The 72,089-nt window shown below is 33.2% G+C and overlaps 2 protein-coding genes and 2 long non-coding RNA genes across 6 annotated transcripts; 3 read left to right on the top strand and 1 right to left on the bottom strand.

Moving 5' to 3' along the window:
- Window positions 1-20,030: 20,030 nt before the first annotated feature.
- On the top strand, window positions 20,031-23,796 carry LOC129302768 (TMV resistance protein N-like). Its single transcript, XM_054941652.1, has 5 exons — window positions 20,031-20,536; window positions 21,075-21,393; window positions 21,501-22,175; window positions 22,274-22,558; window positions 23,632-23,796. Exons 1-5 carry the CDS (start codon window positions 20,031-20,033, stop codon window positions 23,794-23,796), a joined length of 1,950 nt encoding a protein of 649 aa, XP_054797627.1.
- On the top strand, window positions 23,261-26,216 carry LOC129302306 (disease resistance protein RPP2B-like). Its single transcript, XM_054941084.1, has 2 exons — window positions 23,261-24,532; window positions 26,087-26,216. Exons 1-2 carry the CDS (start codon window positions 24,176-24,178, stop codon window positions 26,201-26,203), a joined length of 474 nt encoding a protein of 157 aa, XP_054797059.1. The 5' UTR covers window positions 23,261-24,175; the 3' UTR covers window positions 26,204-26,216.
- Window positions 26,217-26,499: 283 nt separating this feature from the next.
- LOC129302309 (uncharacterized) lies at window positions 26,500-27,570 on the bottom strand. The gene is made up of 3 exons (XR_008591247.1): window positions 27,439-27,570; window positions 26,960-27,200; window positions 26,500-26,638 (listed from the first exon to the last, which is right to left on the bottom strand). It is a non-coding gene; the product is annotated as an uncharacterized LOC129302309 (long non-coding RNA).
- Window positions 27,571-27,614: 44 nt separating this feature from the next.
- LOC129302307 (uncharacterized) lies at window positions 27,615-52,851 on the top strand. 3 transcript variants are annotated; one of them, XR_008591245.1, is made up of 5 exons: window positions 27,615-27,757; window positions 27,880-28,025; window positions 34,281-41,924; window positions 42,007-42,961; window positions 43,042-43,810. It is a non-coding gene; the product is annotated as an uncharacterized LOC129302307 (long non-coding RNA). The 3 variants fall into 3 exon arrangements; XR_008591244.1 differs by having other exon boundaries at window positions 42,007-43,810; XR_008591246.1 differs by lacking the exons at window positions 34,281-41,924; window positions 42,007-42,961; window positions 43,042-43,810 and adding an exon at window positions 51,992-52,851.
- Window positions 52,852-72,089: the final 19,238 nt, after the last annotated feature.

The following is a 72,089-nucleotide window of genomic DNA, read 5'->3' as shown; positions in this document are numbered from 1 at the left end:
GTGTAATACTTTAATTTACAAATAGATGATTTGTTTTCTTCAGTATAATAGAATAAAGCAATTCTAGTTCATTCTCATTTTATAGTTATAATTAAAATTTACAAATTTATTAAATTTATTATATTAAATTATCACCTTTTCAATTATGTTACAAAATTGTTTGAGTTTATTATTTTTACTCTTTTAAACTCTATTTTTGGGATGCTATTCACTGAAAAATATTTTTGTTTCAAATTCATTAGTTAACATTGCATCTCTTGTGGATGATTGAAAGGATTATTAGATGGGAAATGGCGAATGCAGTAGATTAAGCTACTTTTTGATGTAAAATTTGAACTATGAAATTGTATTTTGTAAACTAAATTCTAGGTGCTCCACATTTGTTATAGTTAGGGTGCTTATTTGGATATATATTCTATCTACTGACTTTAAGGAGTTAAGCTCCTAATTATTATGATATTTATTTAGAAATTTGTATTGTAGAATTTCAAGAGATCTTGTATACATGGGAGATTTTTGTCAAAAATATTAGGGCTTCACTTTTAAGGAAAACCATTAAAAATATAATATATATATATATATATATTATATATATATATATATATAAGTTCTTGAATTAGGCTTAAGGGATATGTGTTTAGATGCATGTCCCGTGCCGGTCATTCCTATATTTTGGGGCATGACAAAGCAATTCAAAGTAAATAAATTTGCAAGCATGGAATAAAAGTTCTATATAACTTCAATATCAAGAAACTTTAAATCTATAATGATAAAAAAACTTTAACATTTGATCTTGACATATCAAAATAATTAAATAAATACATAACTAAAAATAATAACATTTGCTAATTAAAAACCATTAGAGTGAAATGATCAATTAAGTAAAAATTCATATTTTTGAGAATTTATCATAACAATTCATAAATGTGGATACATAATCCATAAGAGTAAATAACCAAGCGCGACACACAATTCACGAGAATAAGTAACCAAACACAACCTGAGTTACGAAAACAAACATGAACACACAGTTCAAGAGGGTAATACTAACCAAACACGGCTCGAAGCCATGAAAACAAATGCGACTACGAGACCCATGAATAACAAACATGAGAATAAAGCTTACGTAAATCAAACTAGCTAGTTATTGACCATGGCGCGCTAAGGGCTAACAGAATTGTCGTTAGCAACCAATGCCTATATAAAGTCCCCTTCAAATATATTTTCAAACATGTAAGAAAATTGTCGGTATAAAAATACAGTTTCCATTTTCAAAGTCAAACTCACATGAATAGCATTGAGCATTTAAAAACTAACCAAAATAAAATTTCATAACTAATGTCCATGTTTGGCATTTAATGAGTAACCTAAAATAATCAGAGTTGATAAAAATAATCTCATCAATTTTTGAAGGTATTTTTCATAAGGAAAACACATACACATGCCACAATTCAAATATCCTTCAACATTTCTTTATATATTCCCAAGATAAAAATACTTGAATTAACAAATTATCAAAATGTAATATAATTGTTATTGAATGTTATATGTAAAAAATATATTAGAAAAAGAATTTTATTAATAAATTAGTTAGGATGCTATCCACTTACATGAGATATTCTCAAGTACACAAATTACTTCTAATTAGTTGTTTTTGTAATATTGTCTGCTTCTTAATTCCTTATTGGCCAAGTGATATTATTGTTATTTCTTTTATACATTTTGCAAATCCAAATCTTTAAAATAATTTAGAGGAATAGAAAATAAAATCTTTAGTATGTCACCATTCATAATAAAATTATATGTTGAGTTTAATCAATGAACCTCTAGAATACCTATATAAACAATACTCAAAGTTTCCAAGTCTTCTTGTAGAAAATAGATAACTTTTACAATGACCTATTCACTTGCCTTAACGTCCTCTTTTCCAACCTTCCATCAAATACTTTATATATATATATATATCTCAAGGTTACTATAAGAACAAACAAACATGATCCTTAAATTTTCAATCACATATCCTTTCCAAAATTCTCTAAATTCAACTACTTGCTTTGTAAACAATAGGTGCCTTCCGTAACTTTAACTAACAACCGTACAAACATCCCATGTATTTTGTCACCATAATCAAGATTTCTCCTAATAAATATTTTACTAAGCACCTTATATGCATTAATCTATAACTAAAATTCTAAGTCAGAGCTTGATGCCAGGAAAACTGCTATAGCTAAACTTCCAAAATCACTTGGATTCTTGTCTGGTCTAAGAGATTTGAATTTGAGGGGCCGCTGAGATCTTGTCCTTAAAATTTCTCCCTTTAATCCACCATCATTAACTATGTTAGACTTGAGCTACTGTGGCATTAGTGATGGATCAATACCTGAAGATTTAGGTGGCTTGTCATCCGTAATACTCTACGTTTGGAAGGAAATGATTTTGCTAACTTGCCTACTGGTTGCTTCTCTAATCTTTTTCGACTACTTCATCTTTATTTGAATAACTGCAAAATGGTTGAGTCGCTGCCAAAGCTGCCACCAAGGTTAATTGTCATGCTCCAAAATTAAATGTGACCGGTATGGGATATATGCACAAACATACATCCCTTGAGCCTTGATTAAGGAAACTTTACTCTAATATTTTAATTCAATTAAAATAGAATGTTAAGTCATTATAACATTTTTATATAAATGAATGATTCTTGAACTTTTTGTAAAAATTTTGACAAAATTTTCATTGTAAACAAGACTTCCTGAAGTTTTTACAACATTAATGTACAATTCAAATCAGAGATGTGGAGCTCTGCTCCCTCACTACAAACAAACAAATAGTTAACATATTAGAATCCTATTTATAGTTAATGTGGAGCATCTAATCATAATTTTAAAGTGTAACACATAGTTAAACATTTACATCAAAAAGAAGGCACTCTCAAAAGGTTTTTTCCTCAATTCAACAATGAGCCCTTTAGAGATCAACAGGAGATAGATCATCAGCTATGCTATTTGAGACCAAAAATACTTTCAATGAATAATGTCCTAACAATAAACAATTGAACATAAATAAAAGAAAAGTTTGAAACAATTATGTAAATTTAGGAGACAATGATTTTCATAAAAATTTAGTAAACTTTAGAATAAAATGGCTCTATGTAACTTTAAATAAAATTTTAAACCATTAAGTTATTAGATCAAATATCATTGTTACATGATTTCAAGAAAGCAAATAAAAAATAAATAATTATAAATAAATTATCAAATAAAAACTAATGAGATGTAAAATCACCAAATAATCTAATTTATGATTATAGAAACTTATCAAAATAATTAATAAATGTGAACACACAATTCATTAAGTTAAATAACCAAATGCGACTTATGTCATAAAGACAAAAGTGGACACACAATTCATGAGGTACATACCAAACATAGCTGAAGCTATAAAACAGATGTGAACACATAATTCATGAGGATAATGCTCACCAAACACAGCTCAAAGCCATAAAAACAAATATGAGTATGAGACCCATAAATAACAAATGTGTGAACAAAGCTCAGGAAAATCAAACTAGTTAGTCATTGACCATGATGCGCTAAGGACTAACAGAACTGTCGTTAACAACTAATGTTCTGTATAAAATCTCCTTTAAATTCATTTTCAAATATGCGAGAAAATCATCACTATCAAAATAAAATTTTCTCTTCTCAATATCAAACTCGTATGAATTATTCAAAATATCAATCCTTTTAAATATAAAAATTTATAACTAATGTTTCACAAACTTCACCAATTTTGTTTCACAAACTTCACCAATTTCCATAATTTTTTTATTGATTAAAAGAGTATTAGGATTTATAAAAGTAGTTTTGTCTATCTTATATGTATATATTATGACAACTTCAAGAGCTAAAGAAATTAAATTAACAACAATAATCAATGCTAGAGAAATATAAATTAATAATTGTAAATTGTTGAAAATAATACTTGATAAAAGGAAATTTGCAAATATGTAAATTGATTAGAATGTTATTCACTTATTTGATAGATTTCCAAACATATAACTTACTCCAAGTCAATTGCTCACACAATATAGGCTGCTTCTTAATTCCCTAACACTCAATATAACACCACCATTACTTTTACGTACACTTTAGTTGAGTATACACCCATACTCCTTAAATTACTTTAGATTAGTATTCATCAACCCAAAGGGCACATCCCCATCCCAAGTCCATGTTAAATTCAAAAGAAAATACTTAATATAAATTTTTCAAAAGTAGGACATAATATTGAATTTATACTATATTCTGAATAACAACCCATCAAGCATATAAAAAAAAATTCTCAACCTTATCTTTCTATAATATGTCATGATGAATTTAATCCATAGATCTCCGAACATATCTAATCAATATCTACAAATTCCAATTCTCAAAATAGAAAATAAGTAACTATTATACAAGCAACTTTTCAAAATAAAATCATTAGACCCAAATGCAAGAGCTATTAACTGAAGGTAGTTTTCTTCATGAACTCTATGTTCCTCTCGTGCCAAAGATAGGGTGACTATGAAACTATCAAGAATTTAAGGTCCCACAGCATCATAATTTCACTACATCACTTTAGCCGTATATAGTTTATTACTCAAATGGGGTAGGATTTTCTCTTAGACTTTTTAGCAAACATCTTAAATGCACCATTTTACAATCACTCACACAAGGCTCCTAACCTTCAATCTCTTATACAATAATTTATCAATAACTGTACAATCTCCAAGAATTCAAATAGTTATATGCAAATTTCATAATCAATTTCCCTTACAACTTTCAAGTTAAATTTATAGATCAATAACACCCAAACTAAACATAATTCTCACAAGAATTAATGAAATATCAAAAAATTTATAAACCAAGCAAAACTTCTTCTAACAAGTATTTTATCAAGCATATTTTGTGCATTCATTCTTAAACTCAAGTCAAGTTCCTTTTCCTTCCATTCCAACTCCCAAAATTTTACAATAAAGATAACTGGATCGTTCAACTTCCCAAATATTTATTCCTTAACAGTAAAATCAATCTCCAGCACAAAGAAATCCCAATCCCTATCACTACATTTTATACGGGTAAAGAAAAAGAAAAGGAAATTTTCATTACCCACAGCACACAGATACATCATTTAGGAAGAAGGATTGAAGCTTCTCACCTTAGGACAACAAACGACAGAAAGGAGACGAAAATCGACAGCAACAAGGGAAGGAAGACCATGAAACCACTGCAACACCCACAGCAGCACATGAACAGAGAACGACAACAAGAATGAAAGAAGCTGGAAGCTCAATGGAACCCCCACCACAGTAGCGAATAGCAGCGACAAAATGCAGGGGAGGAGGGGAAACCACGACTTGAACCTCTTCGAGTGGCAGACGGAGCTTTCTCACACACACACCCCGGCGAGAATTGGAGACCATGGAGGAAGAAAGAGGAGAGGTTCTGTGATGAGAAACAGAGGAGGAAGAACCCGCTGTTACAGCTCCAGTGATGACAGAAAAAGGGATCACAGTCGCCGCTGAATGACAGGGCGGACGGAGAAGGGAAAAAATCATATCTCTCTCCATCAATGGGTCTGGAGAATTCGAGCAATGGGAATGGAAAATACTGACCGTGCGTGCGCGCGTTTTCTAGATTTCTGATTCCCTCTTCTCTGTTTTTTTTTTTTTTAATGGCAAAATGGTAATTTTATCAAACCTGAAGCAAAACAGAAATTTAACTCTGCACCAAGATTCAAACCAAGAACTTGAAGATAATTTCAAAAAGAAGTTTCCTCTGAACCACCAATACATCTTGTTGCATCTACTCCCAAATTTATATAAAAACAATCAAAATATGCTATTGTTAACTTAATATTATTTTTATTTTCAGAGTCATTACATTAATTGAATTATATGCAACTGGTTGTAAGTCAATGGAACCTTTATCATCTGATGGAATGTCGAATCTAGTTTCATCACTTGACCATGATGTATGTGTTTAACTATGACCTATCCAAATTGATTCATGTTTTGTCCCTTTATCCAAATACACATAACTTGTACTTCACTATATTCCTTGTTCTAGTATCGCCATGGAACTAATTATGAGAAAAGAGTGCTCCAGCCCATTCAGGTATGTATAAGTTGATGATCTATTTCTCTGTATTTTCCATTCTCATTTTCAAAGTAATTACTGGTAATAAAAGTTTTATCAATGTCTTACAGTCAGGATATGTACCTGAGGCAGATTTTCTTGCAATGATGCCAATATCTGAGATACCTTCATGGTTTCCAAATAGAGATTCTATTTCTTCGAAAGATCAAAGTGGTGCTTTGGAATTTGTATTAGCGGTGGACATACCTCCATATTTTCGTGCAAGTAAATGGTCCGGACTTGCTGTGTGCCTCCAAATAAAAGACATTGGGTCGACCTTTGATGAACTGGTCATTTCTTGGAGTTGTAAAGCTCTTGAAGGTTATATTATAATTGCAAAGAATGGTCAAATGAAATTTCGCTTGTGTATGCCTGGCAGCCTCGCCTCTGCCTAATGGTTTTGGATTTCAATGAGAGAACATGTTGGCAACATCTACGAGAAAATAACAACTACCTTCACACCAAACTCAAGTGTCACTTGTCAATATTCTAATTAAGCGCCTAAATTTGGAATGTGGATGGCGGGCTCTATGTGAAGAAGAGATAGAAGAGCCGGGCAATACCACCATTGACTCAGCAAGTAATTATTGTATGAGCTGCATGCCTGATCTTCTTTAATTTGATACCAAGCAAATTTTATAACTTGTGACGAATATTAATTTGACACCGGAAATAGTTAGAGGCATGTTTCATATTTTCATTTCATTTTCTTTATTTTTGTCTTTGTGATTTGTCATACCTCTGCTGTTTTTTGAATTGTGATTTCGTACCCTGTAATATATTTTTAATGCGCGTTATGCATTGATTGAATTATTACATGAAAAATTGTGAGAGAATTACACACAAATTCTACTCAAGACAATTAATTACTCCCAAATTCATTGACAATTAAATTTAGGAGAGTGACAATTTATTCATAGTCCATTGACAACTAAGTTTAGAAGAATAAACAATAACAATGTCATTCTCCTAACTTCAGTTATTAATGGACCTAGGAATAATTAATTGTCTTGAGAGGAATCTTAAAATAATTTTTTCAAAAATTATCCACTAACTAATAATTTGGGCAGGACCATTAGAGCAATAAAGCTTTTTCCATAGTTTTTAGCACATCTATATACCTAAGATTTGAATTTAAACAACTAAAACTATTGATTAAGCTAGCACAGTGTACTACTCCCCGACGCTCATTGGTTAATCATTTCTTTCTCAATGAATTGTGTACCGTGTGAGGTAATATATATATATATATATATATGCTTCGGTTCTATCGGTTAATTATCTATTAATTAACTAATCTGGGCAGGACCACGAGATGGATAAAACTCTCTCAACAAGTTTTTAAATAATTGCATACCTAATACTTGAATCTAAGAGACTAAGGGTTTATTTGGTTTTGTTCTATTTTTTTATTTTTAAAAATCATTTTGTAAACTAGTGTTAAGAAATTATTTTTTAAAACAAAACAAAATGAAAATAAATTTTCTTATGTTAATTTGAAAATAATTTTGGAGTTAAAAAATAATTGATAGTGGTAGTCACTAATAGTTAATATGTTGATGACATAAGACAATGTTTGATTATAGTTGAAGATAATTTATAATATTCAAATTTATCGTATTTTAAAAATAAAAAAACAATTTTAAGATGTTTTCATTTTTTTTGTTTTTAAAAATAAAAAATGAAAATTTTAAAAATATTTAAATTCAAAATATTTAGGGAAAATGAAAATTAAGTCCTAAAGGTTTCATTTTTTTTTGTTTTTAAAAATAAAAATGAAAAAATTTTAAAAATATTTAAATTCAAAATATTTAGAGAAAATGACAATTAAGTCCTAAAGGAACTAATTAATTCAAGTTAAGTGCCAAGTAATTCTAAAATGCCAACAAAGTCCCATGCTTTTTTTCACAAATTTGAGTTATAATTGAAATGATTAAAATACCCTTATGATTAAATATATCATTAACATTAAGTATATCATATCAGCTAAATATTTCTCTTCCAAACAAACACTACTACAGAATATATCTTTAGGAGTGGATATTTAGGAGCGCTTTTTAAATAAGCGCTCCAAAATGTGAATGCGGAATTTACCGGAGCGCTTTTCTAAATAAGCGCTCTTATATGTCAGGCTTCTCAATAAGATAATGTTCCTAATTAATATATATAAAATATTACAAAAAAATTAAAAATACCTTCAGGGGCGCTCGTACTTAAGCGCTCCGGAAGATGAGCTCTTCCAGAGCACTGGTTCAAGAGCGCTTCAAAAGAACACCTTCTGGAGCACTCTTCTAAGAGCGCTCCGGAAGATAGATCGCTTTTTCGGAGTGCTCGATGAAGAGTGCTCTGGAAGATGAGCTCTTCCGGAGCGCTCCATAATGAGCGCTCCGGAAGAGTCTTCCCACACTTATATCATCCGTCAGTTTTCTTTTCTCCATTTAGTTTCTTTCAAACCTCTCTCTCTTTTGTTGCCTCTCATTCCTTCTCTGTGTCGCGCATCTCTCTCTGTTTCTGTGCTGCATCGCTGCCGCCTCTGCGTCGCCATCGCCGTCCTCCCCTGCGTCGCCATCCGCCCCTACGTCGCCGTTCGTCTCTGCGTTGCCGCCGCCGTTGCTATCCAATCTCTGTGTCGCATCGCTGTCCGATCTCTACGTCGCCGCTGCCGTCGCCATCGCTGTTTGGTCTCTGTGTTACCATCACTGCGCCTCCATCTATTCTGCTATTCCATATCTGTATTGCTGTTGTAGATCACCATCCATCTGTTCTGCTGTTTGTTGTCTGCTGTTTGCTGTTCCTGATTTGCATCTCTATTTCAGATCTGTATTGCTGTTGCAGATCTGTGCTGCTGTTGTACACCGGAGGAAGGGACGCCGTGAAGACCTTCGTTGCCACTGTGTGTCGCTGCTGTACAGCAGAGGAATCGACGTTGCTGCTGCCGTGAAGACTACACTTTGAAGGTATTTTTTTTAATAATTAATTTATATATATTTGAGAATAAATTTTAAATATTTTTTAATAATAAATATTATAGATAATATATGAATTGAAGTTATTTATATTAAAATTATGGAGTATTTGTAGTTGATAATTTAGATTAAAGTTGAGGAAAGTAATTGAACATTTTTATTTTATTTATGAAATATACTTTTATGGGAGATTATTATTATTAATTAAATTACAATTGATTGATAGAATTTAGATGCATTATGGTACTAAATTTTTATTTGGATGAATTGATTTTTTTAGTTTAGATGTATTGTGTCGTGAAATTCGATTGCTTGATCATTTAGGAGATTGTTCTTTTAAGGAAGATGCTGTTGAATTTTTTTTTTATAGAAATCTAAGTCTTTTGTTTATTGAATTTTGGTAATCATATTAGTGACATGGATTGTAAGTGGATGTCGGCTAATCGACTATCTAGAGAATATTGGGATGGTGTAGATGAATTCATTGAATTTGCATTTTACCGTGATCAAGACCCCCATGGAGTCATATGTCCTTGTTTGAAATGTTGCTATGGAAAAAGAATAAAGCCAATAGAATTGAAAGATCATTTAATATGTAATGGGATTGATCCAACTTATACTTGTTGGACCATGCATGGGGAGACAAGGAATAATGCAAGTGATTGGAGGGATAGTATGAGCTACTCAACATTTGATCGTGATATTGGGATATATGATGTTGACCGTCTTGATGAAATGATTGATGTGATTGAAGAGGATCTTAGAGACTGTCTTGAGATGTTTGAGAAATTGAAGAGTGATGCTGATAAACCATTATACCCCGGTTGTAAAAAATTCATAAAACTATCAATTATTTTGAAACTATACAACTTAAAAGCAGCGAATGGATGGAGCGATAAGAGTTTCACGGATTTGCTTAAACTCTTATATGAAATGTTACCTGAGTACAACGAGCTTCCACCTAATACTTACGAAGCTAAAAAAGTGCTATGTTCTATTGGGATGAGCTATGAGAAGATACATGCATGTCCAAATGATTGTGTCCTCTTTCAGAAATAGTATTCAACCTTAGATAAGTGTCCAAAATGTGATGCATCACAGTACAAAAGAAATGGATGCAGCCCAGCGAAGGCATTGTGGTATTTTTCAATCATACCAAGATTTAGACGCCTATATAGCATTGCAGAAGATGCTAAACACTTAACATGGCATGCTGATGAGAGAATTAAGGATGGTACCCTGCAGATTCTCCTCAATGGAAAAAGTTTGATCTTATATACCCTGAGTTTGGGGTTAAAGATAGAAACTTATGCCTTGCACTAGCCACTGACGGAATGAACCCACATGGCATGCAAAGTAGTACTCATAGTACATGGCCGGTTATTTTGATGATCTACAATCTTGCTCCAGCATTGTGCATGAAGTGTAAATTTGTGATGCTGTCATTTTTAATTTCTGGGCCTCGACAACCAGGAAATGATATAGATGTGTACTTAGCTCCTTTGATTGAAGATCTGAAGATTTTGTGGGAGACAGGTGTGGAAGTTTATGATGGGTATAGAGAAGAACATTTCATCCTGCGAGCAATGTTGTTTGGCACCATAAATAACTTTCCTGCCTATGGCAATTTATCAAGATACAGTATCAAAGGACGAGATGCATGTCCAGTATGTAAGGAGCACACATGTTCAGTGCGGTTGGAACATTATAAGAAGAATGTCTTTATTGGTCATCGACAATTTTTGCCGTAAACACATCATTACCGACGACTGAAGAAGGCCTTTAATGGCCACTCGGAGAAGGGTAGAGTTCACATGCCATTAACTGGTGAGCAGCTCTTTGAAAAGGTTAAAGATTTAAATATTGAATTTGAAAAACCATTTGCAAGTAAGATTGTTAAGAATGGTTGGAAAAAGAAGTCTATATTCTTTGAGCTACCATACTGGAAGACCCTAGATGTTAGGCATTTTCTGGATGGGTTGGAAAAAGAAGTCTATATTCTTTGAGCTACCATACTGGAAGACCCTAGATGTTAGGCATTTTCTGGATGCAATACACTTCGAAAAGAATGTCTGCGAAAGTCATGTTGGCACATTACTCCACATTTCAGGAAAGAGTAAAGACAGAATTAATGCAAGGATGAATTTGATTAGCATGGGGTTAAGAGAAGAGTTGGCACCAGAGAGGAAGGGAAAACGCACTTTTTTACCTCCAGCAGCTCACACCTTGTCTAGAAAGGAAAAATTAGCTTTCTGTGAATTCTTACATGAAATCAAAGTGCCAGAAGGATATTCTTCAAATGTAAGTAGCCTCATATCCATGAAAGACCTCAAAGTAGTAGGTCTCAAGACTCTATAAATGACATTTTTTATTGTTTTATAGGTACCTACATAATTACAAGGTTGGGAGTGTGGATACTATGTTATGAAGTTTATGAGAGAAGTAATCACACAACAAGAGTTGATCATTCCTGAAAATATAAGTCAAAAGCTTTGAAATTAAGTTAATGTAATGTTAATTACTTATATATTGCTTTCATATCTTGTATAGTATTTTGTTGGAGCAAGATATTCGCATTTTACTATGGAGCAAATAGAAGATTTAGTTGAAGAATGGTCAGAATATATTATTGGCTGTTTGTGATAGGAAGTTAGATTTCAATGTTACAAAAAATAACAATAGTTTCATTTGTTAGGCTTGTTAGAAATTCAACTAGGTTAGTTAGAAAATTGAAATTGTTGTATCAGTTTCAAATTTTTTTTCTTGTATATAAAATTTTTATGTTGATATTATTTTTAAATTAGTTTTTGATATTATGATTTGCCATTATTAAAGATATTTAAAAGCAGAAATTTGAAAAATTTAATTTTAAAAAAATATAATATACGGGAGTGCTCATTTGAAGAGCGCTCCTATAAAGAAGCTTACGGGAGCGCTCTTTTAAAGAGCGCTCCGATAAGTTGTCATCATACAGGAGCGCTCCTATAACGAGCGTTCCCGTATGGGGGAATACAGGAGTGCTCTTGTAAAGAGCGCTCCAGTAAGTTTAACATACGGGAGCGCTCCTATAAAGAGCGCTCTGGTATGCATCATACAGGAGCGCTCTTACATAGAGCGCTCCTGTACATGACGTGTACTCTAGCACTTTTACTGGAGCGCTTTTCTAAAAGCGCTCCTGTATAGCATACATACAGGAGCGCTTAAAAAAAAGAGCTCCTGTACATTTCGGAGCGCTCAATACAGGAGCGCTTCAAAAGCGCTCCCTAAGGTAAAAAAAAGTGCTCCTGTAAGCTTATTTTGTAGTAGTGAAAGCTCCTTCCTACCTATATTGGGTCCTGCATCTAAATGGAAGAGAGATCCAAGTTGAAGAAAGCCTAACTAAAATTGAAGTTGCTCATGAAAGAGGTGGACTTGCCATCACATTAACCCAGGTAAACGCTGATTCTAGAATTGGGTTTGGTTGGTGCATTGAGATGTGGATTTTTTAGGTAAACAAAAAAAATGTAAGAATGGTAGCCTGTAGGTTTTTATATTTCAAATATAATTGATAAATATGAGTTAATTGAAATAACTAAAATACTCCTATGATTAAACATATCATTCACATTTACACATCATATTAGCCAAACATATCTCTCCCAAGCAAAGCTCCAAACATCACATTCAACATATCACATTTACCATTGTTGAGTCTTGCATGTAAATGGAGGAGAGACAAGTTGAAGAAAACCTAACAAAAAATGAAGTTGCGTGCATGAAAGTGGTGGACTTGCCATCACTATTGACTCAGGTAAGCTTTGATTCTAGAATTTGGTTTGGCTGGTGCATTTATATGTGGGTTTTTTTAGGTAAAGAAAAACACATAAGAATGATAACATGTAGGTTTTTACAGTTTTCTTCTTGCAAAATGACACTCATGAACAAAAGGAACAGTTTTTATATCTCACAATTCTAAAGATTTGGCATGAAAATTTGACATTTTGAAACTAAAAGTGTAAAAATTTATCATCAAACATCCACATTTTAAGATGAAACATTATCAGTGATGCAAAAAATAACTTGTTTATGAGTCATATATTATGACATTTTATTTTGCTTATTGTAGGTTGATATTAGTGAGTATGATGGAAAGTAGTTGCATAAAAGAAATTTTTTGTTATTTTCATTTGAGTGAAGATATTACAAAAGATATACATAGGACAATGCATTATGATGGGGAGTTGTTATGGAAGAATAATTAGAGAAGGAATATCTCTTAAAGGACTAGTTAGATTAATTTCATCAACATGAATTGTGATTTAAATGGAGTTAAGTTGAAGTACACAGTAAAGTTTAATTTTAATGCATTTTTAAAATTTAAAAATGATGAAGGGATGAATCAATTAATTAAGTTGAATGATAATTTTACTCATGAGTATATCATTGGGTGGAGACAGTAAAGTATAGAGGCAATAAGAGACCCAATTGATGGGTAAATTTTTTCAATAGTTACTTAAATTTAATTATTATGCTAATATGAATAATGGTAGTACTAAACATGATTTGAATGGAAATGTAAGGTAGGATGTTCAACTAGGAAGTCACACGTTACACTGGAGCATGAAGTTCTACCATGTGCAATACAAAGTATCCCAACACTAGCGCATCAATGCCAGAGCTAAATGTAATACAAAGTATCCCAACAAAATGAAAGATCCAAGCACAAATGGTTATATACAAAGAGTACACTCATCTTCTAGGATGTTTGTCCATTCATAGTGATAACCTTTTTAGGTTACAACCATGGACAATTATGGACATAGACCCAAAATTTTCCCTCAAATACACTCTTAAGCCCCAAATCTTTCTCTACCTTACACCTAGTCCATTCCTATTGTTTACTACTTCTAATTACCCTTGGTTAATATGATTTAATTCAATAATTAAAATTCTAGATGTTACAATACTACCTGTATTTGTTTTCTTAGTTTTGAGCCGTGTTTAGATAGTATTACCCTCATGGATTGTGTGTTCAAGTTTGCTTTCGTGGTGTACACCGCATTCAGTTATTTACTCTTGTAGTTTGTATATCCACGTTTGTTACCTATTTGTTAATTAAGTTCTAAAAATTCTAAATTTTTAATAAACTTGTATTTTAAAATTTTAATGGTTTCAATTAGTAAGTTACGACTTCTATTCACATATAAATCATTTGTTTCCTCAAGTATGATAAAATAAAGTAATTTTAGTTTACTCTCATTTTATTGTTATGATTATGATTTCTAGATTAACTGAGTTTATTTTATTAAATTATCCTTCTTTTAATTATTTTACATAATTGCTTTAGTTTATCATTTTTACTCTTTTAAATTTTATTATTGGGGATGTTGTTCATTGGATATTGTTTTGGTTTCAAATTATTAGCTAACATTCAACCTTCTACCAATCACTGAGGGGCTTGCAATTGTTCTAGGGGGTTATTTATTTTGAAAATGCCTTTCCTTTCGAAGTAAATTCTAAAATATATGCATTATGGTTGTTTTTTTGAAACATTGTTTAGAGTGCTTGTCATTGACTATAGCTAGAGTCTTGACCTCTTATTATATTGTCTGTTTGTTGTTGAGGAGTAAAGCTCTATATTTGACTATTGTTTTGTAAAAATTTCTGTTATAAAGATTTTGAGAGGTCTTATTTATAGGAGAGATATTTTCAAAATGTCTACAAAGTTTGATATTTTAATTTATATGAAAAGTAAAACGAGCTATATACAATTATGCTAATAGTGTGTCCAATGTATAAATTTGGGATTTTCTTAATTGAGGCATTAGAGATATGTGTTTGTACATATATGTCATGTTGGTCTCGCCTAATGTTTTTGGTGCATGACACATATAGTAAATACTTAATCTGTGTGGGGGGTGGGGTGAGAGGAAAATCTTATATACTTAACCTTATATATATATATACACACACTTAAGGTACTTGTTTTAAATTAATAAATCAAGACACGTGGATTCTTTATATATTATTTATTCTATAACAAACTATTGTTATTAATAAATATTTGAAAAGGAGGTTATTTCAATAAAAAATTTTGAATTAAAGTAAACATAAAATGACTCATCTTTACACAACAAGGTGATTAAGGGTGAAACTAGTAAGTAATAGAAAATTGGGCCTTTTTCTCTTTATATGAATTCTGGAAATTTTATTCTATATAAGTTAATATAAAATTATTTCATGTAACATCTTAAGAGGCCAATGCATATTTAGCGTGATCGATATTTCCTTGAGAAGTAACAATGATTTAGAGGAGATGGTAGAGACAAAAGTGGAGTCCAACCCTAATGAATTAAGGTAGTGTCTGGATGTTAGTATTGAGTAGTGTTTTGACTTTTGAGGGTGCACATGGAGATTTGAAATAACAATGGTTTAGAAAAAATTTAAAATTATGATAAAATTTGGGCAATAAACTTTTAAGTGCCCAAATAGGGGATCAATTTGACCTAAATCTAAATTCAAATTCAAATTCACATGTATCTAAACATAGCATAAGAAAATTATACATTATTGGTTCCGTCCCCATGATGCCTCACTTTTTATTTTTTATTTTTTAATTTAAAATACCTGCATAAGCATCTGTGCATTCATTTCAATTCATCCCATTTGTTACTCTTCCATTTTCTTGTCTTTTGCTTTTGTATGAATGCTAAGAGTTTTGTTCACCTGCTTTAAATAATTAATTTCATTTTACAATCTTAGCCTCACATTTCATATCAAAGGGTATGTTTTGAATGTGATACTTTAGCAACTTCACAGATGTAGTTAATATAAAATTGAAAAAAATGACAATTAAAAACCTTCTAAGGACATTAATTTCAATTAAAGATCATGAAATATTAAAATCTCGATTAAAGATCATAGTCTTTAATTGAATAAAAAAATATACCTAACTTTACAAAATTGCCCTCCACTAAACACTAAAGAGATCAGCTCTTGCTTGTGTTCTCTGTGTGTTTTGGGTGCGAAAAATCTACTCTCAGTGCACGAAAAATCTAACCAAAAAATCATGATTTTCAGTGGAGCAGATCGTCAACTGGGTCATCATCTTCTTCCCTTTTTAGTGATAGATAATACATTAACTGCTTCTTTTTCATATTCTTCCTTCCTCTGTGTGAAAAATCTGAAGTTTTAAAGTTTTTCTCTTCTCTATCTTTTATGTCTTCTCTTCTCTCTTGGGCGAAAGACAATTTTTGTATCTTTGTAAATGATATTTTATATCGTTTCTCTTCTATAGCTAAGAAAAAAAGAGATCTTGTTGATGATTATATAGATTATACACATATACACATAGTAAATGATTTCTGAGACAAATAGTATTGAAAAAATTGAGTGAAAAAAAAAGATATAACGTGATTGTTGATTTTTTTCTGTAATGAAAAGTATGCTGATGTTGAAAAATATAACATGGATGCTGAATTGTTGTAGTCATAGTTGGGATTACAGGAAGGATTGCTTTGAAGTAAGACACAAATAGTGTTGAAAAAAGTGAGTGAAAAAAAAAGAAAGTTATAACGAGAATGCTGATTTTTTTTTCTGTTATGATGAAAACTATGCTGATGTTGAAAAGGATAACATAAATGCTGAATTACTGTAGTCATAGTTGGGATTGCTGGAAGGATAGTTGTGAAGTAATAAATTTATATATTACTCCTAGTTGTTTCATGTTTATTTTCTATATAGCAAGTACTTCAGCAAAAGAAGTATTAACTTGTGAGTAATTGTGAATGCAAGATGGAAGATTTCTTACCATGGTCACAACCAGAATCTTCCTTTAGACAAGAGCTTGAAGATATATCACCCTCTTTTCCATGTTCAATACAAAATACTCTTGCACTATTCCCTGAAGTTAATTAAGTAAAAAAAAAGGATTTATTTATGGGTGTTACATAAACATTTCAATATGCAACTATATTTATAAAAGCATTTATGCACAAGAAAAATTTATAGCTTCACAATGATTTCGGTGGAAATCATTGATATACCTTAGTTGATCGAGATACATTATGAAGATTATGAAAACACTATCTTTTTAAAACCACCACTGATTGCACGTCCCCCAGGAGAACCACATATCAAGTGAAGAAAGTCACAATTTCAAAACAAGAAGGTGTACCATTACTCAATATATCATTAGGCAAGGCATATTAAAAATAGATGTAGGAATCTCAATCCAAAAATAGATGTGGGGATTGAAAGGGGGTGAAAACCATATGCATATTAATTAGTTTGAAATTGAAATGTATCTAATTTTTATTTATTTAGTGTGTTTTGCTGCTGAATCACTTTTTGTATAGACATCTACAAATCATGCAAATAAATTTTCGGTTTACGTTATTTTTTAGAAAGCGAACTGCATAAGTACCATTTAGGTAGATGGAATATTTTGTATATAAAAAGGAATGCAAATATGATGTATATGTATTGAAATCAATGTAACGTAATGCTAATGTTTATTTTAGGTTTAATTATGCGCAAGTATAATTGCTATGATAACATAAAACTACTGAAATCACTATCATAGAATGGGAAATTATTATTATAACTTGAGAAAACACGGATCTCATTTGGGAATAGATTTTTTCCTAGTATTAGAGGAATTTTTGGAATGTGCTAAGGTCATTTATGAATATACTAATGTGACAAATGAATATTGCTATTGTATGTTGTAAAAATATAAAACCCTACTTAGGAATAGATTATTTCTCACAATTTCAAAAACTAAGCTTTGAAAAGTTTCAATATCACTTATAAATATATTAAAGTGGCTTGGGAATTCACTAATGTCAGTCAAGATAATTCACTAATGATTTATCAAATTTCATGCTTGTCAATGTATAATTAGCTCCATTTGGAATTCACTAATGTGGCATAGGAATATTGGTATTGCATTTTGTAAAAATATGAAACCCCACTTGGGATATAATTATTTAACAAAAAATCACTTATACATAACTTGAAAATTTACTAACATGACTTAGAAATTCATTAACGTTAATCAAGATAATTCACCAATGACTTGTCCAGTTTCTTGTAAATTTAGTAAAAAAAATACTTAGGATTAATTGCTGTATCATATACATTGAGCCACAGAAAATACTTAAGTACATAAAGTTTTAATTTACATCATACATATAATCAAAACATAACTTGTAAAAATTTATATCACAATTTTCTAATCTATGCATTCAATCTTTTTGATCCTCCATGCCCGACATTTGAAATAGATATCATCACTTGTGAGGCTATTCATTATGTGGATGAATCATCAGCCAATACAATAGCTCAAACCTCATTCTACTCAATTGTTCCTGCACAATTAGAGAAAATCAATTAATCGAGGCATGGTATGATTGCATCATTCCTCTTACATAGTATTATTACACTGTTTAAGGTAAATGATGACACACATGCCACAGTCAACTCTACATAAAAAATTTTTAAGATGAAATCTGTTAATAGTTTATTACTTCACCATTATCATTCCTGTAATCCCAACTATGACTACAACAATTCAGCATCCATATTACAATTTTCAACATCAGCATACTTTTCATCATAGAACAGAAAAAAATCAGCATCCATGTTATATATTTCTTTTTTTTTCATTCAATTTTTTCAACACTATCTATCTCAGAAATCATATATTGTGTGTGTATATGTATATAATCTATATAATCATCATTTATTGTGTGTGTATATGTATATAATCTATATAATCATCAACGAGATCTCTTTTTTTCTTAGTTATAGAAGAGAAACAATGTAAAATATCATTTACAAAGATACAAAAATTCTTTCACCCAAGAGAGAAGAGAAGACATAAAAGATAAAGAAGAGGAAAAATTTAAAACTTCAAATTTTTCACGTAGGGGAGAGAAGAAGATGAAAAAGAAGTAATAAATGTAATTACCTATCACTAAGAGGCGGAGAAGATGATGACCCAGATAACGATCCACTCCACTAAAGACTACAATTTTTTGCTCAGATTTTTCGCACACATGAGAACAGATTTTTTGCACCTAAAACGAACAGGGAATGCAAACAAGAGCTGATCTCTTTTAGTGTTTAGTGGAGGAAAATTCTGTAAAGTTAGATATATTTTTTATTTCAATTAAAGACCATGGTCCTTAATTGAGATTTTAATATTTTATGGTTCTTAATTGGGATTGATGTCCTTAGAAGGTCCTTAATTATCATTTTTCCTATAAAATTTGCTTGATTCATTGGTAGTGGAGGCAAAAAGTCCATCTGTCACTCCACACACACTTGCATACGTTTTTAATTTCCTCACTTTTGATTGTAGTCCAATGACTTTAGATCATATAGCACTGAGCTCGAAAGAAAGTGGTGTGGTTTTGTCATCACAGGATAAGATTCTCATTGAGTTGAGTAATTACTTTTTAGACTAAAAATATTTTTTCTAAACTGGTAAAAATTCGCTTGTTGTGGCCATAATTTTAAATTATCTCAGACACGTCATTGATTTGGATTTAATTTTATCTTAATAAAAAGTAGAAGAGAGTACAGACAAAAGTGGAGTCAAGGGAAGTGCAGATTTTCCCTGCATTCCTTATATGTCTGTCCAGCGAAGGCGTGGTTCGTTGACTCTAGATCAAACCATTGAGCAAAGAGAAAGTATGGTCTCTGCAACAATAATAATTTTTTTTCATTGTATATTGTATTACTGATCCTGCACAATATTTTTTCCTCCAGTATATTATATCTACTAGTTTTGATTTCTTATCTAATTATTTTTTTTTCCTTTTCCCTTCAAAACTAGTTATATGATCGATTATGTTGTTGCAGATTCCGATTCAGACAACCAAGAAATCAAAACACTGCAATGGCGTATAGGGTCAAAGGAGAATCATTTCCATGCTCTTCGAATTCAGCTCCAAAATGGAAACATGATGTTTTTTTGAGTTTTGCAGGAAAAGATACTCGCTTGAATTTTACAGATCACTTGTATTCAGCTTTTAGTCAAAGTGGCATACGAGCTTTTAAGGATGATAAAGGAATAGAGAGAGGAGAAGTCATATCGCAACAATTATTTCAAGCAATTGAAGACTCTCTCATTGCTGTTGTTGTTCTCTCTCAAAATTATGCAAATTCTGCATGGTGTTTGGATGAACTTCAAAAGATCATTGACTGTAGAAATAAATTGGGTCAACAAGTTTTCCCTATTTTTTATGGTGTAGATCCGTCCGATGTAAGGCATTTAAGGAAAAGTTTTGCGTTAGCTTTAGCTAAACATGAAGAGAGATTTAAAGGAAGCAACGACAAACTGCAGAAATGGAAAAATGCTTTGTTGGAAATTAGCAATTTGCCAGGTTGGGACACGAGGGGTCGGTAAGTTTTCTTTCATATTATAGTTTAATCATTTTTTGTTACGTTAATATGGTTTAAACTCAAAAAAAAAAGATAATAATCTATGATTCACAAATCTTTTGTGTGTGTGAGAGAGAGTGAGAGAAACCTTGTATAATCCAAACTATTCATGAAAATTATGAATTTATATTGGATATTTTGATTTAAATGGATATGCATCAATAAATCAATCAGTCTAGGCTTATTCCATGTTTTTCACCTTGATTATACTATTTTCTGAACTGTCCCTCGGCTTGCTTCCTAACTCACAGTCCCAAAAAAGTAAAAAAAAAAAAAAAAAAACAAACAAACAAACAAAGAAAAGATTGCTTAACGATAAATTTTTCTATTACATCACGTTGTTGTGTTTAACTATTTCTTGTAAAATTAGTTAAATAGAAACAAAAACAACCTGATATAATAGAAGTTATCAAAGACGGCTGTAAAAAGTTTTCTTTTTCCCCCTGCACTATAGCTATTTATAATTCATTTTATGCTCATTTATTCTTTATATTTTTAGGCCTGAAACACAAGTTATCCAAGACGCTGTCGAAGCAATATGGAACAAACTGTGTTCCAAATTGCCATCTTATGATGATTATAATTTAGTTGGAATAGTCTCAAGGATAGTTGAAATAAATTCACTCTTGAAGATAGGGTTGGGCGATGTTCGTTTTGTAGGCATATGGGGGATGGGCGGTATTGGTAAAACTACTCTTGCTAGAGTTGTTTATGAAAGCATCTCTCACCAATTTGAAATATGTTGCTTTCTTGCTGATGTTAGAGAAACTTCTGAAAGAAAAGGCAAGGTTTATTTACAAAGAGAGCTTCTTTCACATGTAAGTAATATGAAAATTAAGAATGAGTTTGAAGGAAAGAAGGAAATAAGAAAATACTTTTGGAATAAAATGGTTCTCCTTGTTCTTGATGATATAAATCATGTGAGTCAATTGGAGAATTGGCCGTTCTTCCAGAGTGGTTTGGTGAGGGTAGTAGAGTAATTATAACAACTAGGGATAAGCATTTGTTGACTTCACATGGAGTTCATGGAATATATGAGATGGAACCCATGAAAGAAGATGAATCTCTCAAGATCTTTTCAAAGAAAGCATTCAAAAAAGATCATCCTAAGGAGGGCTATGTGGAGTTGTCTAAATCTGTGGTTGAATATGCTGGTGGTCTTCCTTTGGCGCTGCAGGTTTTAGGTTCTTTTCTTCATGGAAGAAGTGTACTTGAGTGGGAAGATGCTTTAGACAGATTAAAACAAATTTCATATAAGGATGTTTTTGAGATTCTTAAAATAAGCTATGATGGATTAAATGACGAAGAGAAGGCAATATTCTTGGATATTGCATGCTTTTTCAAGGGATGGGAAAAAGATGAAGTAATCCAAATTTTGAAAAATATTGGTCTTCATTCGTCAATTGGAATAAATATCCTCATTGAAAAAACTTTGCTAGTTGAACACCATACTGACTTTGGAAGATGCCGTTTAGAGATGCATGATTTATTTCAAGAAATGGGCAGGAATATAATTTATCAAGAATCTCCTAGCATTGCTTGCAGACGCAGTAGACTGTGGAAGGTCGAGGACATCGATGAAGTATTGGAAAATACTATTGTGAGTGTTTCTTTATTTAATTAAATCTTGTTTTTATGCGTCTCACTTCCTTATCATTCTCATGTTATTATCATGCGAATTCATAGTATTGTTATCAGGGAACTGAAGCAATACAAAGCATTGTGCTATATTCCTCACGACGGGATGATCCTGAAGTATATTGGGAACCCCACGCTTTTTCCAAGATGTTTAATCTCAGATTACTCATCATTCAAAGAAGATCGGAACTTCCCAATGGTCTCAAATGCCTCTCTAGTGCATTAAGAGTTGTTCAATGGCCATTTTGCCCTCTAGAAGCTCTTCCGCTCGGAACACCATTGAATAAACTTGTTGATATTCAAATGAAACATAGCAGTATAAAGATACTTTGGAATGGCGTACAGGTAAGTAACTCCATTATCGGTCATTGTTCATCACATACATGCACTGCCATGTTATGTTAGTGCAGATGAGTTAGGCCAGGTAAGAAGTCCAAATGATTGCCCATATGTTCCTCAGGCAGCAGGGGCCGTTAGAAACGAGGACAAATCTAGAGCTTAGTGGTCGGGGGGCCAAATTGAAAATAAAATGAAGAATGAAGGAGCCAAAATCTATTTTAGACTATTTTACAAAAAAAAACAATAATAATAATAATTTTTACCATAAGTCATATGATGTATGGGGGCCAAGAACCTCTCCTTGCCCCCCTTATCCGTCACTGGTTAGAAGGAGCCGGAGAATGCGTAAGAGGACATGTAAGTTAAGTGACGTGGATGACGATTGACATACCATATATAATAAGGACAAAGTTGGTCATTGAGGGGTGTGTAATGATTGAGAAATCTTCCTCTTGATTGATTCTTCTTCTATCCTTTCTCTGCATTTTCTTTTCTGCATTTCTCTTTCTGTGCTTGCTGCTGTCATGTTTCTTTTTGGTCATTTTAGAGCTTATATAGCTCTTTTATGTACTTCAATATATGAATGTTGGGCTTAATTTTACATAAACATATTTCCTCGAAACTGTCTTATGTCTATTTGAGTATTCTATTTGGTGCTTTCCTTGAGAGGAAATATATGTAAAATTAAGCCCAACAATCATACTGGAATACATAGAAGAGCTATGCTCTAAAATGACATAAAAGAAATATGACAGTAAAAAGTATAGAAAGGGAAATGTAGAAAAGAAAATGGAGAGAAAGGACATGAGAAGAATTACTCAGGAAGAAGATTTCTCAATCATTGTACAACCCTCAATAACTAACTATGTCCTTATTACGGTACGTCAATCTTTATCCATATCACGTAACTTTCACATCGTCTTGCGTTTTCTCTGGCTTCTTCTACCCGAGGCACATGGCTATAATTTGGACTTCTTTCTCGGCCCAATTCATCTGGACTCAACATATTAGTGGTGAGTATGTCATGCTAATAGGACATTGTTTTCCGGGACTAATTTTCCTGTGTGTTGTCTGTTCAGATTATGAAAAACTTCAAGTTCATTGATATGAGCTTTTCTAAAATACTGACTAAAACTCCAGATTTCTCGGGAGTTCCAAATTTAGAAAATTTAATTCTTGAAGGTTGTTCATCCCTTCTTGTTGTTCATCATTCCCTTGGAGGGTTAAAAAGCTTGTCAGCGTGAATTTGTCTGAATCCCCAAGTCTCAAAGTCCTTCCAAGAAAATTGGAAACGAATTCATTGGCGAAGTTACTCCTTAGGCGTTGTTCTCAAGTTTCAATGCTCCCAGAGTTTGGGGAAGGCATGAAAACATTATCATTGCTTGACGTGAGTTATACTGCTATAAGGGAACTTCCAAAGTCATTTGGATTTTTGAACGGTCTTAGAGATTTGAAAATGAGAAATTGTGAACATCTTGTTTTTTGCTTGCTTGTCTTCCACAATTTGAAGAATCTCAAAACGGTTGACATGTGTGGTTGCTCAAAACTTTCCAAGGGCCAAAAAGACTGAATGAAATTGCAGCGTCGGAAAAACACGACAGGAGTGAAAATTTCAGAACAGACATGACTCTGCTCAGTGCTCTAATAAGCAATCAAGCCTTCAGCTTTAATCCATCTGCAATAACAGAGTTAGACTTAAGCGCTTGTGGCATCAGTGATGGATCAATTGTTGAACTTTTCAGTGGTTTCTCGTCATTACTTGTGCTAAATCTTGGAGGGAATGATTTTGTTAATCTACCTGATGGTTGGATCTGTAATTCTATTCGACTACGCTTTCTTTTTCTGAGTTCCTGCAAGAGGCTTAAGTCACTGCCCAAGCTTCCACCACAGTTAGTTCGACTAGACGCAGTGGGTTGTAATTCACTGGAACCTTTTTCAGAAAGACAACAATGGATTATGGTTTCATCGCTTCACCATGAGGTATGTTTGTCCAACCATGATCTTTCCACTGATTTATGATCCGTTTCAGAAAGTCTGGCATCATCAAATTTTTTGGTAGTGCGATATCTTTTTTTAACATTTGAAAACAGTGTAGTTTTATCCTTTTATCCTATTAATGTTAAAACAATAGATTTGACTATTAGTTAACCTAAAAAATTATAAAAAAACTTCAAAAATTATATTAAAAGACTCTATAAAAGAATAATATAAATTAACTCACCTAAATTATAAATTAATACTTCTTTCGTTATAAATTATAAAACACTTTTAAGAAGATTCAACGTCTCAAAATATAAGATATTTTGATAAAAATAAGATTTCATTAATGATATTTTTTTAATATTACTCTTCCTATATATTCTCTCTTTTAAATATTTTTTCATCAATGGAGTATTATATGAATGGTATTTTTTAAAGTTTATATTTTTGTCTTGAAAAAGTAAGGTTATAAAGTGTATTTAATAAGTTTAATTTATATATGAGATCTTTCCTAAAAATATCTTATAATTTGAGACAGAGAGAGTACCAAGAAACTAATACTCCCTCTGTTAAAAAATATAAAGCATTTTTAACTAAATCGCACTCCTTAATAAAGTAGTTACCTACTTTTCAACTAATCATATCTTTTCATATTTATTCTTATTAAATACCCTACAAAAAATATAAAGTAATTATAAATAGGGGCACTTTTGGAAAAAAGGCTATAATTACACCCTAAAAAACTAAAAATACCTTATATTTTTTAATATTTAACTTTTCAAAAAATGCCTTATATTTTCAAACAAAGAGAGTATTATTTTTTATTCATATAAAATACCAAAATAACATTCTCAGTGGCCACTTTGATCAACTATCAGGTGATTATGGGATTATTGTTGCTGGAAATAGCATTAGTAAAAAAGTATTAAAGTGTTAATGTTTTGATAAGATATTATTAAAATAATTATATTATTTTTAAATTAATTACTAGTGTTGTTGCCAACAATGATGATTTGATAGTTATCTGATGGCTTGTCAAAGTGGATAATCATAATGGTATTTGGGTCTTTTATATGGTAAGAAAAAACATTTATCACTTGATATTTATTTATAATTTAGAAAGCTTAATTGGTATTAATTTTCCTATAGAATACTTATTTGTAATTTTTTGGCTATTTTTTAAAATAATTTTTAGGTCCTTATCAATAATTTGAATCATCTAATATTTAAAGTTAATTTTTATAACAGTATAAGCAACATTGCATCATTTTTAGTTATTAAAGGGTAACGTTGAACCTACAAAATAAATTAAAATACTAGACCTATATTTGTCGTGAATAGTTGTTGGGTAAAAATGTTCTAAACCCCTCACTATACATACATGCACCCATATAACACACTATTTGCTTGTTTTAGTATCGACATCAGGTTAAATATGAGAATACACTGCTCAAGCACATTGAGGCATGTCAGTCCCTTTCGGTGTATTTCTACGTAAGTGTTCCTTTTCTGTTCCGGCCAAGTATTACTCATAATAGGTTAATGTTGTTGCAGGTAGCAGAATATTTTCCCCAGAGAGATTTTTTTGCAATTATTTGGGGATCTGAGATACCGTCATGGTTCCCAAATAACGATTATGTTGCTTCAGATTTGTATAGATATAAATATTAGTTAGTGATGAACATCCCTCAGCATGTTCGTGCAAGTGAATGGTCCCGACTTGCTGTTTGCATCAAGTTACAAATCATGCCTTGTATATTTGATAGTTTTCACATTTCATGGAGTAGTAAAGCTCCTGAAGATGATCACTACGTAAGGAAAAATTGGGCCCATGAAATTCGCGTTGTTGAAAAGGAGGGTCATCACATCTGCATAATGGTGTTGCATTTGAACGAGAAACATGTTGGCAACATGTAAGAGGTCATGATAATTGCCTTCATATCAAATTTACCTTTCATTCTCCATGTCGTGAGATGCTCAAGATAGGAGGTTGTGGATGGCGTGTGATCTGTAGAGAAGACTTGGAAGAGTGGAGACACAATAATTGTTTGAACAAATCAAGTAGTCAAGAAGACATTGATGATTCTGAGGTCTGCCTTCCTCGCACTGCTTTGGACAGAACAATAAAATCTTTCAATAAAAAAGAGAGAAATGGGCAATCCTGACTCACGTATGCTATTGTCCTGTTTATTTATGCTCTTCCACTCAGTTAATATATATGGAATCATGCAGCACTGATGAAGGCAGAGAATATGTTTGGTTTTTTAAAAAACGGAGAAAAATAGGTAATGATGCCTCACGTTTTCTATTGTCCAGTTTACCCCCTTCTACTCTTCCTTCAACAAATCAAACAACTACCTATCTAACGTGAATATGAAGCAGTACAATTAACTTGTGAAGCATTTTGGCTTTCAGATGCAGAATTACCATTTAGATGTCAAGTGAAGCAACACGTTGGTGTTATGAGTGTGCACATCCGATGGCGCTTGAAGGGAGGGAAGTCAAGGGCATGCCCTTGAGATGTATAAGAACTTGAAATGCATGCCTTTCAACCATTTAATGCTCTCCAAGAGTTTCATCAAATGTCCGACCTTTTGATGCCACACATGATTTTTTGGGTAAGAGAGTTCCTGAACCAAGATTTGGGCTCAGTAGTTTATGGATGGCCCTGTGTAATAACCGACAAAAGAAGAATTAAAAATGTAACAATACATTTTAATAATATTTTTATCTGTTTTGGGAATATATGTTGCAAGAAAAAAGAGTGGTTTAGTGGTGAATATGCAGCCACGTATAATGGAAATTTTTATTTGCTTCAACTTTAAATTACCATTTTTGTCCCTCTGTAAAAAAGACCGAAAAAAAAAATAACAGGATAAGAGATGAAGAAGTGGCCAGAAACGCACCACCGCCATTTCTTTTCTCTTCCTCCCTCTGAGTTTTTTTCGAATTTTCCAGAGCACACAGGAATCACCTTCCTCTTCCTCCGTCCTTCCTATCTCCGCCTACTGAAGGTGCACCGGAAATTTTTCTCTTCTTCTGTTTATGCGCTGCCATGGAAGTACTGTTCCAGCATCCTCTCCCTCCTTCATTTATGTGTTGCAGTGACAGTGCACCAGAAATTTCTTCCTCCCATGAAACGCGTCACTGTCGCCTGAGTGTTTGCTAATTGGTGAAAGATTTATAATGGTCTGACCGTTGCTGCTACAGGTTGAAGTTATGAAGGTTCTTCTCTCTTACTCTGTTTCGTATCTGACTTCTCCTCCTCTTTTATCTCTGTCGGCGTGGCTGAAAGAAGCACGTCTGGTCCTTCTCCTTCCAGGTTCTGATTGTTTTTAGTATTGCAGAGCACCGTTCAGCTTGCTGACCTTCTCCCCTGTTCGATATGTCTGTATGCGTGTGACTGAACCTTCTTCCTTTTTCCTGTTCTGTCGTGATTGATCTGGAGCTAAGGAGTTTCAAATTTTTTCTTCGTTCCTCTGCTGCCTTTGTGGTGAGTCAAAAATCCATCTTCCTTCCTCTTTTTGTTGTGTGCGTTTGCTGTTGGGTTTTGGCTGAAAATGGGTTTTGATTTTCCTCCCTAATTGCTTATGCGAGTAAGGGAAAGAGAGAGAGTGTTAAAGAATAAGATGAATGCAATAAGATGTGTAAAAGGTGTATGTTGGTTTTTAATAGTAAATAAGTGTCCAATAGAGAAGTAGACATGTGAAGTATTGAAGGGACTAAAAAAATTGAGAGTTGGTTGAGTGGATTATAATGATTTGGAACCAATTGTTTAGGTGTTGTCAATTTTAAAAAATAATTTATTTATTTATAGTAAAAAGTTGATTAAATTTTTTTTATATTGAACAGGGTTCTTAGAGAAAAGAAAAGTCTATTGAAGTGTTGAGAAATAAATTATAGTACTTAAGAATACTTGAGGTAGGTGGATAGCGTCTTAAATGATTTATTAATAAAATTTTTTTATCAAAATATTTTTTTACATAGATCATTTAATAACAATTATATTAAGTATTTAATATTTTGTTAATTATATTATTTTTATCTAGGAAAATTATAAAAAGATGGTGGAGAATTTTTGAATTATGGCATATGTATGTATTTTATCTTATGAATGATACTTTTAAGATTGATAAGATTATTTTTATTTGCTTTGAAAATTGTTGGGTTACTCAATAAATGCCAAACTTGGACATTAGTTATGAAATTTTATTTTTGCAAGTTTTAATGCTTAAGACTGTTCATGCGAGTTTGATTATGAGAATTAAATCTATATTTTAATAGTGATAATTTTCTCGCATGTTTGAAAATGCATTTGAAGGGGGATTTTATATATAACACTGATTGCTAACGGTAGTTCTGTTAGTCCTTGGCACGTCATGATCAATAACTAGCTAGTTTGATTTTCGTGAGCTCCATTCTTATGTTTATTATTTGTGGGTTTAATACCTGCGTTTATTTTCATGGCTTTAAGCCGCGTTTGGTTACTTATCATCGTGAATTATGTATCCGTGTTTGTTTTGTGGCTCTGGCCATGTTTGGTTACTTACTCTCGTGAATTTTATGTTCACATTTGTCTTCGTGGCATAAGTCGCATTTGCTTATTTACCCTCGTGGACTGTGTGTCCACGTTTATGAATTGTTCTGATAAATTCCTAAAAAATATTAATTTTTTTGATTAATTGATGATTTTATACTCTAATGGTTTTTGACTAGTGAATGTTATTATTTTTATTTATTTAATTACTTAATTTATTTAACTTATTAAGATTAAATGTTAAAATTGCTTCATTATTAAAGATTTAAAGGCTTATAATATTGAAGTTGTATAGAAATTTTTACTCCAAATTTATTAATTTTATTGTCTCCAATTGTTTTCTCTTTAATTTTCACAATTGTTTTAAATTATTCATTTTATTTATGCAAATTTTATGGTTGGAGCGCTATTCACTGAAAAATATTTGGTTTGGTTCAGATAGCATAGCTAACCCTGCACCTACGTCAGATCCTTGAATGGGATTTGCTTCTTGATTGAAATAGAGATGCTATTTTGATTAATTTCTATTTTGATGGAAATTTATGATTTATATATTGTATTTTTACAAATAATGTTTTAGAATTTTTAGATGCTCCACATAGATTATAGTTAAAGTCCTGATCTTTATACTGTGTTGTTTGACTGTTGTTAAGGTTGATGCCGTTAAATGTGTTGTAAATTTTTTTTTTTTTGGTAATTCTATTATAGAAAGTTCTGATGAAAGTTTTTAGAAGATTGGTGATTTGTAGCTTTTATGAAAGTAATATATAGTTATTTATTTATATTAATTACATATTCAAATATTAGAATTAGGGTTTTCTTAAGTTAAGGTTTTCGGGATATGGAGTACTATTCCTATGTTTTGTGCTGGTCTCGCCTTATTTTCTGGGCATGACACCTGGGCTGGAAGCATTCACTTAACATCTCACCATGGACGATCAGAGGCCATCCTCCAGCCTCACATTCCTCAATCCATGCTAATTCCTACTATTAAGATCACATGAGCACATCTTCACTCTGATTCACACTGTCGAGTCTGTAAAGAGAGATTTGAACTAGGCTTCAAGGCTAGGCAAATGCCTAATAACCATATCTATCACTCTAACTATATAGTTTTGTGGTGGGTTCAACATAACTCGTGTCCTGTTTGCTGTGTTGAGCTACCATTTCTAGTATCTGGTAACTCGTGGAGGAAGGAATGTGTAATGACTCATGAATTTAGAATTTTGTTAAATATACAATAAATAAATTTTTTTAAAAAAGGGGAATAATTAGACCTCTCATTTCATATTTGCATAAAAAAAAATAAAATAAAATAATAAATTATTTTTCTAAATATTTTAACTTTTCATAAAATTACTGGGTGGTTATAATAAAGTGAATTAGTAGTATGATGGGATTTATTTTGAGTTTCTAATTGATGATTCACGGTTTCAATTTGGGTGGTGTCAAAAGTAATATTTTATATTTTGTTAGTACTCTAAAATTACAAAAATGCCATTGCTTTTAAAAAAAAACATAGAGGTCATCATAATTTTTTTCATTACTGACTTAGAGTCAAATATAAGCAAGCGAGTGGGAGAGAGAATACGGTGGAGCAGTTGTGGATTGAGAAGCTTTCGTCCTTTGTTTTAAGCGTCCGTTGTCTGTGAATATGGGTGTGCCGTCGGTCCCTACTGTGGGTTCTGTGAAGATTGTGAAACCTCTGCTCTTCCTCTTTTGTTTCTGCATATAAGGCCATCCTTCTTCTTCCTTCCACTGTTCTGCATCACCACTGTTTGGGTGAGGGAGGGAAAATCAAATCTTTCAATCCATTCCTCCTTTACTCCTTGATGAGTTCAAGCTTCATCCTCCCTTTTCCTTAGGTTAGATTTGTGTGTTTTATGCTTTAGGAGGTTGCTGAATTTTTATTCTTCCCTTGTATTAGTTGCTGTGAGTGTAAGGTAAAGATTGAGGTTCTAACAAGTTTAAATTTAAGACTAGGAAAAATAACATTTTTTGTTTGAATGGATTTTTTATAAAGACATGAGCTCGGGGAGGCATAACAAATTTATATAGAAGTTGAAAAATTGCTGAGTAAGAGATTGTTAGAGTAAGAAGTTTGATACTATAGTTTGAGTACTGATGATCATGAGCTATTTGTTAAAATGTGTGTTATATATGTATGTATATATGTATGTACGTGCATCTACATACATACATACATATATATATTATGTGATTGAAATTATTGGGAAGAGATTTGAAAAAGAAAGAGCTTTGTATTATAGTTAAACATTGATGCACATAAGGTGTTTGTTAAAATGTGTAAAAGGGTAATTTGATTGAGATGCAACAATTAAGCAGGTTTATTATGTTAATGGCTGGAATTGGAGTTAGGTTGTTCAATTTCTTTGTTGAAAATTTAGAAATGTATAAATAGTGCCTGTATGTGTGTACGTGTGTGTATGTTCATTGTAGTGTAAAGTTTGGGTTGATGAAATGAAGTAATGAATCTTGACACATGTCTAAAAAGGAAGAATGGTAGATTTTTTTAGGATTGGTATGTCTAAGATCAATGATTAGCTATAGTTATATATATGTGTATATATCTATATTAGTAATTAATTTCAATGTTAATTTCTCCATAAGGAAAGTGGCTTAAGTTGCTGCTGCTGTAGTTGCTATTGCTGTTGTTGTTGTCTCTTTTAAACTTTGTCACATACTTAGAATGGAAAAGTATCTAGTGAGTTGTTTGAAAAGTAACCTTAAATAATTTAAGGAGTTTGGGTTATTGAATATTTGTTGGCGATATATGAAGTAGAGTCATTGTTAAAGAGAATTGTTGTTTTGTTTTTGTTTTTTGTTTTAGACAGTAAAGTAGCTAAAGGCTTTTGAGAGGTGGTTAGCAGAAAAAATTGTTATCTTTAAAGCTTATCAGGTAAGTAGATAGTGTCCCAATTGATTTATCAATTAAATTCTTTTTTCAAGATATTTTTGTTACACAAATCATTTAATAACAATTATATAACATATTTAATACTTTGATAATTAAATTATTTTTACCTTGTGAAATGGTAAAGATATGTTGAAGGATATTTAAATTATAATGTGTATGTATTTTTCCTTACAAAGAATACTTTTAAGATTGATGAAATTATTTTTATCAGCTTTGGTAATATTGGTTTCTCAAGAAATGCAATCATGAACATCAATTATAAAATTTTACTTTGGCAAGTTTTAATGCTCAAAATTTTTTCATGCAAGTTTGATTTCGAGAATGAAAACAATATTTTAATAGTGATGACTTTCTCACATGTTTGAAAATGAATTTGGAGGGAATTTTATACAAAACTCTAGTTGCTAATGGCAGTTATGTTAGCCCTTGGCGCGTCATGGTTGATGATTAGCTAGTTTGATTTTCGTAAGCTCTGCTCTTACGTTTGTTATTTGTGGAACTCATACTCACATTTGTTTCCATGGCTTCGAGTTGCGTTTCGTTAGTATTACGTACTCTTGTGGACTGTGTGTCCATGTTTGTTTTGTGACTTTGGCTACGTTTGGTTACTTACCCTTGTGAATTGTGTGTCTATGTTTGTTTTCGTGTTATAAGCCGCATTTGGTTATTTACCTTCGTGGACTGTGTCTCCACATTTGTGAACTGTTTTGATAAATCTTTAAAAATTTAAATTCTTATTTAACTGATGATTTCACTCTCTAATGGTTTTTAATTAGCAAACGTTATTATTTTCATTTAGACATTTAATTAATTATTTTGATTTGTCAATATCAAATGTTAAAGCTATTTTGTTATTATAGATTTAAATGTTATTGTTATGGAGTTCTTTAAAATTTATATTTCAAGTTTACAACTTTAATACATTAAATTGTTTTCTCATTTAATTTATGTAATAGTTATATTTTATTCATTTTGATTCTACAAAATATTATGATTGGAACATTATTCACTAGAAAATATTTTTTGCCTTAGATAGCTTGCACCTCTGTCAAATCATTCAAGGAATTTTGCTCTTAGATTAAAGTTATGATGCCATTTTGGTTAATCTCTATTTTTTTATGCACAATTTTAATCTATATATTATACTTTTATAAATAATGTTATGGGTGCTTCACATAGGTTATGGTAAGGGCTTTTATTTTGTAAATATTTTGTTTGCTGGCTGAAAAGAGTTAAGCTCCTAGATGTTGTAATATTTTTTTAAAAAAATTTGTATTGTAGAATTTCAGGGAAATCCTATTCTGAAGGGAGGTTAGGTCAAAATTTTCACAAAAATATTAAGGCTTCATTTAAACGAAAATTATTTTAAATTAGAAATTTATTGAATTAGGTTTACGGTATGTGTGTTTAGGTGTATCCCATGTCAGTCACTCCTATATTTTGGGATGTGACAGAATGTTAGTAGTTGCTGGGACCATGGTAGCCCAAAGAAGGTTGTCAACATGGTGGTTATAATTTGTTATGATTCAACCCAATTATCAAGAGGCCAGCACAACCAAGATAAATATGGGCCCAACTCAGAGTAGCAAGAATCCAGAAATTATTACTAAGCATGAGCGTCGTAGCTCAAGGATGAGAGAGTACATGGAAGGTGAGAGAGAATGTAGCTACTTAAAGAAGAGGTGGGAGCAGTAGAGACGTGGGAAATGGGAGGGCCTGAACCTATAAGAGCCAAGCTTTTAAACCCAATTTCTCAAAAATAGATTGATTTCTGAAGCCTAGCTTTATTTAAAGGGCTCAGGGCAGGCCCCAAAAGCCCTTTATTATTATGTTTTTAAAATTTAAAATAAATAATAGAAAATCAAATCTTAAATTATAAAGATATATTTTAAAATTTAAATTCAATTTAAAAGATAAAAATATTTTATTTTTTAGAGTTAAAATGAAAAAGGGCTTAAAAAGGCCACCCAATCTTGAGCCCGAGCTCTTTTTTTAGGGTTTATTAAGGTTGGGCTTCAAAGCTCAGTTTTTTTAAAAAAAATGGTATTTTTTCAAGCCTGAAAATTTATCAAAATGGGCTTAATCTAGTAAAGAGGCACTGAGGATTGTGAGCCATTTTCTCTCTGATATTATTTCTCTCTCTTTTCTATTATTTCCCTCCTGAATTTTCTCTCTGTCGTTTCTGTTATTTTCCTTCTTTTTGAATGTGTACTGCTGTGATTATGATTAGCTGAATAATACTATAGCAGGGATTGCATGTTTCATTTCAATAGGGTTCTGCTGGACCGTCCTCAACCTCGGCCTTCGCTAACTCTTCTTTAGCCGTTGTGAGCTAGCACCTCAAGTCTGCCACCTTAACTCGTAATGCCCAAAGATTATCAACATGGGGGGCAATGTCCTGGACCCGGTCAGTAGCAGCAGTCATTCGGGTCTTGGCGGCCAAATACTCATCCCTCACTACCCAGTTGTTCTTTAAATATTCGGACAGGAGGGGGAGTTCTTTGCGGCATTAGCAGACAATGCCATAACACAATGGGACTTGAGCTCACAGAAGCGTCAACTCGGACATGGAGACCGCCTTTGCCACAGCCTCGAGAGCTCGGATCATTTCCTCAAAATTTTGCTCGAGGAGGAAGAAGGGATCGCGGCTGAGTTGGAATTGGATGACTCTCCAAGCATCCAATATCACGTCCATTTCAGGGACGCAAATGCGGGAGAAAAGAGCGTCCGTAGGTACTGCCTCCATTGCAACCAGCTGAAAAGAGTAAAATAACATTAGCAAAAGACTAATACTAGGCTGGCAGGAATGAAAATAAATAAGAAACAAGACTATCTTGGATTGGGTCCATGAGAGCCTTGTCTTTACTCATGAAGAAGGAAGAGCGCGTGCAGACCGTGCCATTGAGTGCAGGGCCTTCTCCACACGATCCGTTAGAGTGGAAAACCCGCTTGACCCTGCTCTGAGCCACCTGGAGTAGAGGCAAAGGTGGTCAGTGCATCACCCATAGACTTTACCTGCGACCACTCAGAGCTCCTTCCTTCTAGAAGATTTGTTAAGTGGGAGGGAAGGATTAGACTGAGTGGGGAGATCATTCGGGGGCTCGCAGTGGCAGCAAGGTCCTGGCCCCCAAGCTCCAGCTGATCGCCTGAGGCAGTGACAACAGCTTTCCTTTAATCAAGAGCAGCCCTGACATTTTCTAGACTGCTTGGGGCTGCGATAGACAGGATAGCTCCCTGACTTTCACCACCTTCTGCTACCTCCTGGGCCACCTCTTGAGCAAATCCAACTAGATCCATCGGTGTAGGCTCAGGGGTGGCGGCGGCTTGGAAGGAGACCATTTGTAGATCGGGGTGCTGGTTCTCCTTTTCCCTTATTGAATCGGACTCACTTTGCCATCATCGGAGTCTGCTGACAGGATCATCGTTCGTTGGTGCTTATGTGTACGCCTCCCCTTTGGAGGTGTGGGGCCAATTTAGAGAGGGGTGGAGGCAGGTTGGTTAAGTGGCGGAGGCATTGTCTTCTTTCTCCTTTTCGCCTCAAGAGAAGGGGATGGAGCCCGCTTCCTTTTGTCTGGAATTTCTCCTCGATCAGGACAACTGGAGGAGATCTTCTTGGCCCTAGACTTTTTAAAGATTGGGGGAACGGAAAGTTGGAAGCATCATCTTGCTCCATCCCTTAGACCACAATCCTTACAGAAGGGGCCGTCGAGGTATCGGAAGCAGCGGGGGCATCAATACCCTTAAAAAGGTCACCAACGTGTGGGACTTTGTGCAATCATGGTCTGCATAGAATAAGACAGGTTTAGTCTAAGGAAACAAAAAAAGGATAAAACTAAAGTAGAATGTGGAGGAAACACTTACTGGTGTGGCTCTTTATTATGTGCCTAAAGTACTGGGGCTACCATTTGTTGATGCGGAGGCAGGCGTCTCTATCTACAAGTTTCACTTTGCACTGCCTCTGGGTGGTGGGTGGAACGACTATCTGATCAATAGCCTCTCTATCCAGCAGCTCCATGTTGAATTAGGGGGACAGGCCTTGAGGGACACAGTGGCTCAGTCTAAACTAGCCCGCTACCAGTTGAGGATGATAAGACTTCAAGTATACTCTGAGAGACTTGGAGGAGGAGCCAGTGTATGGCAGCCACATCTTTTGGGGAGTGGTGGTTGAGAGAAAGACCTCATCCCTTAGAGAGTTGGCGGGCTTATTCTTCTTCACCATATATTTGTAACAGGTAGGAAGGCAGCGATCGGGGATATTGAAAGCTTTTAAGGTCCTCCCTAAAGACCAATTTTGTTGACAGAAGAACTTGAAGTTCTTCGTCTCCACCAATAGATCACCACCCAAGAGATAGGTGAAGGGATGGTTGGCGCAGGAATCATCAGGAAAGGGCTTCGGTAGAAGGTTGGGGAAGTAGGTCGTCGTCGACAACTTTACGAACCAGACGGGCCCACTGAAGTTGCTGAAGGGCTTCTTGATTAAGGACTCCCTCATGCCGTCATAGAGACGGCATAGACACATGGTCCTTAGGGCTATATGGTTGCTACAAATAAGGGATTGGGCGATCCGGAGATGCAACTACACGGGCTTTCCTCCCCTAGGGGCCAAGATCCATTGGCTGAGTAAGATCTAGTTGAAGACCAAGTGCTCCATGGCAGTGACGGGCTCAGAGGCTGGTTTCTTGGAGAACAGATCCATAATCTTTGTATAGAAGCCCACGGCCCTGATCTTACTCTCCAAGTCAGCAGGCGGGGCGGTGTAGGAGTCGCGCTTCTCCAAGATGGTGTAAAAGTTCTCTTCGCCGATGATGGGCAGCCCCAGGAACATAAAGACGTCCCATAGCATGAGGGACATCAGGCTGAGCTCAAAGATGAAAGCATTGTAGCCTGGAGCCGAGAAATTGAGGAGGGTTGTCAGAAGGTCCATGGGAATGTCAACGTCGGTTAGAGACAGTTAAATTAGGTCATATAGACCCATTTCCTTCCACTGGAGCGCATGATCAGCCTTCAAACGCTTGTATAGGAGAGGTCATGGGTTCGATTGCATAGGAGCATTGATGTCGGATAGGTCAGGAGAAATCTTCAGATATCCGACATCGCTTCTGTTGGAGATTTGAAAACTCCAAGACGAAGTGTTGACAAAAAGAAAGCACAGTTAGAGCACTTTTTAATAAAATAAAAGGGCTAAACACTAAAGGTGAGAAACTTACTAGAAGGCCACTGATTCATGGAATGATGAACTCTCTTAGAAAAGAAATGAACAAGAATGAGGATAGGAAACCAGGTTAATATAAAAAGGAGTTTTTTCAGACCATGAAATACATACCATTACGAGCCCGCCTAATTGATTCACCGGATTACGGATAGTTGCTAGAGAATATGGCAGACTACCAGTGAAAGTAGAGGAAGGGGTGGCGACAGAAGAAGCAAACGAAGCCATTTGAAGGTTATGAAGAAATTTGGTAGACTGAAGACTTAAGTTCAAGAAATGGCAAAAAAAGCAAAAGAAGTGACTAGAACCTGAAAACAAGTTTATATCGACAGAGGACGCTCAGAAATGAAGCGAAGTTTTGATTTTTTAAAACGTGCCATGTGGCTTATGTTACCAGCTATTGGCACGTGAGAGGCATTGTTTGGGCTAAATATGACACGTCACTCAAATAGGTCACAAAGGTTGAGTAGTTGAAACGTCAGGCCCAATATAAATAAAAGAGGCCGGCCTCGAAGCTCATCAAAGTCAACAACACGTAAACATGCCGAAATCTTGTCGGCTTCAAATATCAGACCGTTGACATGAAGACACGATCCTAAGTTATGTCGAAATCTACACCCAAGTAGTTCAGTGAAACGGGCTGATGGAGAGATCGTGCCATGAGTTTCGCGGGATTCCTAAATCTTCGGTAGAATGTGCTAAGTCCCAAAGGAAAGGTTTCTGCTATTAGACACTATAAATAGGAAGAAGAAAAATAAAGAGAACAGTCAACACTCGATCAAGACTCACATAATTTACATTTAATAGCTCTTTCAGTTCTTTAATTTTTTGTCTGTAACTTTCAAACACTTTAATAAAACTATATACTTGTTTTACCAAAACCTATGTTTTTACATTCGAGTGAACTGTGGTAAGGGAACTCGAGACCCTTTCATTATCTATTTGAGATCCAGTGTCTCTAGCACCCCTGGTATTTGTTGTTCAGTCACGAACAACATTATTCTGATCTTCTTGATCAAAAATCAATTATGATGCTTTAACTGTTGTAGATGTAGCTCTTGTACTAATCTTGTCCAGAATACTAGGTAGGGTTCATAGAAGATTTTCATTTCATCATGACTGCTTCAAGATTAACCTGGTTGTCAAATAATGTTTTCAGTGTGAATGAGATGGCAAATGACTTGAAACATTTTTTTTGTGTAGTTCTTTAATATGTTTATGTGTGTGTGTGTATATCAAATTAATTATAATCTCTGATAGCTGAGTAGAATGATATAATTTTAGCCTCTATGCATTGTATTGGCTGAGAAAAATTTGATTATCATCAGAATTTAGAGTTTATAATCTCTTCTTTAACATGATGGCTACTGTTCTTCTTACTTCTTGTTGTCATTGTGATGAAGCAGCTTGGTTGAACCAGTTAACATATGCGACAGAATCTAAATTGTTTTAGGGAGAATTATGATTGAGCAAAATCTAAATTGTTTTAGGGAGAATTATGATTGAGCTAATATATGCAAATTTCACTTTATTTCACAAAGTCAAGTGAACAAACTATTTTTTTTTGTCCTTTTTTGGGGTCTTTTTTTTTAAGGTGGTGTGGATGAGATTTTGGCAATTCATATAAATTAAAAAAATTCAACACTTTTGAATGCTCAGAAGCATGAATAATGTAAATTGAAAATAGCCTTTTAAGTATTTTTTTGGGCAATAATCTCTGATGATTACTCGTAGCAATTCAATAAATAAAATATATTAACAGAGACGAACATTTGTTGTCCCAAGAACAAAGCAATTCAAATTATGGATCCTAATATATTAATTATATTAATAGAAATTATATATAATATATAAATATCGCCCGTCTCTACCCAAGATCCCAGTCTCAATTCCATTTTTGTCTAAATTTCAGAGTAAATGGGCTTCTAGGTGTGGTATTGATTAGTGATTCTTTCAGGACTGTGGCTTGTCACATGAGTCTAAATTCCATATTTTCGTATGTAAAAGAAAGTATAAATATCTTCATAGGCCAGATGCTCACTAATGAGTACAGCATCCTCAAAATTGTAACCTTCCCACGGAAGGAGTCCTTGACCTGCAATAGATAGAAGATGATTTATTCAATCATATAGTTTGGGCTCTTAGAATATGGCGCCCTTGGGGCCTTCTATTTGAATATTGGGAGCTTCTATTTCAGAGCTTGTGCATACCATCTGCGAATGGTTTTCAACAATTTTATTAGTGCATAGATATCAAAGTTAAGTAATTTCGAAGGCCAAAATTATGATTTTGTTCGTGGTTGAACAACAAATACCAGGCGTGCCAGAGACGTTGGGTCTTAAATAGATAACAAAAGGGTTCCAAGTTTCCTTACCATAGTTAGCTCGGATGTAAAAAGATAGTAGCTTTGGTAGAACAAGTATGTAATTTTATTGAAGTGTTTGGAAGTTACAGACAAAAAACTAAAAAACTGAAAGGGCTAGTAAATGTAAATTATGCGAGACTTGATCGAGTGTTGACTGTTCTCTCTATTTTTCTTCTTATTTATAGTGTCTGATAGCAGAAGCCTTTCTTTGGGGACTTAGCACGTTCTACTAAAGATTCAAGAATCCCACGAAACTCATGGCACGGTCTCTCCATTGGTCCGTTTCACTGAACTACTTGAGTGTAGATTTTGGCATCACTTAGGATCGTGTCTTCGTGCTAATGATCTAATATTTGAAGTTGATGGGATTTCAGCATATTTACGTGTTGTGGACTTTGATAAGCTTTGGGGCCGGCCTCTTTTGTTTATATTGGGCCTAACATTTCAACTATTTAGCCCAACTAGCTTTGTGACCTATTTGAGCGACGTTTCATATTTAGCCCAAACAATGCCTCTCGCGTGTAAATAGCTGGTAACATAAGCCACGTGGCATGTTTTAAAAAATTAAAACGTCGCTTCATTTCTGAACACCCTCTGCCAATATAAACTTTTTTTTTCAGGTTTTGGTCACTTCTCTTGCTTTTTTGCCATTTTTTGAACTTCAAGTCTTCAGTCTACTAAATTTCTTCGTAACCTTCAAATGGCTTCGTTCACTTCTTCTGCCGCCGCCCCTTCCTCTACTTCCACTAGTAGTCTGCCGGAGTCTCTAGCAACTATCCGTAATCCGGTGAATCAATTAGTTGGGCTCGTAACGGTATGTATTTTGTGGTCTGAAAAAACTCCTTTTTATATTAGCTTGGTTTCCTATCCTGATTCTCATTCATTTCTTTTTTAAGAGAGTTTGTCATTCCACAAATCAGTGGCCTTCTAGTAAGTTTTTCACCTCTAGTGTTTAGCCCTTTTATTTTATTTAAAAGTGCTCTAACTGTGCTTCCTTTTTGTCAGCACTTCACCTTGGAGTTTCCAAATCTCCAACAAAAGCAACGTCGGATATCTAATGATTTCTCCTGACCTGTCCAACGTCAATGCTCCTGCGCAATCAAACCTATGGCCATTGACCTCTCTTTATAACTTGGTCTTGGCCTAGACGAGTACTCCCTTCTCCAAGTCGTCCTGCAGAAAGCTCAAGAACTAGCCCTGGTTCCTTCGTGCTTGGGTCAACTGGGTGAAGCATTTGAAGGCTAATCATGCACCCCAGTGGAAAGAAAAGGGTCTATATGATCTAATTCAACTGTCTTTGGCTGACGTTGATGTGCCCGTAGACCTTCTGACAGCCCTCTTCAGTTTCCGGGCTCCGGGCTGCAATGCTTTCATCTTCAAGCTCAGCCCAATGTTCCTCACGTCATGAGATGTCTTCATGTTCCTAGGGCTGCCCATCACCGGGGAAGAGAACTTCTATGCCATCCTCGAGAAGCACGACTCTTACACCGCCGTGCCTGCTGACTTGGAGAGTAAGATCAGGGCCGCGATCTTTTATACAAAGATTATGGAGTTGTTCTCTGAGAAACCAGTCTCTGAGCTCGTCACTGCCACGGACTACGAGGGGAGGAAAGCTCGTGCAGCTGCATCTCGGGATCGCCTAGTCCCTTCTCTGTGGCAACCAGATAGCCCTGGGGACCATGTTTCTATGCCGTTTTTATGATGGCATGAGGGAGTTGCTGATCAAGAAGCCCTTCAGCAACTTCAGTAGGACCATCTGATTCTTAAAGTTATGGATGACAACCTACTTCTCTAACTTTCAGTGGGAGCCCTTTCCTGATGATTCCCGTGCTAACCACCCCTTCATTTGTTTCTTGGGTGGTCATCCGTTGGTGGAGACGAAGAACTTCTTTAAGTTCTTCTGTCAACAAAGTTGGTCCTTGGGGAGGACCTTAAAAGCTTTCAACATCTCCAACTGCCGCCTTCTCACCTGATACAAATATATGGTGGAGTAGAAGAACAAGCCCGCCAACTCTCTAAGGGATGAGGTTTTTCTCTCAGCTACCACTCCTCAGAAGATGTAGCTGCCATACGTTGGCTCCTCCTCTAAGTCTTTTAGAGTATACTTAGAGTCTTATCATCCTTGACTGGTGGCGGGTTAGTTTGGACTAAGCCAGTGCGTCCCTCGAGGCCTGTCTCCCCAAATCAGCGTAGAGCTACTGGGCAAAGAGGCTATTGATCAGATAGCCGTTCCACTCAACACCCAGAGGCAGTGCAAAGTGAAACTTGTAGATAGAGATGCATGCTTCCGCTTCAACAAATGGTGGCACTAGCGCTTAAGGCGCATAATAAAGAGCCACACCAGTAAGTGTTTCCTTCGCATTTTGCTTTAGTTTTGTCCTTTTTATTTTTTTTCCTTAGACTAAACTTGTCTTGTTTTATGCAGACCGTGATTGGACACAGTCTCATGTGTTGGTAACCTTTTCAAAAGGTAATATTGATGCCCTCGCTGCTTCTGAGATCCCGACGACCCCTTTCGTAAGGACCGTGGTCCAAGGGATGGAGCATGACAACGCTTCCTCCCAACTTTTCGTTCCCCCGGTCTCTAAAAAGTCTAGGGCTAAGAAGATCTCCTTCAGTCATCCTGACCGAGGGGACATTCCAGATAAAAGAAAGTGGGCTCCATCCCCTTCCCTTAGGGCGAAAAGGAGAAAGACAATGCCTTCGCCGCTTGACCAACCTGCCTACACCCCTCTCCAAATTGGCCCCACACCTCAAAAAGGAAGGCGCATACATAAGCGTCAATAGACAATAATCCTGTTAGTAGACTCTAACGATGGTAGAGTGAGTCCGGTTTAACAAGGGGAGAAAGAGACCTAACACCCCGATCTCTAAATGGTCTCCTTCCAAGCCGCCACCACCCCTGAGCTTATACCCATGGATCTAGCTGGATTTACTCAGGAGGTGGCCCAGGAGGTAGCAAAAGGTGGTGAAAGTCAGAGAGCTGTCCTGTCTATCGTAACCCTAAGCAGTCCAGAAAACGTCGAGGCTGCTCTTGATCAATAGGAAGTTGTTGTTGCTGCCTCAGGCGATCAGCTCGAGCTTAGGGTTCAGGACCTTGCTGCCACTACGAGCCCCTGGATGATCTACCCACTTAATCTAATCCTTCCCTTCTACTTAACAAATCCTCAAGAGGGAAGGAGCTCTGAGTGGTTGCAGGCAAAGTCCATAGGTGATGCACTGACCGCCCTGGTCTTTACTTAAGATGGCTTAGCACAGGTCAAGCGAGTTTCTTCACTTTAACTGACTATGTGGAGAAGGCCCTGCGCTCAATAGCGCGATCTGCACGCGCTCTTCCTTCTTCCACAAGTAAAGACAAGGCTCTTATGGACCCAATCTAGGTATAGTGTTGTTTGTTATTTATTTTCATTCCTGCCAGCCTAGTATTGGTCTTTTGCTAATGTTATTTTACTTTCTTCAGCTCGCTGCACTGGAGGTAGTACTTACGAATGCTCTTTTCTTCTACATTCACGTCCCTGGAACGGACGTGATATTGGATGCTTAGAGAGTCATCCAATTCCAACTTAGCCGCGATTCCTTCCTCATCCCCGAGTAAAATTTTAAGAAAATGATATGGGCTCTCGAGACTGTGGTGAAGGCGGTCTTCATGTCCGAGTTGGCGCTTCTGTGAGCTCAAGTCCTGGCGTGTTATGGTATTGTCAACCAATGCTGTAAAGAACTCCCCCTTCTGTTTGAATATTTAAAGAACAACTAGGCAGTGAGGGATGACTATTTGGCTGCCAAGACTCGAACAACTGCTGCTACTGACCAGGTCCAGGAGATTACCCCCCGTGTTGATAATCTTTGGGCATTACGGGCTAAGGTGGTGGACTTGAGGCGCTAGCTCGCAACGGCTAAAGAAAAGTTGGCGAAGGCTGAGGCTGAGGCTGAGGACGGTCCAGCAAAACTCGAACTGGAAGTTGCTACTAAAGTGCTAGATGAGGCGCAGACCGTCTCAAATGTTAAGTTTTGAGCTATGCTTGAGTTTAAAATGGTCCTCACATGTCACTAGACCCTTTCTGCAGATCTAGACTCGGCTTTATCAACGTAGGAGCTTATGTGCAGCCTTTGTAAATAGTATACTTTATGTATAAACACACACACACACACACACATTTTTTTTATTTATTTATTCTTTATTCCTTATAACACGATTCAATGATAATAAAGAACAAATATATTTTTTCTCATTGTGTGAGTTTTGTATGCTTGGAGGCCATTCTAGGCCTCAAGTCCTTTATCGCTTTCCTATTATAACGACGGCTAATGCTTCTTTAAATATTTGCCGTTTATAGCCCATTTGTATGGAATTTTATCTACGTTGGCTAGCATATATGTGTTCCCTCTAAGTACTTTGTCTACCTTAAACGATCCTTCCCAATTAGGTGAAAACTTACCAAGTGTCCGGTCTTTAGAATCAGGTGGTAACATAAGTTTCCATACAATCTCACCCGCTTGAAAATGTTTCCGTCTTATCCTCTTATTGTATATTTTCAAAACTTCTTTCTTTCGGGCGATCATATGATCAAGTGCTTGTAAGCGAATTTCGTCTAACTAAATTAACTCGTTCATCATGGCTTCGTTATAGTCGTCAGATGGTCTTTCTAGACTATTCACAATGCGCAAAGGAACTGCTATTTTCATAGGCAAAACAGCCTCATGCCCATATGTTAACACGTACGGGCTCATGCCTATAGCTTCTCTTTTAGATGTCTGGTATGCCCATAGTGTCTCGGCCAGTCATTCATGCCATTCTCAAGGATTCTCTTCAATTGTTTTCTTTAAAATTTTGAGGATGATCTTATTGGAAGCTTTAGCCTGCCTATTTGCCTGAGGGTAATATGGTGAGGATGACAATAACTTAATCCCACTTTCCTCGACAAAGGCCTTGAATTCACTTTCGATGAACATTGTTCCCTGGTCTGTTGTAATTGTTTGAGATATCCCAAAACGAAACATGATTTGCTCCCGTACGAAGTTAATAACATCGCCTTGTTCTACTTTCTTCATAGGGACGGCTTGAACCCACTTAGTAAAATAATCTGTGGCCACCAAGATGAATGAGTAGCCCTTAGACAAGGCCGGATAGATTTTTTCTATTATATCCATGGCCTATCCTTGGAAAGGCCTTGGTTTGATAATGAGATGCATATCTGATGTTGGCACTTATTATGTTGGCCCGTGAATCTGACATTTCTTGCACCTCCTAGCGTACTTGATGCAATCTTTTGTCATTGAAGGCCAATAGTATCCATGTCTATACACTAACCATTGCATCTTTGGCCCCGACTGATGAGCCCCACTGACTCGCTTATGTACCTGTCTTAAAACCTTCATATAATCAGTGAAGGCTAAACACTTAAGTAATAACCTATCGAGGTCTTTCCTATGTAATTCATCTCTAATTAAAATAAAGTGTTGAGCACATATCCTTGTTTTGTAAGGGTAACGTTGACTTGGATTTTGAAGATAACTCTTAAAATCATCTCTCCAATCCTGCGCTAACCCTTACGAGACCATACTACACTGTATTATCAAACCATGCTGAATGACTGAGGGATGTTCTTTTCGCTCCACCACAATTACTTTTCTAGTGAGCTCGAGTGACAACCTTAGTCCTGATGCTATTTGAGCCAATTCATTAGCTTCTCAACTTTCCCTGCAAGGTTCAAGATAAAACGCTTGAGATAATTGACCTGCGCCTTTGCCTCCAAGATGGCTCGTGCTTTGTTTTGGTTTACTTCAATCCCCTTTCTGTGGACCAGGAATTCAAGGAAGTTACCTGCGGTTACACTAAAAGCACATTTTAGTGGATTTAACTTAGGGCCGACCTCTCTCATTCGAAGGAAACTCGTCCTCAAATGTTCAATATGATCATGTGCCTTCTTAGATTTTATCATTATGTCATATATATATATACTTCTAGGTGCCTTCCTATTATATCGTGAAAGATGGCATTCATAGCCCGTTGATAGGTGGCCCCAGCATTCTTTAGTTCAAAGGGCATAACTACCTATTTGAAAGTTCCAATGGAGCCCGGACACTTAAAAGTAGTCTTGTAAATGTCTTCCTTTGCAATAAATATCTAATTGTATCCGAAGAAGCAATCTATAAATGACAATAAAGCATTTCTGGCCCTAGCATTTATTAACCTATCTGCAATAAGCATTGCACAACGTCTTTAGGTGTGGCCATTTTTATGTTTCATAAATCTACGCAAACTCGCAGTTTCCCGTTCTTATTAATTACTGGAACTATGTTTGAGAGCCATTGAGCATACATGCAGGGCCGTATAAACCCGTCTCGTAGGAGGCATTTGATCTCCTCCTTTACTCATAGCTCTACCTCTATTGACATTCTTTGGGCGGGCTATTGGTGCAGTCTATAATTTGGCTTTATTGGAAGCCTATGTTCGACCAACTGCCTAGCTAGCCCTAGCATTTCATCATAGCCCATGCAAAGCAGTCCTTGAATTTCAGTAGTGTTAGGTTGATGGCATCCTCTGTTCTTTATCTAGTAGTAAGTTAATAAATGTGATCCTCGAGTCTTCTGGGGATCCTAGGTTTACTTCTTCTAGTGGATCCTGGACCTCTAGGGCTATATCTTCGAATTTCAAAGATGCAGGGTCTAGCTTATGCAGTTGTGCTATCTTTTGAGTCTCATCTTTATATATAACTTCGATCCCATAGACCTCGGGTTCGCAGTCTTCTAGTTTCTCTTGTAGATTGTGCAACCATAACTTTTGTATGGCCGCAGCTATTACGGCCTTTCCTTCGTTTACTTTAGTCATCGACCAATTCTGTGATGGGCTTGTGCCTTTGTGAGGTTAGAGGCACTATAGCGTTTGGTGTTATTCTGCATGAAAGGATTCCTTGAGCCTTTCAGAATGTGAACGAGCCCGCGTCAACATCATAATACCTCGCTTCCACGAAGTCAGTAGCTTCTGTGAATGGCTTGTCTTCAGCCCAGACTACTTCTACCTCTTCTCCTTTCTACGTCAGGAGCATTTGGTGTAGTGAAGAGGGTACACATTCATCGGCATGAATCCAATCCCGTCCCAAGAGAATTTGGTATTGAGCTGTGGTGCTGATCACGAAAAAGGCCATTGATGATGACTTGGTCCCAACATCAACCTGTAACGATAGTACGCCGAGGACCTTAGATGTGGTCCCAGTGAACTCTACCACTGATACCTCAATTGGCATTAGGTCGTGCTCTTCTTGCCCTATTTTGATCATCATGCAAGCTGGCAGAATGTTCGCCGTCAAGCCACTGTCAATGAGGACTCTAGTCATCGGTCTCCCTTCGAAATGTGCCCTGATGTATAAGGGCTTTAAGTGTTGAGTCATCTTTACGCTGGGTTTCTCTAAGACAGCCTGCTTTGGTTTTCCTTCTATTGCTTGTAATGTAATTTGGTAGACAAGCTCTGCAATCTTTTTTTTCTGTGCCTGTATGCTTATAGGCTCGTACTCCTCCTCTTCCCTTGGCTCCATTGGGCAATATTGATACAAGCTTGTTTGTGCTGGCTTCAAAGAGTTCTGTTGGTCTTAGGTATTACTAGTGGTGGATCGGAATTGAGAAGGTAATGTTAACGAGACCACACAGCGGAGGTTGAGCAGTATCTCTCCTACATGAATGGTCCTTTTTTTCTCACTTCCTTCATCCTGATCTTCGGTGGACTTTCTTCTAAACTTGCTAACCTCCTGTTGAATGTCGGGGCTATCCTGTACCTTGGTTTTTTGCTATTTAAGATACCTTTGTGTAGCCCATTTTTGTTGAAGATGTCACTTCTCGGTTCTGGTTAAGGTAGTTGGGAATTTTTTGTGCCTCACAACTCTGTATTTCAAAAGCAGCACATTGCCAAGAGGTGTAACGAACTTGCCTGAACCCTGAGTGGCTTTTGGTTTTGAAGGAAGCTCTGTGCTATTTTCTGATAGCGTTGACGGTGGTAACAGTAAATCGTCGGGGCCAACATCCCAGCCCGTTGGTATCCCCGCGAATGGTTCACCTGACCTAAAGGGTGCTGAGTACTTTACAAAGAAGTCGAATTTGTCAGATGGTTCTCCTAAACGGTCTCAGACCACCTTAGATCCATCTAGTTCTATCATCACTAATCCTCCCGAGCCAACATCCCATCCTGAGGGTCGTTTACTATTTTCCTTCTTTTTCTACTGAATGCCTCCATTTTGGGTTTCCCCCAAACAGTCCCAAACTACTTTGGAGCCATCCAGGCTTTTCATGTTCTGCCCCTCGGGGCATCTATCCTATTTAGAAGACTTGTTCTTACTGTACCAGCCGGTAGGCTTCCCTAGGCGGTCCCATACTGTCTTAGTGTCTATTTGAGCTACATCACCCCTGTTCTGGACATTTCAAGGTCTCCCATCTTTCTGTTTACCATTACCTTTCCTGAGCTGTCGTTTTCCAGAAGTTATCCTTACTATGTTGACCATAGCAAATGGGAGAAACGGGTCCTCGTCTACCACCATGGATTCTTCCTTAGGGAATTTTAGAACTCCCTTGTTGATCCAGTCCTGGACGATATTCTTGAATCCCCAGCATGCTTTGGCACTGTGACTCCACAAGTGGTGATATTTACAGTATTCCTTCCCTCTCTGTTCTTCCTTCAAGGGAATCTTATGATCCATGGGCAGGAGATGAAGTTTTCCTTGAGGAGGAAATCGAAAATTGCCTCTGTTTTTATGGATCGAAGGTGTACTAGACTGTATTTAGTCTTTTAGGCAGTTCTCCGGCCTTCCTAACCAGAGCCAGACATGTGTAGTTACCAACATTCTTCAGTTCGGCCACGGCTACGTCCAAGCCCCCAAAATAAGTCCCGGTTGTAGTCTGTCAGCGATTATCTTCTTCCTTGAGTAATTCCTCATAATCCCACACCTTGGCCGCAAGTTCATAAAAATCTTAAAATTCCATCCCCTGGAATTTTTTTCGGAGCTCTATGTCCAATCTTACCTGTGCCAGCTTGACAAATTCAGTTTTTGAAAGCGTCACGTGGCATCTGCTTCTTAGGCATTTGAACCTCACCAAATATTAGTCTACTGTCTCTCCAGTCCCTTGTATGAGCTTATAGAGTTTCGCTATGCTGACTTTTGGTTCTGCTTTATAGAATTGGATGTGGAACTTCTCCATCTCTATTAGCTGATGATTGAGTTACGAGGTAGTAACGTATATCATGTAAATGTGGAGCCCATGAGCGTATTTGGAAACAACCTCAGCTTTAAGTTAGTGAAATTTTCATAATTAGCAATTTCGCCGCACTAGATTGTAAATCTTTCAATGTGCTCTAGGGTTGATTGTGTACCATCTCTTGAGAACAATGTGAAGTCAGGGATTCTGTACCCCCGAGGGTATAGGTTGTCCCTTTCTATATACTCCAGATAAGGCTTTGAGAAGGTGGGGCAGCCAATTGGCCTCAGCCCTGGTCTGTATATATCTTGAATGGCATCTCGTAAAGCCTCCATGTTCACCAATTAGTTCTGAGGCTCGATCACACGTTCCGGGATCACTGCTGTGCCCCTCGTGCCACTTGTGCCAGGATCCTGTAGATAATATGAGGGGTTAATCAACAGATGAGTGTGCGCAAATACTTGGTGGTTAGGGATGTCTCTTACAAGTGTGCGGCCCCAATAGCTAGTGCTTATATTGACTCCAGCTTGTTGCCCCTCGAGCGGCCCTATGTTTGAGCCTACTTCCTGATGGGTGGTTTTCAATGATGTGGCTATACTCTTCATGCCTTCATGCAGAACCTGCATCATAAGCTGTTATCGTTCCTTCTCCCTATGTTCTGTTGTTTCCAGGGATATTGCAAAGAACATCTGGTTCTCTTACAGCTGCTTATCCGTCCGATCTTGAATTCCCCACAACACTTTTGCCACAGGTCCGTTAGGTATGATAAGTGGGTTGGGTTGGCCACCTCCTGACTTGGAGCCAGGGTTCGTACTACTGCTCTCTGTTGTCACCAGCACTACGTGCTCACGATGATCAACTGCTTTAGCATCAGGCGATAAGTGTTCTGATCCTGCATGCGTAGAGATCCCTTCTCGTCCGTGAGAACCAGCACCTGTTTCATCAGTCCTTTTATCTTTTCGCGTCCTTGCCATCTTTGTTACTCAGGTCCCACCAGGCGTACCACAAATTGTCTGTGGTTGAACAACAAATACCAAGCGTGCCAGAAACGCTGGGTCTCAAATAGATAACGAAAGGGTCCCAAGTTCCCTTACCACAGTTCGCTCGGATGTAAAAAGACAATAGGCTTTGGTAGAACAAGTATGTAATTTTATTGAAGTGTTTAAAAGTTACAGACAAAAACTAAAGAACTGAAAGGGCTAGTAAATGTAAATTATGCGAGTCTTGATCGAGTGTTGACTGTTCTCTATGTTTTTCTTCTTCCTATTTATAATCTGTAATAGTAGAAGCCTTTCCTTTGGGACTTAGCATATTCTATCAAAAATTCAGGAATCCCACGAAACTCATGGTACGGTCTCTCTATCAGCCTGTTTTATTGAATTACTTGGGCGTAGATTTTGGCATCACTTAGGATCGTGTCTTCGTGCCAATGATTTGATATTTGAAGTTGATGGGATTTTGACATGTTTACATGTTGTGGACTTTGATGAGCTTCGAGGCTGACCTCTTTTGTTTATATTGAGCCTGACGTTTCAACTACTCAGCCTAACTAGCCTCGTGAGCTATTTGAGCGACATTTCATATTTAGCTCAAATAGATTTTATAAAAAATATATCCAAACATCTCTATTATATGCCTAAATGAATTATTAACACAAAATCATAGTTTTTTAAAAAATATCCAAACATTATACTTTCCAAAATTAATTATAAATATAAAAATATGATTTTTTTTTAAAAACATCCAAAGAGTCCTAATACATGAACCCAAAATCATGATTTATATGATAGAATTTATTTATATGGTTTTTAGATGAAATTTTACGAAAGTATATTTAAAAAAATAAGTAATAGGAGCTTCTAAGATAACAATAGTTTTTTTTATTAATAATTAATTTTGGTATGTATTTAGATATTTTTAAGAAAAATTCATGGTTGTGAATTTATAATTGATTTTAATATATAACAAAGGTATTTGAATTTTTTAGAAACTACAACTGATACAGAATAAAACTTATTAATCAATCTTATAAATTAATTATACTAGAAAACATAATCAATTATATTCAAAATGAATTATATAAATCAATGTTATCAAATCTTAACCCACATACACCTATAAAAATAGGTTGGTAGTCTCATGAATGGTTGAAGTGAAAGTAGAAGAGCTCAATAATAAGCATGTTTCATTTACTAGAGAGTCAAATTCTTAATGTAATATGTCACAAAAAAAAATGCAATAATGTTTTTTAAAAAAAAATTCTAAAATGTCGATGAGTCATTGTTACCTTGTTACCATCTTTTTCAATGTTCTACGAAAACTATTTGTAGTGACTTGGTGAACACTAACCCCCCCCCCCCCAAAAAAAAAACGGCTTACATAGTAATAGTTTGAAAGAGCCGCTACGAAATATGATAATGTTGGTAGCGGTTGTTGACCCAAACCACTGCCAATGCAAATTAATATATATAAATAATATATGAAGAACATTTAAAAATGACATATATAAATAAAAATAAAAATCATACATAATTCTATTATATCTCATTATGTAAAAGTGGATAGTCAACTTCAATCATGCTTTTAAAGAAAGTTAACAAAGATACTGATTGTTAGCGCAGGCTTCACATGATATTTTTATCGCATTGCTTTAGGTGAACAACCTTTAGGGATAGAATCTTATTAAGCTTTGATACAACTTAATTTATTATTTTCCCGCGCAGATTTTCCTTGACCTTCCATTGGGGAAAAAAAACGTAAAAAATCTTCACAATATGACTGCAAGTTGGCATATTAAACGACTCTGCCAACCTGACATTGCCTGTTTTAGCACACCATATAATAATAAGCCACGGCAATATATTAACAGAATATTATTGAAATAATATTAATGGTAATTATTTTATGGCATATACATTCCTCATTTAAGGGCGTGGTTCGTTGATTTTCAGATCATAGCATTGAGCTCAAGCGAAAGTATAAGATCTTTGAAATAATAACAGCATATCGTTCATCATACGTGTTATCTAAAATATTCTCCAAATATTTTATTATTATTGTATATATATCTCAGTCATTATTAAGAGATATTATTTGATATTATTATGTAATTATTAATCATTATTAGGTTGTCTTTTTCTTGATGTATATATTGTACCCTTCAGCTCAATAATAGATAAGATATTTCTCCATATTTTTCTTGCTTCTTTCATGGTATGACTTTAATGCAGATTCCCCTGTAGAGCTCACTACCAATGCTACGCCTGCTCTTGATATGCCTACTGTCAAGCCTCAAGATGTTTCCACACAAGCCACGTCTCCTGAGCTCGTATTGTTTGATGATACTTGGCCCCACCGTATAAGAAATTCGTTAGTGATTACTATTGTTTTCCACTGCTCTCCAGTTACAGGAACCCAAATCCTTTAAGGAAGCCTCTTGTGGTCCCTTATGGCAACAAGCTATGAATGAAGAATTACAGGCTTTGGAGAAAATGCACACTTGGGATCTTGTTGATCTTCCTTTTGGTAAAACTCTTGTTGGTTGTCGATGGGTGTACAAAAACAAGACTCATTCTAATGGCTCTTTAAAGCAACATAAGGCCCCCTTGGTGGTCCAAGGGTTTACACAGGAATATGGTGTTGATTATGAGGAGACTTTTGCACCTGTTGCACGCATGACTTTTCTTCGTAGTCTTTTAGCCATTGCTACTATTAAGCACTGGTCCCTTCATCAAATGGATGTTAAAAATGCTTTTTTGAATGGAGATCTAGAGGAAAAAGTGTATATGAAGCCTCCACCTGGGTATCAGCATCCGAAAGATAAGGTTTGCCGTCTTCGTCAAGCTTTATATGGGCTCAAAGCAGGCTCCTCGTGCATGGTTTGCTAAGTTTAGTAACATTATGAGTCAGCTAGGCTTCACTTGTAGTCCTCACGACTCAGCTCTTTTTGTTCGATCTACTGCTCGTGGTATTGTTTTGTTGTTGTTGTATGTTGATGACTGATTATCACAGACAGTGATGATATAGGAGTCCACGAGCTTAAGATATACTTGTGGCAGCAATTTGAAATGAAGAATCTTGGTAACTTGAACTATTTTCTTAGACTTGAGGTCCATTATAGGAGAGATGGTATCTCTCTCTCTCAGGTCAAGTATGCTATTGATTTGATATCTCAAGTTCATCTTTCTGATGAGGAGGTTGAAAATACTCCTATCGAGCCAAACGTTTGCTATACTTCCATCGATGACACCTTGTTGGATAATCCTACTCGTTACCGCTAGTTGGTTGGGGGCCTCATCTATCTTACTGTGACCCGCCCTGACATTGCTTACGCAGTCCACATTGTTAGCTAGTTTATGTCAGAGCCTCGAACTACTCATTATGTAGCAGTTCTTTGGATCCTTCGATACATCAGAGGCACTCTATATCATGGGCTTCACTTCTCTGCTAGCTCCTCTCTTACACTGTGAGCTTAGTACGACTCTGATTGGGGTGGTGTTGTTAGGGGCACCATCCAACTTGTTCCAATTCAAACCAAGCATCAACCGGCAGACTTGTTTACAAAGTTTTTTAATCCAGGCCGCTTTCATTTCTTGGTAGACAAACTCAAGTTGATCTTGATCAAACCATCTTGAGTTTGAGGGGGATGTTATCTAGAATATTCTCCAAATATTTTATCATTATTGTATATATATCTCAGTCATTATTAAGAAATATTATTAAATATTATTATGTAATTATTAATCATTATTAGGTTATCTTTTTCTTGATGTATATATTGTACCCTTTAGCTCAATAATAAATAAGATATTTCTCCATATTTCTCTTGCTTATTTCAATACGCATTTCGAGTGTTACATAGATCATGTAATTTTTCTTCTTGCCCAGCATACACTTCTTTTAATTTCTTTCTTATTCATTTCTTTTTCTTCTTCTTTCACAAGAAGTGATCTGATTTTGCTGTTAATTAGTTGTTGCAGATTACAATTTGAATGCAACCAGGAGATCAAAGCCCTGCAATGGCTTATTACGTCCAAGGAGAATCTTCCTCAAACTCTGATTCATCAACTCCAAAATGGAAATATGGTGTTTTCTTGAGTTTTGCAGGAAAGGACACTCGCTTGAATTTTACTCATCATTTGTACGCTGCTTTGACTAGGAATGACGTTATCACTTTTAGGGACGATGAAGCAATTGAGAGAGGCGAAGATATATCACAAGAATTGCTTCAAGCAATTGAGGATTATTCTCTTGTTGCTATTGTTATTCTCTCTAAAAACTATGCAAATTCTACATGGTGTTTCAAAAAGTATTTTTTTGAGATTTGAATATTTTAAATTATTTTTTAAACTTTTGAATTGTGATAATTTTATTAAGAATTTTAATTAATCTTGATTATTATAACGGTGTATTAAAGTACTGTTTTGATAATGTCAAGTGAACATTATAACAGAGATGGGAGGAGGATGATAGAAAGGTAGGTTGGAGGACAACAGAAAGATGGGAGGAGATCTAAAACTCACGGGAGATCGGAGAGGAAGGTCTATCACGGGAGAAGGGAGGAGGCGATGCATAGTTGGGGGGAGTCAAAGCCCGAATGACTGAAACTTGCTGGACTGGAGGGTACGCCTGGGAGGTAAATTTCTGACATGCAATAAATGAAATAATGGCAAAATTGAATCTGATAAGCTACTTTCCACAGCTTATACTAAAACGTGATTCTGGTATAAATAATCGATTATGAAAAAAGAGGGTGTTTGGGTTTTTTTTTTTTTTAATCAAAATCATGATTTTGGCTCTTATAATCGATTCTTTCCTCTATCCAAACAAGCAGTACGTTTATATAACTTAACACTCTCACACAGTGTGACTCGTTAGATTGTGTTTTTTGAAAAAAAAGAAAAGAAAATTGTTTTCCTGGTATTAGTTCTCACTAGCTGTCATCCTTGTCTTAAATCACACAAAGCAATGAGGCTGGTGTTCTGCAATAGTTACATCATGATTACCCTTTGTCCAGTACGATGAGAGGAACCCAAAAAAAAAAAAAAGAAAGGAAAAGAAAGAAAGAAAGTAATGCAAGAGAGAATTCAATAGTTACAAGTGCTTTTATTTATTGAATACATAAAATTATAATTATAAAAATTTAAAATCATAGAGGTAAATTATTAATAAAATAGTTATAAATAATTAATATTAAACTTTGTTAGTAATTGATAATTGATTTAATAATTAGATATGTAAAGTTAAAGTAATAAAATGTTAAAGTAATAGTTGTAAATTACTGATGAGTTAATTATATATAATTAATATTAAACTTATAATGCATGATCAGTTTAAATATTAGATATATGAAATTATAATTGTGAAAGGTCAGATAGTTGTAAATTATTAATGAAGTAGTAGTAATTCATTTGATTGATGTAATGTATTTTTAATGAGAGTATTATTATCATTTTATTTTAATTTCAAATTACACTTAGGTTCTAAGACACTTAATTGTGGTTTCTCAATTTTACAAGACTTATTTATAAATAAATATGTTTTACTGGATTTATATATAATTTTTTCTTTTAGTAATCTGCATGATATTTATCCATACTCTAGTCTCTATTATCTCGTCAGCATTTTTTTTTTGGTATAAATCTTGTCAGCATATTTTAATAGTGCCATTTTCTCCCTAAAGAATAAGACCACATCCGAGACTTTTAACATGTGAATGGTGGAAAAGAAAACATTGAAATGTGAGGCCTGGTTTGCTTTGCATAAACTTCTTAATACTAATGGCTAACTGCCATCAAATGCTAAGTTCAATATTAAATGGGGAAAAAAAATCAGCAAACGTTTGTGAAATGAGAGATAGAAATTAGGGCTGGCTTTTAATGGCTCAGGGTCTAAAAAGACCCGTTTTTTAAAAGCATGAATATAATTTAGGGTTAGCTTTTTTGAAGCATGGCCATATTTTTTTTATTGTTTTTAAGTTTAAAATTTTAAATACTTTTTAATTCAAAAAACTATTCCACACAAGATAAAATTTAGAAAATAAATAACATAAAAGCAAAACAAATTCCATAGACTTTCGGTGAAATTATCATGACAGCGAGCTCTGATCATTCTGAAGTAAAGAAAATTGATAAATAAATGAAGGACGAACCAAAACTGTATTATTTTTATATTTGTCTCGGTTTCTTGTAGAGAACAAAAAAACATAAGGAACTGGAATAAGAAACAAAATTAGAAATATAAAAAAAGAATATAATTAAGTTTAAGAATATATTGATATTGTATGGAGTTTTGGATAATTTATATAATATATGTATTTATACTATCAACTATCAAGTACCTAAAAAACCCTTGAAGTTGAAGTGTATATTGGCAAAGGTATTCAAAATCCATCCAAATCAATGATACAAAATTAAATCAAACAAAACCTGACATGAACAAATTAAAATTGATTATAAATAAAGTTTAGTTTAATTTTTTTGTTAACAAAATTAGTTGGTTTGGATTGATTCAGGTTTTTGTCTATGGAAACCTGAACCAAATTTAATCAAATCTTATTATATTTATTTTTTATAGTTTCATGAATTTGTGTTAATTTTTTTCTCAGTACTATGATCTGGTATATTATAACTGAACTACGGCAGTATGGCTGTATATGTGCTGGAAAATGAAATATAATTTCTTTCCAAATATGTATTCTTAAAATATTAGATCTATTATTGTAAATATTCGGAGATGAAAGAAAAACAAAGAAAAAGAAAGAGGAGGGGCGGTGGATGCAATAAGTAATATTAATAAGATGCACAAACATAATAAGCGGATGTCGTAATATTTGTTTATCATGCTTGTATTACGTTAGTGTGCACTTGTGCTTAAAATATACTCGTTCCTATTTTTTTTCACAAGACAATTTTGAAATTATTCTTTTAATTACAAATATATATATATAAGAAACATTCACCCTGTCTTTTTTTTTTGGCCAAAACAAACAACCACCCTACCTGAAGCACAAATTAATATGTGAGAGTCACATTTGAAGGATGTAGTTGTGACAATTAATCACATAAACTTACTGCTTGATTCATGGAACTACATTTAGTTGAGTGGGGCTATCAAACTTAAATATGAGGTCCCATTTGCTTCCCTGGAAACTTCAGCCATCAAGACTGAACGGGGCAATCCATTAAATGCTGATTGCAAACTTAAATAATGGGCAAACAAAAAAAGCACAGAAAAAAAAAAGGAAAAAGCAAAAAATGGTGAAGGAAATGTATAAATCTATATGAAGACCAGAACGTGAAAATAGCCTTTCATCTGTCAAAATAATTGTTAAGGTTTATATATCTACATATGTTTCATGTTTTAAGCAGTTTGAAGAAAAAAATTTGTTTGAGAAGAAAAATGCCCCTCGCCCTTTTATCGCATACGTTAATTAATTTGAATAGCATTTACATACGTTAACGTATTACAAACTATTTCTATCTAACTGTTAGTTTTCAATAATCAAGAGATAATACGGGAAAGGGAGGAAAAAGAATAAGATTCTCAATCTATCAACTCACTTGTTTTGTGAAAAGTTCAGTGTCAGATATTTAATATAGTAACTATTGAATGCGAAACTTACAGCGAATTTCACACTTGGAAAGAGTTCAAATGTTGAATTATGCCCTTAAATCTATAATTAATTTGCAAACATTTTTATCCTTTTTAAAATTGAGAAAATTCAATAACTAAATAAATTTTTCACATGTTTTCTACTTGCCTTGTGATGGATCACCGATCCCTTGCCCATTAAGCAAGAAGTTCCATTGAATTTATTATAAGAGAAATACTTGGATAGATTGAGTAAACCATATCATTTGTGATATGTCCATTTAAAAAACTTTCAAGTAATCTAAATAAAATCTTACGTGACATTTTTAAATAATTTTTATGTTTATAATAGAATGCACATTTATTTTTTTTCCTTTTCTCTCTCTATTATCATTAATATTAAATTAATTTATATTTAATATCATCTAAATATTATGTTTTTATTGGATAAATTTAATTGTGGTTCATTGTATTATCAAGGGTAAATGAGAAAAATGCTCCAAACTATACGTTTAAAAACGTCTAGTATCATAAATTTATATTTGTGCAATATTTTTTCTCAACTTTTGAAAATGGTATAACCTGACCCTTACCATTAATAAATGTCAACTTTGACTGTTAATTGATCACAAAGAAGACATAAAAAATTATAGAAAAGAACCATAACATTTTTTGATCCTTTTATGTAATTTTTGAGGTCCTTGTCTATAATTTTTGGATTATTTACTACAATTTTTGGTAATTCTTGAAGTTCTTTTTTATTATTTTTTGATTAACTAATAATCAAAGTTAATTTTTATTAATAACAAAAATTATATTACACGGTTTTCAAAAATTAAAAAGAAATATTATATAAAAATTGAATTTATGATTATAGGTGCTTCAGAACTTATAGTTGAGAAGCCAATTTGCTTTTTTTTTTTTTTAATTATCAACTACTTTCATTCTGTATTCTCATACGGGTAATTAAGCATGTCATATATCATACTTAGCTTGGCCTCTTCTATGCCTGTGTTATTTTCAGTATTATAATTTAACTAATTAGTGATAATATCGCTCACTTCATCAATTGAATGGAAAAAAGTAACAAATACGAGAAGGAAGAGAGACAAAAGAAGGGACCAACCAAACTTTTGTGCTTCAACAACGAGAAACTTAGGTAAACAAAATTTCAAGGGACTAAACTTCATAAGCTTTTATTTTCAATATGTGAACGGTGGAACCGAAAACATTGAAAGATGAGGCCTCATTTGCTTTGCAGAAACTTCTCAATGACAATGACGGAAAGGAACCACCATTAAATTAAATTATACCAATAACTGACACAAATTTAAGATACTAAACTCTGTCAATGCTTAATTACACTTTCAATATGTGAACGGTAGAAATGAAAATGTTGAAATATGAGGCCTCATTTGCTTCACAGAAATTTCTCAACGACAAAGACCGAAAGGAGCCACCATTAAATGCTAAATGTGATGTCAAATAAGTTAAAAAAACAAAAAGAAAAATTAGCAAATATTGTGAAATTGGAATCTAATTCACTTACGACCATAAGCAAGGGGTTCCATTGAATTTATTTTAATTGTCGATACATAAGAAAAATTGATTAACTAGATTTTATTATATTATTAAGGATAAATAAGCAATTAACTTTTAAATTATAAATCCAGAAATATCTAGAACACCAAACTCATCTTTTGTACAATAGATTCCCTTTTAACTTTTAAAAATGATATTATCTAATTTTTACTATTAATAAAAGTTAAGTTTGATCATTAAGTGACCAAAAAAAGGCAAAAAAAAAAGGACCTTAAAATTTATAGAAAATGATCAAAAAGAATTTCTTGATCCCTTTATATAGTTTTTTATATCCTTATCTATAATTTTTAGAGCCTTCATTATAATTTTTGGTTCGTTTTTTATAATTCTTGTGGTTCTTTTCTGTCATTTGGCTGATCAATGATAATGAGAAAATGGTGTGAATTGGGATGAACTACGGGAAAATAGATTAGGGGAGCAAGAGTTCATATATATTAATAACGACTAAAACTTATTTTAAGCTTTATCCAATTAATATAATATAGTGGCATAGTAAAATTTTCTGCCTCTTAAATTTATCTCATTTATTGATTTAATTCTTTAAGTTTAATTTATATCAATTTAATCTTTTATATTTTCTTAAATTATCATGTAAGTCCTTCAAGTTTTTAAAATATAAATTGACTCTCAATAATATTCTAATGTATAAAGTTTATTGATGATTTGACATGTATATGTAGCTAAATAAAAATAAATTAACTCTTAAATTAATTTAATTTTTATCAATATAATCCTTTACACTGTTTTTTGTTATTTTTTAATTTAAAAATTTAAAGTCTTTTTTTGTCCTTACCTAAATAATCATGGGCTGTTTGGAAAAATGTTTTTAGATATTTTAGATATTTTCTTACCTTTTGATTTGCAGAACTAGAAAAAAATGCCGGCGATGTCATGCTTCCATTAATGATAATTATGTTAATAAAAAAATTATTCTTACACCATTTATTTCATCAATTTAGATATGTTGTTCAAAATAATGATTCAAACATATTTTTCATTTTTTATTTTGGAAACTTGTTCTTAAAACCTATTATACATAATTATTTTTGATAACATGGAAATAGAAAACATAATACTTCTTTCCATTAATCTACGTGGTTATTATCAATATTCTATTATCCATGTTAGCTAATTTAGTAGTGTGACTTTTTAAACAATAACGACGAAAGCAATAATCAAAATAAACATAAAAGACTAAATTTAAAATTAAAATTTGAAGGACTGAATCAATAATTGAGACAAACTTAAAAAATTGAAAGTTGCATTATCTCTAAAATTTAAATTTAAACTTTGAAAATAGGGCAGTAATGAATGAAAAATTAAAAAAATATAATTAATTTAATTCCAAAACAAATAACATAGGACTAAAGCATACATTTGACCCTCTAACTGTATATAAAGTTTCAGTTTCATCATTTAGTTTTATAAAAAATATTTTTAATTCTCCAACCTTAATATTATTAGTTTCAAATGATTATTTTGTATCAGTTATTTTTTTAAAATAAACTTAATATATAAACTATAAGAATATTATGTTAGTATTAATAGTCAAATGTGGGAATTTCTTGTTGATGAAACTAATCATAATATTAGGTTAAAGGACTGAAAATACACTTTATAAATTTAAATGATTAAAATGAAATTTTATATAAAGTTAATTGATAAAGTTGCTCTTTAGCCAAAACTGAAATTAGGGTAAAAATATATGATAACTTATTTGAAAATACAGATTGCAGAGTATACCGCTTGAAAATGAACATATTTTAAAATGATGAACTGAAAAATATCTTTAGTCTAGCTTTAGGTTTTCAACAGTGAAGAAATTATATTACTTATAATACTAGTTTAAACCTTGCTATATTGGAAGGAGAAACTTCTCAATGATAATAATATATCTATATCAATACTATTAAATTAAATTGTATCAATAATTGACGCAAATCTATATCTATGTCAATATCTATATCCTATTGCAAAGTGTAATCACTGTCATTGTTGATCTACAGTTTTTTAATAGTGATAGTGGGGCTCAATTTAGTTTTTCATTTATTATCTATCTATTATAATAGTAAATGTAATAGATTTTTACATGTACAGTAAAATTAATATTAAAGTATATCTACAGTAAAAAGAAATTACACATAATATTTTTAATGTTTTTCAGATCATTTTTTAAAAAATTTAATCATTAATTTTTAAAAGCATATTTCTTAAAAATAATTAACAACATAAAAATTTTATTAGTCATATTTTTATTTTAGCTCTTTTTTAAAATTTTATGAAATTATGTTAGATTTTTTATTTTATTTTTTTATTCTTAATTTTTTTTTAGTGGCTTATAGCTATACATGATTATGGGATAACAAATTTTGATAAATAATATGCTGTTGAAATTTTTAATTTTCATGGGATTGTAAGTTACCGAATATGCTTTCGCATACTTATGTACACTAAAATTTTAAATCGAACGAGGTAAACGATTATGGGATAAAATAAGTATTATTTATATGCATATTATATATATATATATAAGAATAAAAATTATAAAATAAAATAAGTTATTTCTGACATTTCTAACATGTAATGGATAATAAATTTTGAATTGCATGTTGTTATTAATTTTTTTAAAGATATACATGAAATTAACAAATTAAAAAGGATGAGGGGTGTTATTTAAATTTTAACATCACTTTAACCTATTATTTATACTATGAGGAGTTTGATTTTTAAAAATGAAAAAAATATAGTTGAAAGCTTTTAAATGATTTTTTATTTTTTATTTTCTCTTTGGTAAAATATTACACTTCTGTTTGTTTAGATTTTGAATTAAATTTAAAATCTCTTCTTCCTCCCCTTTATTTTTCTCGAACTAGGTAGAAGATTAATATCCTCTATGCATTACATGGGAGCTGACATATTTGATGAGTAACACACACACACTCCTTCTCTCTCTCATGTTTTTTTTTTTTTCATTTTTTAAAAATTTATATAATAATGGATTAGAATATGTGAGATAAGAGACAATCAACCCAACGGGTTCACATATAGGTAAAATGTGTGCGTGCGCGCGCGCGCGTGTACATAGTACGTAAAATATATGTAAATAAATTTGGAAAGTAAAACAGCAAATTGGCATGAAAAAAATCACTTTAAGTGAAATAAAATATAAATTTTATTTTCTTAAGCACCTAAAACATTTTTCATAAATCAAATTGCCCATTGAAATTTTGATTGTTTTATTTCTTTTTTTATTATTATTGAAAATTTCTGGCAAAAGTTTTTTGCTTATTTATTAAAAGAAAGAACCACTTCTTTCATGCATCATCTTATACAATAGACTCTATTAAATTATTATATAACTGAATTTGTGTGCTTTAGATATTATAATCATCCTAAAATAATAAAATAATATATAATAATTAAATAATACTAAATAAATAAGAAAATAATATAGATTGAAGATTCTGCTAAACAAATTAAAGGAATCATTGTATCAATATGCAATAGATTAATATTTTCAAAATTATAATATTTTTACATCATATATGATGAAAGCACAGGGACAAATTTTAGTTTAAGGTACTAAATTTTGTCAATGCTTATGCTTTCAAAATGTGAATGGTAGAAACAAAAACATGGAAATATGAGGCCCCATTTGTTTCGTAGAAATTTCTCAATAAAAATGATTGAAAGGAGCCACCCTTCAATGCTGAATGTGATGTTAAATGGAAAAAAAAAAAAGAAAAATTAGCAAGTTGTGAAATTGGAATCAATATGTGAACAATAGAAAAGAAAATATGTTCCTATGATAATGTGAACAGTAGAAAAGAAAACATTGAAAGATAAGGCCCCATTAACTTCGTAGAAACTTCCAATGATAATGATTGAAAGGAGCCACCATTAAAATAATGAGTGTAATTTTGTTAATAAAATTGCTCTTTTATCCCAAAAAAAAAAAAATGATGCGCGTAATGTTAAATAAGCGTTTGCATTGGGTGAGCATCACATACTTGTCAGTTTAAAAGTTGATATGTACCCTTCATTTTATTTGAAGATGATCTCAATTGTTGATTTTAAATTTATTTTTAAATATTTTTAATATTATATTTATTAAAATAAAAAATTATAAAAAAATTTAACATTAAATTTAGACTACCTTTGATACTCATCCGATGCTCATTAGGTAATGAACACCGGGTTGGTCATTACATATGGTGAGATTTGGACTGTTCAAGCTTAAAATTTTTAAATTTTTTTATAAAATTTAAATTTTTTAATAAATATGTTCATCAATAATCTGGTCAGTATAAATTTAATATAGACAAACTAATTTAATTTTATTTTTTAATTTTATCAATTAATTATCAGGATATACTTTGAATAATACAAATATAATTTAAATTATCTAATTTAATAAAAATTTTTAATTTTAATAAATCAATTTTCCAGATGTACTCTGGGTGGTACAGATTTAATATTAATTTTCTATAAGTTTAATAAATTTTTATTTTAATAAATATAATAATAAAAATATTTAAAAGTAAATTTAAAATGAACTGTATGGATCTTTTTTTAAAAAAAATGTTGACTGCTGATCAGCTTAAAGCTGATGAGCTCGCGTTAAATAAAGAGGAGCTTAGGAAATTAATTAATTGGCATATTTTGAATCTTTTAAATTAATGGACCATGGACTAGACTTCGTCAACGCTTGCACTTTGAATATGTGAACAGTGGAAAAAAAATGGAATATGAGACCGCATTTGCTTGGCGAAACTAAGTGACAATGATTGAAAGGAGCTACCATTAAATGCTGAATGTGATGTTTAAATGAGAAAAACAAAACAAAAAATAAAAATCAGCTAACGTTGTGAAATTGGACCTCAGTCACTTGCCTCCCTCCCAAAACGCACACATAGACACACATCTAAACTAAAAATGTTCATAGAAATATAAATAACCTTATCAGAATATGAAATTGTTCTAATAAACACATAATGAATGAATAATTGATGTTAACGTAGATAAAAAAATGATGTAATAACTCTGGTTGAAATAAACACTTAATGAATGAATAGTTCAAAAAATAAAATAAAATAAACACTTAATGAAATACTAATGTTTTGTGTGTTTGGATTCCAGTTTGGTATAATTAATTATAAAAAATTAATTAATATGATTAATTTTAAACATAATTGATTATGTTATGTGATATATATAATCAATTTATAAAATTAATTAATAAGATTCATTTTAATTAGAATTAAAAAGTAGAATTAAAAATAAAATAAAACCATGGTTATACGAAAATATATTCAAACACCGCTATTACATGTTAAAATTAATAATGAATCCAAAACTGTATTTTTTTAAAAAAAATCTAAACACCTATTCTACATGCCAAAATTAATTATGAATTCAAAACAATATTTTTTTAAAAAAAATATCAAAACACTCGCATAAACCATAGTTATCTTATAAGCTACTATTGCCTACTTTTTAATTAATATTTTTAATTATACTTTTATAAAAATTTATCCAAAAATCATATAAATTATTTTATAAATTATATTTTTGGGTTTATAATTAATTATGACATATATAGATGTGTTTTATATATTTAAAAAATTATGGTTTTGGATTCAAAATTAATTTTGAGATGTATAATGGATGTTTGGATATTTTTAGGGAAACATAATGTTAGGTTATCCTAATTGATTTTAATATGTATTAGGGGTGTTTAGATACATTTTTACAAAATCATGGTTTTTACTTCTAAAATTGATTATAGAAGCTATCCAGACTGGCACGTTAATGGACTATGAGACGCAACGCGCTTCCTCCTTTGTAAAAAATAATGCACTTCCTCGTTTCTTCAATCACAGCATATACAGAAGTATTATATGTATCTACTATATGTATAATAATAGGGGGAAAGCAGAGATCTGCCATGAGGAGAAAAAATTGATGAAACGACATAACAATAAAAAATGAGAATAAGAAACATCTCCCTACCATTTTCTTGTATAAAATGTTGAACACAAGTTCTTTGGATACTGCAGCATTTCTTGAATGGAGTCAACATTTTTTCAATGCTGGTCCTTCTTTGATATTTCATGGTACTGGAGAGGATCCTAGGCCTGTTGATTTTGGTGGTTCATTGATGGCCCATAGATTGGAAGCATGAATGATCGCAAAAGTCCTCCTCCAGCTTCACATTGTTCAATCGACATAATACCCAATCGTATCGTATCATTACAAAATACAACGTATTATGATACAAATGCTATCTAAACTAACAAACAATATAATATCATGCATGACTTCGTCCAATATTGCCGAAGAACGATAGCCCATAACTGAAGCCCACGTGCATGGCTGTGGCCCATATACTTTATTACTCTCCCTCAAGTTGGCGTGTGAAGATTGACAAGGCCCAACTTACCAAGAAGTTCATCCACTCGATCATGTCCCAAGGCTTTAGTGAACATGTTGGCCGAGTGAGATTTGATGGAGACTTTCAATGGCTGAATTTCACCAGATTGAACACGTTCCTGAACAAAATTGACAATTCATTTCAATGTGTTTGGTGCATTCATGGAAGACGAGATTGTTAGCGATGTGCATACGCAACGCTGCTCGATTATCACAGTAAAGTGGAGTGGCCGATCAACATTATATTGAACACCCAACTCAGAGAGCAGCCAACGTAGCCAATTTGACAATAAACTCTTGGAGGCGTGCTGCATATGTACGGTGGCATGCGTATAAGTAATTGTATATGTTTAATAAAATTCAAAAGGCTTTAACAATCATATGCTAGCTATGATAGTGCAATAAAATGGCAGTATTCTTTATTCAAGAATTGAAGAAGTGCTAAATTTCCCAAGTTGCCTTAGGCCATGTTTGGTAGATTGGAATTGTGAAGATGGAAATGGAATTGGGATAAGAATCTGAATAAAGTGATGTTTGGTAGATATAAATTACAATTCTTGGAAATCCTGATTTCATGAAAAGAGGTTGAATTGAATTCCTCATTTAAAGCTATGGAATTGGGAGCAATTCTATAGAATTGTAACATTTAAGACACTTTTACCCTCATACAAATTCCAGAAAGACAAATTTGCCCTCAAAAAAAATAAAACCCTCACCTCACTCCTAGTTCCTGATATTTTTGCTCATTATATATAAAACGTTATAATATATATATATATATATAAAAGATAGTATTATATATAATATTTGTATATAATTTATATATTTATAATATTTTTTGTAAAATATTTTACTGGATTTTTTATTATTTAGAAAGGGAAACTTTTGATTTTCTTGTATTTCCTTGCTACCTTTATTAAATGTTTTTATTGGTACACAATTAAGTTTTTATTATGTTTTATTTTAATTTTTATATAGGGATATTTTTGTCTTTTAAGTATAATTCTATTTCCATGTCTTGCATACCAAACAAAAGTAATGCAAGGATTCTATCTAATTTTTTTGACATACCAAACATATTTTTATAATTCAATTCTATTTCAATTCTGATTCCAATTTCAATTTCAATTCCATAAAAAACTATTCAATCATACCAAACGGGACCTTAGAGTTGGACTCATATTTCTATGAAATTTTAAACACGAGCAAATGCTCAAGAAATTTTTAATTACCTCAAATAGAATTGTCAAGAGTTTAACCATTGCAGGTTTTGAACCCTTTCCACAGCTTCAACCAAAGTTTCAACAAAAGTTTCAACATTATGAGAAAAAAGATTGCCATGTCCTTTGACCCATGTTTTAATAGTGGATGATGAATCGAAAAGGTCAACAAATAATTATTTTCATAATTTAATTGATTAAACCGGCTGTCAAATCAGTGATCTAATAATAAATTTAAAAATAGTATTTATATGCATATATATATATAAATAAAAATAAAATATTAATTTTAAATCTTTTTCATTTTCATATATATATATATATATATATTATTTACCTTATTTATGTTTTAAAGCAAATAATTTTTCAGTGTCATTAAAGATAACGTTTGCAATGAATGAGATGGCGAATGACTTGAAACACTTGTTTTGTTTAGTTCCTTGATAAGGATAATGTTTATATATATATTTATATATATGAAATTAGAATCTGTATTAGCTCAGTGAAATGATTCAATTTTAGCCTCTATGCGTTGTATTAGTTGAGGAAAATTTGATCAGGAGAATTTAGAGTTTGTGATCAATGAGCAGTGAGCATATGCAATGAAATCTAAATTATTTCAGGGAAAATTATGATTGCGCTAGCATATGCAAAATTTCACTTTTTTCACTAAGTTATTACTTAACAAATTGGTTTTTCTTTCCCTTCATGGCGTTTTTTTTTTCCCTTTCTGTTTAGATGAAATTTGGGAAATTTATATAAATAAATTAAGAATTTCAGTACTCTTGAATGCTTTGAAGCATGAAGAATGTAATTTTAAATTAAATAATCTTTCAACTATTTTTTTTTGGATAATAATAATTACTCCCTCGCTACTCCTTTGCCTATTCGAACTCACTTCAGTCCTTTTTAATTTAAATGACTGAAATTTTCAATTGAAAAAAAATTGCTAAACTTGATCTATCTATATTTTATCCGAAAAACAAAAAAAATGTAAGATATTATTACTATTTTCTATAAAAAAATAATTTATTTTATCAATTTCTTTTAATGACAAGCATTGTGAAGCGATATTTTTCTTCATGAAAAGTATCTTGTTTTTTTTTTTAAATTACATAGTTTTAATTAGAAAAGAATCACTAGAAAGAAAACTCCTAATAGAGCTCATACTTTCCACCAATCTTAGTTATCTTTTGTAATTCTATAATAAAAGTTGAAAACCATTATTTAATTTTTTTCAATCAATAGAGGAAAAAGACTGAACTAGGATCTGATATTACAAATACAAATCTGACCAACACCTAAAGCTTCATCGTGTCAAAGCTGCTTCATCAAGTTGCTTGGTAATGGTTGATATAGGTTATGTACACCAAAGTCCATGGAAAGAGCGAAAATGCCAAAAGGTCAGCACATTTATTGTCCTCCTAATATATGTGATCAATGAAGGTCAACATTTCATTAAATATGTTTATTGCAATATTATCCCCACTCTTTCTATTTTAACTTTGAAAAAAATATACTTGCAGGTCCTTTCACTTAATTTTAAATTAGGTTCCTGTACTTTTTTTTTTTAATCAAGCCCTTATAGTTTCATTTATTATATATAGTAACCCTAAAAGTTAAAATTAATAATGAATTATTAAATTTTAGAAAACAAAAATACTCTGAGAGTTTGCAAAAAAAAAATAATTTAATACTTTTAGCCAAAATAAAAAAAAAATTTGATTTAATCCATTTTTATATTTTTATTACAATTTTTTATGAAAATTTTGCATGTATAAAAAATATTTAGAAAACAACCTAATTATATAGATTTTGAGTTATAAAAATTATGTAATTAATTCTAAAGTCATATAATCATTTAATAAAAATATAGAAGTTCTTAATTTTATTTTTTAAAAGAAAAAGTGTAAGGACTTTATCTTTCAGGAATCAGATGCTTTTGGATTTTTCACTCTGAGAACAAACCTTGGGGAGAATCAGAGCAAACAGCAATAGGAGGCAAATGGAGCAACGATGAGGACCAACCTTAGGGAAAATCAGACCAAGAACTTCAGCAACGGTGAGAGGAGAGTCGAGAGAGGAGAGGTTGATTGTCGAGAGAGGGTATTGGAAGGAAGGCTTAGGGTTTTCTACCTAACCACACTAGGTATTAATAATAACAAGTGTAGATAGTTAAAAATAATTTTTTTAAAAATTAGAATATATAACTACATTGATGATATATAATAATTGGTGTAGATATTAATATTTACACTGGTTATGCAAGGAACTAGTGTAGATATTATCATAGCCACCTATTTATTTATAAAAATACCACTGCCTCCTATTTTTACACCATTTGCACATGAACCGGTGTAGGTATGGAGCATGTAAAAAGGCTATTTTATACTCGTGTTTTATAAATTAGCTTAATCTTAAGAGTTAACATGCAAGGTAAATGATACTCAGGGTCATTTGATTGATATAGCTTCATAATAAGCGTGGTTCTCTGTCTAATAATGTTTTTAATATATCTAATAATGTTGTCCTCCAGCCTCCCATCCTTCAATCAATACAATATCCCTGTGGACTGTTGTTTTAAAATTTAAAAATAATTAATTTTTAAATAGTTTAGAGATTTATAAAAAAATTATTTTGTAGAGATTTTATAAAAGACAAACATTATTTTATGTTCAGTTACAATAATACAAAAGCGATTATTACTTAGTTATTTTTAAATTTTATGATATCTCTTTTGATTTCTTACAAAAATAATTTATTATTTAATTATTTTAAAATTTCATGATATCTTTGATTTTCTTGTCTTTTTAAAACATTTTTTCTAATCCATCACATTAGATTATTTTCAAAAACTATTCAAAATAACTTCTTAAAATAATCAAAAATATGTTTTTTTATTCTGATTGTTTTCAAAAGGTTTAAATAAACATTATTAAAAATTATAAAATAGATTTCTTCATTCCACGCACCCACAAGCTGTTTTTTTAATTTCTTTCTTTTTTCACAAAATAAAGTTAGTACTTAAATTAAGTTTTCTATCCCTTCGTGGTGTTCATTATATTTTTTGGTTTTTTTTTTGGATGAAATTTAGGTAATTTATATAAGTTAAAATTTCAGCACGTTGAAATGCTTTGAAGCATGAAGAATGTAAAGTTGAAAGTAGTGTTTGTAAAATAAAAATGCTTTGAAGCATTTTTTTTTTCCTTTCTATCAAATTTTCAATGGTCAACGTTTGAGACATATTGAAAATTTTTAACAGTCAACATTAGAAATTTGATAGAAAGGGCGAAAATGCTTCATTCTAATTACTTTAAGGGCAAATTATCACATCATGAATGAGACCTAATCTTGTGACCTTTTGATTTATAAATCAAATCTTTATCAACTGAATTAATTTTTGTTGATGTAAATATAAAAATTTGACTTGTAAATGAACTGAAAAAATAATAATTATTTTTTATTTGGGACCTACTTGTAATTCTCTCATTATATTTATTTTGTTTGATAGAAATTCTGCCATTATATTTATAATTTATAATTTATAATGGGTTTTCTTTGGGTTTAGGCCACTTTAAGTTTTATATTAGGCCCAAAACGATTGTCTCAAGTGTTTTTTTTTTTCAAAAAAAAAAATTTCAAATCCAATTAGTGTGATCTTGATGTCTATGTAGGAACCATAAACCTCAACAAAAGCCTTCCCTTTTGGTTCCTTTAGGATCCATTTGGCTTCGTTCTAATTATTTTTGGTCCTCATCATCGTTATAAGTTCAGTCCTAATGGGAGTCGGTCGTCCAATCCTCGTCATCGCCGTCAGTCCAATCCCGATGGAAATCGACCGTTCAGTCCCTGTCATAGTCATCGGTCCGGTGCCGGTGGAAATTGGCTGTTCAGTCTTGATCATTCCCATTCTCCCAGTCCCCATCTTCGCCATCAGTCCGGTCCTGTGGAAGTCAGCCATCTAATCCCCGTCGTAGTCATTCGTTTGTTGACAGTGAAAGTCAGCTATTCGATCCTCGTAATCCTCATCGATCCAATCCCCATCATCGGCATCGGTTCTATCTCAATGGAAGTCAACCGTTTGGTTCCTATCGTAGTCGTCTGTCTGGTGTTGGTGGAAGTCAACTATTCGGTTCTCGTCATATATAATTAGCGATAGAATATTTTCGTCTTAAAAAACGCTGTCACTAATTTGTTAGCGATGGAATTTGCAATTCCATCGCTAATTAGTGACAGAATTAGCTATAGAATTGTATTCTGTCGCTAATTATAGCAACAAAAATTTTTCATCACTAAATAAAGATAAGCTATTTTGAATTTGTGATAAAATGTATTCCGTCGCTAATTTTTCAATAGGCTTATTCTATCGCTAATTTATTAGGTGGACCAAAATATTATTGCCATGTCATCCAATGGACCAATGCCACCTCACCACCATCTAGTCACCCAGTAAACCAATGCCACTTCACCACCATGTCACTGCCACATCATTTGTCACTGCCATATAAAATATTATTACCTTCAATTGTGCTTTGGCTAGATTCAAACTTGAAACTAGCACTAGGCAAACAGGTTACGGGTCAACCCACGGGCTAGCCAGCATAGGTTAGCATTTTTGCGGGCTGGGTTGTGCTAGACTGTCAAATAAAATGGGTTGGAAAACCTAACCCAACCCATTTTTTAGTGGGCTAGCTAGCCCCTGGGCTGGCTCGTAAAAATTTATCAAAATTTTTTTAACAGTTTAAAATTTATATAACATAAATATACATACATACATACATACATACATACATATATATATATATATATATATTTCACATTTCAAAGAAAATTGACAATTAAAGAACTTGTAAATAAATAAAATAAACATAGAATTCAACCAAGCAAATTCATTTTGCTAGATTTTTACTATTAATCATTTTCTTGCTTAGGTGTGTTATCTCTCTCACTGAGAAAGAAAATTTGAATATAAAACTATATTATTATTTTTTCAATGAATTCATATTTATGATTTCAATCAATAGATCTTATAAGATTAACAAATAATATATATTCAAAATATTTATATAAAAAATAATAAATCATCGATTTATAAACTATAACAAACATTTTATGTAAATTATAAAAAAAATTTACACTATATTTCAAATGAAAAGAACATATTTAGGAGTCATAAATTATATATTTGAGAGATATTGTCATTATTGTAAATTTTTAAAAAGATATAATGTGATTAAAAAATAAACAAATATTTTTTAAAAAATATGCTAGCCCCCAGGCTAGCCTGTTTAGTCCGTGAGCTAGCTCGTTTTAGCCCTCTAGTTTTGTAGGTTGAGCTAGCTCAGCCTATTTTAAAAAATGGGCCAAGTTGTTTAACCCAACCTATCAAATTTTACTAGTTAAATGGGCTAGCTCACAGGCTTAACCCATTTTCTCAACTCTACTTGCAACCTTATGCTTCCTAGTACCTTTATGTCTACCT

The sequence above is a fragment of the Prosopis cineraria genome, unplaced genomic scaffold (genome assembly GCF_029017545.1).
Source record: "Prosopis cineraria cultivar Desert tree isolate PC_DT_omini unplaced genomic scaffold, ASM2901754v1 PC2, whole genome shotgun sequence".
NCBI lineage: Eukaryota > Viridiplantae > Streptophyta > Magnoliopsida > Fabales > Fabaceae > Prosopis > Prosopis cineraria.
Note: the sequence above shows the minus strand (reverse complement) of the source record. Positions and strands in the feature narration are given on the sequence as shown.

Bases quoted from the DNA above. Each gene is read 5' to 3' on its own strand.
- LOC129302306 (XM_054941084.1), top strand. From the start codon at position 24,176: ATGACTCTGCTCAGTGCTCTAATAAGCAATCAAGCCTTCAGCTTTAAT. The intron at 24,533-26,086 runs GTATGTTTGTCC...ATGTTGTTGCAG, and splicing joins TTTCATCGCTTCACCATGAG to GTAGCAGAATATTTTCCCCA.
- LOC129302768 (XM_054941652.1), top strand. From the start codon at position 20,031: ATGGCGTATAGGGTCAAAGGAGAATCATTTCCATGCTCTTCGAATTCA. The intron at 22,176-22,273 runs GTGAGTGTTTCT...TATTGTTATCAG, and splicing joins AAGTATTGGAAAATACTATT to GGAACTGAAGCAATACAAAG. The intron at 22,559-23,631 runs GTAAGTAACTCC...TTGTCTGTTCAG, and splicing joins TACTTTGGAATGGCGTACAG to ATTATGAAAAACTTCAAGTT.